The sequence below is a fragment of the Amblyomma maculatum genome, chromosome 10 (genome assembly GCF_055883805.1).
Source record: "Amblyomma maculatum isolate TAMU_Amacu chromosome 10, ASM5588380v1, whole genome shotgun sequence".
Classification (NCBI taxonomy): domain Eukaryota; kingdom Metazoa; phylum Arthropoda; class Arachnida; order Ixodida; family Ixodidae; genus Amblyomma; species Amblyomma maculatum.
Genome location: NC_139353.1, coordinates 76,513,705 through 76,585,793, shown reverse-complemented (window position 1 = coordinate 76,585,793; position 72,089 = coordinate 76,513,705). Strand labels below are relative to the sequence as shown.

At 47.0% G+C, this 72,089-nt stretch overlaps 3 protein-coding genes across 3 annotated transcripts in view; all 3 read left to right on the top strand.

Annotated features, from left to right (window-relative positions):
* LOC146176835 (inactive tyrosine-protein kinase 7-like) overlaps positions 1-3,156 on the top strand; it is a 144,017-nt gene extending 140,861 nt beyond the window's left edge. Inside the window, 1 exon segment of the mRNA XM_084582979.1 lies at positions 1-3,156. This exon segment is cut by the window's left edge and continues 1,293 nt beyond it. The gene's annotated coding sequence lies outside the window, so the exon portion shown is untranslated.
* Positions 3,157-20,485: 17,329 nt separating this feature from the next.
* Positions 20,486-61,908, top strand: LOC146176834 (sodium-dependent low-affinity dicarboxylate transporter 1-like). The gene is made up of 14 exons (XM_084581046.1): positions 20,486-20,623; positions 23,290-23,439; positions 23,982-24,257; positions 26,451-26,685; positions 30,932-30,994; positions 31,129-31,198; positions 32,586-32,705; positions 35,448-35,564; positions 37,093-37,173; positions 39,453-39,560; positions 43,256-43,427; positions 49,234-49,395; positions 50,448-50,585; positions 61,711-61,908. The coding sequence occupies exons 1-14, from the start codon at positions 20,486-20,488 to the stop codon at positions 61,876-61,878; spliced, it is 1,998 nt and encodes a 665-aa protein (XP_084437172.1). The 3' UTR covers positions 61,879-61,908.
* Positions 61,909-71,029: 9,121 nt separating this feature from the next.
* Positions 71,030-72,089, top strand: part of LOC146176833 (uncharacterized) — an 11,742-nt gene continuing 10,682 nt past the window's right edge. The window contains exon 1 of the mRNA XM_084581045.1: positions 71,030-71,163. Within this exon, the coding sequence (XP_084437171.1) occupies positions 71,088-71,163 (76 nt within the window). The 5' untranslated portion in view covers positions 71,030-71,087. The remainder of the gene's footprint in view (positions 71,164-72,089) is intronic.

Below are 72,089 nucleotides of genomic sequence, written 5' to 3'. Positions count from 1 at the left end.
ATAAAAAAGAAGTAAGATGCTCTACGTGCAAAACTTCTAGCCAATAAAGAAAGTGTGTGATCGGCCTCACAATAGCTACAGAGCGAGAAGTTTTCTGCAAACTCAACTTGGAAGAAGCAGGTTCATTTCACATGCGTAATTTTGAGGATGTGCAATTGCTCTGCAACTTTTTTGCAGTTCTAAAGAAAGCACAGACATTTCTTTAATTTACTTTTTACCAAGGTGTACATGTTTCATCTTACGCTTTATATTTATAAAGAAACCTTGTGCATGACTGCGGGGATATAAAGCAGTCAATTTCAAGCCATTGCTGAATTCAAGTGTCAACTCGTTCCTTGACCAACGAATTTCTTGTCAAGCTGACTTTTCATGTGATGTTTTCTCGCCTTTTCGTCTATACATGTTTTTTCGTATAACTTCCGTGTCGAGTGCAGTTATTATTATTATATATTTTTTTTCATTGTAAATATGGACATGTGGCACTCATTTGTCCCCTCCTAGCCTTTTGGTCAAGTCTTCATGCCGAGTCCAACGTTCCTGGGCTAGTCATCACCTCTGATCACCACCTTTGACATATAAGATGACGTGGTGCTTTTTATAAATGTTGGACAGCATTTTTACACAGAAAGTTATACACTCTTCTAAACACCTATGGTACTGATGCACATAGCAAGTTCCATTATAGTAATAATGGAGGAAATGTGGGAAATAAATGTCTTAGCTTTTCTAGCTTGTAGTATGGTTGTTGAATGAAGGTGACTAGCATGAATGAAGGTAACTAACATTGCTAACATTAGAAACATATTAGCGAAAAGCTGTCATGCGTTAAATTAGACATTTCAGGGTACTCAACAAGAAAAAAATCGGAAAAAAATAAGGCTATTTTCGTGCTTAGGAGGAAGTTTGAGAGGACTGAACAATATGTCAGTGGGCTGTTTTGAAAAGTATGTGATTTTTGTTTCTTCCATGCAGTGCTTTCTTTCTGGGCTTTTTGTCGCTGCTAGATTTTAGGAGCTGTAAACTGTTAGCCAAGGTTTTGATAGCTTGCTTGACTTGTTCTGTTGTCAGTTATGTTGATTCATTAATGGTAAGTCAGAACAGTGGACCTGTAAATTGTCTATAATCTTTTTGATAATATACCTGAATCATAGTTATTTTTAAAACCACTGTTTTTCTTTCGTGTTGGTACAATATAATGCCTGCTATTAAGTTCTTTCATGAAATGTTTGCCTCCAGAATGATACTGGTGACCAGTTTCATTTTAGTATCAGAACAATGCGACGTTAGGAAAATTTGTTGTATAATTCAATACCTTTTCAAGTTCGAAAATGAAGAAAGCAGTTACCGTACCAGTAGCAAATTTCCTGTCATTAATTTCTTACAAGGTGTTTCTACTGTGTCTTTGTGATTCTTTATCTAACCTGTAAGCATTCTGCTTTTGGCAGGACCTGTCAACAGGTTTTAAACATCGAAATGTGTAACACTGCATGTGGTGAAGATTGTAGTTACGCTTGGTCATTGGTCCACATTAAAATGTGAACAGACCGTTTTTGGGTAGCCATAAAAAACGAAGCATTCAGTGGTTTATTCAGTATAGTGGTTAGGAGAGATTAAAAATAATTTGCCGTGTTATACAGAACTTCGTAGATCTTTTCTGAGGCATTGGGAATCGGTTTAGACTGAATAACCTATCAAGTAAACTTCTTGTATTAAATTGTGCCGTTGCTCACAGGTCATTTAAATTATCCATTAACTTTTTCATTTAATGTGTTGCACCTAAAGCAAAATTCGTAGTATACAAGGCGAACCGGTGTAAAAATTACATTAGGCAGCAAAAGTTAGTGGAATGCGATTTTGAAAACATAATTGTTCTCCTGTAGTCGCGTCAGAACTCCTGCATGCTCCAGGACTTCTCTGTGCTTGATCTGACGATACCAGTAGCAGATATGCAATAAACATTTTCACACACATGCGGTAAACTTTCTCTAATAACTACATACTACGCAGAGCTGTTTACACATTATGTTTTGTGTTGTATGTCGCACCAAGCAATGATGTGCTGGGCGACTTGCATTCTATCTCTTTGTATTGCTACTTTTGTTTAGTAGGTTTCTTCTGAAAACCGCGCCGGTGCAATGTTACGCCTAGCGGGTATCTTTACACGCCAGTATTTAAGGCTGTTTCGATGTGCAGGGGCTTCGGATGAAAAACGCAGTGTCGATCAAAGCCGTTAGCTACCTGAAGAAAGCACGTAGAAATAGGCAACCCAATATGCAGAGAGCTATGCTTCCTATTAACAAGGGCGTGCTGCATTTGTATTTGGACAAACACCTTGTTTCATAACTAGCAGCTGTGTGGTGCGAATAGCGAGAAAGTTATTCGTAAGGAAGACGAAGAATTATATTACTCTGGTCATAATTAGCGAACTTTTTTCCAAGCTTTATTTGGCACTGAACCAGATGCATGAATATTTTTCAAACTTGGAACGAAAATCATACATTCATAGTTACCATTCTCGTGTCATCCTCAACAATCACAATTTGCTTCAAAAGATAGGATTTTTGCATTGTAAATATATCATCACTGAGATTCCTTGAATGCTGGAATTTCTGGCACATGACAGAGCAGTGTTCATGTGGTTATGAGCCTGTCGTTGTTCTAATGCTAAAAAAACAAGTGGTAGAAGTAGATTGCTATCTTAATTTCCCAGTTCTAAGAGTTGAGACTGATGTGCGCACCGGAAGCCGGTTACCTTGTTGAGACAGACACCGCAGTTTGGAATCGGAGCATTACGGTGGTTTCCTAGTACCTTTACAGCTGCGTTTTGAAACACTGGTGGTCGCAAAACATTGAGCACGTCCTCCACGCTGCCTTTTGTATTTTTTTTCTCTTGTGTGTATGTGTGTGAAGTGGCATGTTGTAGCTGAAGCGCTTTATATTCCTAACATGTGTAAAGATATTACCTATATTGGCGCCTCATCTCTGTATCTTTCGTGCTCGTCCCAAACGCTGACATGAGCTGTCCTCCGCCTATTTGTGACTTGATCATTTTTGTATGCGCGCTTATTGTGCATATCCTTAGATTTGTGACTGCTGTGTTTTTTGTACATAGGTGAACAAGCTTGGAGACTTTTTCAGAGAATAAATATTGCTAAAAAAGAAGCTGATGGTCTGAAATCTCGCTTTCCTTGCCACTCTCTTGGAAGAAGGCAGCAGAGCAGGTAACAACACAAAATTTAAGAAGCACACACAAACACAAGGACAATGTTGCACTGACATCTATATTGACAAGAACCCGCACATCTTCTCCCTTCACTTCATGTCTGCAGCCAACAACAAAACCACTGAAGGCATACTGACACATTGGTCTCCCGAGTCACAGATTGCATATGCTTCATAAATTTCCCTTGCTAACTTATCCTTCATCCTTTTCATAAGCTTAACATTGTGAAGATCAGCTGGACATTTTTGGTCTCTACAACCAACGCAGTCTTTGCAGTGCACTGCGAGATAAGTGCCAGACTTGTCCGATATTGCCATAGTGTGCTCTCTAATCCTGTCACTGAGAGATCTTCCTGTCTGTCCAATACATTTCTTTCCATGATTCAAGGGAATCTGACAAACAACCCCCTGAATACACTTAGAGTACCTAGTCCGTGCAAAGTTTTGCATCCAGAGCTGAAGTCCTGGTTGTTAATCCGCACACACATCCCTTTAGCTCTGTTTGGTGCCGTTGGAATAGCCCGAATTCTTTCAAGAGATGTGTGACCAACTAGCTCAACGTTCCACCCTATTATTGTTCCTTGCCACACAAGCTGCATTGTGCATTGTGCCCAAGTGAAGCCATGAATTCCACTTTAGGAGAGGGGGAATGGAGGAAATGAACATGAACCACTCTTTAAAAGATTGTAGGAGCACTTTGGACCACTAAAGTGCAATGAGGCGAAATCTTCTATTGGGTGGTGGTCCGCAGCCCTCCACTACTAGCACCTTTTTCTCTGTTTTTTCACTCCCACCTTCCTTTTCTTTATGGCTTGGTTAAGGTGTCCACGAAAAATTGTGGCAGATACTGCGTCGTCTTTCCTGCAAACCAATTTGAAACGTTGCTGAAGCCTGCTGTACTGCGCCTGCTTCTGTATGCTGCGTGGTGTGGTGCACGGACGCCTGGATTGGGCTCCGTGGGGTCAGCTTCATATATAAGGCCTGGTGACGTCATGACTGAATGTGATGTCACCAAGGCGTCAATTCCGTTTATTACAAATGGCCGGATGCGACGTCATGACATCACCAAGTGAGGACGTCATAAATCCGGTCATAACGTCATGACTGATGGCCGTCATCTCTGTTATTACCCGATTGGTTAGGCATGACTAATTAGTATGTTATTGACTAGTTAGTCAATGGTTAGTACTTGTTAGTGACTAGTTAGTTAATTAGGTAATTAATTTACTTGCAATTACTATTACGAATTATCTAATTTATAAGCTATCTAATTACCTAACTACCATGTTACTCATTACTACTCAACCAATTAACCCAATAATTATCTTTCAATTACTGTTTGCCAATGCCCATATATGGTGCACTCTCGAAAGTGTGACACCCTCTGTCGACAGCTCCTGTTGACAGCGATGAGGCATTAAAGGCTTTCGCTTTAATAACATCACTTTATGACCCTCTGGAAGCCTCAGGCATTGATGTCTCCCTCACTTCATTGTTCAAAGAGCAAAGCAAATGTTCATTTTTGAAGGATGGAAGAAAAAGTAGGGTAGGGGGTAGCGTGGCATTGACATGACAATTTGGTTACCCCCATCTCGAAGGTACCCTATTATATCCCAGTGTCAAGTTGGGACTAGTGGGATGCAAGTTGCGGCGTCATCAGACAGTGTGGGTGGTCCCTTCTTGGTGCGCACTTAATATTTATCAAGACGGGAGCTCCCATAAGAGGTGGCAGTGACCCGCTCGGGGCTGAAAGATAATTGCACGCATTATGTTACTTTGCAGCGGTCTGTTGTCACTTTGTCATGAAGGAAACTGCCTCGCTAGCACTAGTGTTTTCCGCCAAGTTGATGCTCTCAGAGTTATACCACTGGTTACAACTTTTTAAGAGTAATTTATTTCCAGTAACCGATTATGGAGGAAAGTAAATGAATTATCCGGAACGTTACTGCTGCAAATCAGTTATGTTATAAATACAATATTACTGCAATTGATTACATTATAAGCAAAGAACACCTGCAAGGTTTTACATACTATCTGTAGAATTCTGTCTGCAAGTGCGTCTAGTCACTGAAAAATTTTTCAGTGACTATGCAGATCAAGCCTCCAGCATCAGCATAGAGCAGCATGAGAACCGTCCTCATAGAATTTAGAATTAAGAGGTGGAAGAAATCTTGACGGTGGCAGCTTGCCAGTTTGATGCAAATACAGCTGAACCCCGTTATAAAAGACATGGACGTAACAGACAATCGGGTATGAGAGACACCATTCACCCAAATGGTTGGCCGCCCTGTGACTCATTAATTGGACCTCTCTTTTAACAGACATTGGATGCAGAAGACAGTTGGCTATAAAGGACAAATTAGCCCTAAAGTTTGGTACTCTGTCTTGCTTGTAAGAGACATTTTAACATTAGATGGAGCACCATCCATCATTAGGTTCAGTAGCAGCTACAGTGAAAACAGCACAATGACGCCGAAGTCGGGTTCGAACCCGGGTACTCCGGCACAGTAGTCGGGCATCTTATCACTGCACCACCCCGCTGGGGCTGACTGCGGAACACCGTCGCCGCCACCACCCTCTTCCTGCGTGGCGGCAAGGGTGCTCTCCGGTTGCCGAAACAGCGGCTCGCTATCAGCGGGTCACGGAGCGTGCATCCCGTTCTCACTCGCTTCACTCGCTAGCGGCGTCAGCGGCACCAGTCAGTTGCTGCTATCCGTTCGTCGCGCAACGTTCCTATGGGCCCACGCGCTGCTTCCCGCAACGATAACTGAATTGCTCTCTTCATTCCTCCGACCACAAAGCTTCTTTCATGACAGCTAAGAACTTTAGGGGAGTGTTTCTTGAAGGAATACGCGTGAAAAAATAAAAAAATTACGTCTGTAATTGTACATACGTGTCTTGCTCGAAATCTTTGCCTCAATCTATCGAAAAGGTGAAACAGGTGATGAGCTGTGCTCAAATTTCGCATTAGGAAGTAATGTAATCGTGGGTGATTTTTTCTTACTTCTCTACGTTAAGAACCCCAGGTGGTCGAAATTTCCGGAGTCCTCCACTACGGCGTCTCTCATAGCCTGAGTTGCTTTGGGACGTTAAACCCCACAAACCAACCAACCAAACAACCAACCAACCAACTTCTCTACTTTCTCTCTTCTGTCCGCACGAGGCAGCGGAGCTACAGAGCCAGTAATTTTAACGCGGTAGCGTTAAGGAGCTCGTGTCGCAGAAAAGCCGGTGTCGTCGGCGGCGTTGGCCGTGAGCGCTCGTGTCGCAGAAAAGCCGGTGTCGTCAGCGGCGTTGGCCGTGAGCGATAAATCCCGGCATGCACTTCATAAATAAGAAGGCGCGGTAACTGTCACTTGTTTTCTGTGGACACCTCAACCGCGCCGTGAGGGAACGTGGTAGTGAACGTGGAAAGAAAGAGGACTTGTAGTGGACGGCTACGGTATAATTTCGACCACCTGGGGATATTTAACATGCTCTGACATCGCACAGCACACGGATGCCTCTTCGTTTCGCTTCCATCGAAACGCAGCCGCCGAGGTCAGGTTCGAAGCCAGGTACTCCGGCTCCGTAGTCGGGCGTCTTACCACTGCACCACCCGGCGTGGCTGTGGACACCTCAACCGCGCCGTAAGGGAAGGAAGGAAGGTGGGAGTAAAAGTGGAAAGAGAGAAAGAGGAGCCGTAGTGGAGGGCTACGGATTAATTTCGACCACCTTAACGTGAGCTGACCTCGTGCGAACAGAAAGAAAACAAAGAAAGAGAAGCAGGAAGGAAGGACGCGCGCCGAAGCAACGCCGGGTGCATATAAAAATCGGTGGCAGGCTAGCCCCCGCCGCACGCGCTCGCCCTGGAGATGGTGAAGAGTGGCTGTTCCTGGCCCTATGGGGCTGTTGTTGTGGCTGTAGGAAGAAAAAGAAAAGCAACTTCCAAGATGGGCTGAGTGGGAATCGAACCAGGGTCCCCGAGTGTGAGACGGAGATGCTACCACTCAGCCACGAGTTTTTTTTTTTTTCTTTATTTCCGAAGTATACATGAACAACAAATGGTCACACTTATTAAAACACTTCAGCTGCCCTTGAGCTGACGCGTGTGAGGTTAAAAGTTCTTCAATTTTACCAGGTCATCCAGAACTTCTGCCCACTGTGGTGGGTCAGGGAGCGCGCAGATACATTCCCGTAGATAAACAGCACTTTCAACAAAATTTTCACGTACACTGCGAATGTTAATATCTTCATGCCTTACTTGCATTCGTGTTTTCCACAAGCTGTGGAGGCCTAGAAGCATTATTAAATCATACGGTACGTCTTCGTTCTCCACCGGTAAAAACCGGATGCCATAAGGGTTTAGTGGCAGCTCTTTTTTAATTGTTCTTTGTAGCACGTCCCAATGAAATACTGCATCCCAGCAGTCTAAGAATATGTGTTCGATTGTCTCTGGCTTCTTGCAAAGCTGGCAGTTTGTCGTCCAAAGGACATAGATTTCTTTTTCGTGAAGCCAGGTTTTGACGGGTAGAGTGTTCGAGTGCAACTTAAAAAAGAACGTTTTGGCAGCCGGTCGAACTGGCATCCTCTTCACTCGTTTTAAAATATCCTGCCCTGGCCCTCCACGGTAAGGCTCTCGATACAACCACGAGTTCGATGCTTGAAAGTGGTACAAAAGCGCTTCTAGTGAATGCGGTGTTGCCTTAGAAACGTGCCGTAGAACGTTATACTGCGGTGTATATCGGTAATTATGAGCATAATACAGAAGTCGCAGTTACACGAGTAGCGAAGTACGTTTCCGCTACGTTTCTTCTGCGCTCTGCGCACATGCAGAGCCATCTTGCGGCAAACACAGAAGAAGCCCTCCTCGCAATGTGCGGCGCTGCCCCGACACGTGGCGCGCCACTCGCCCCTGACGTTTCGCCGTGCACCCTCACGGGTTGTAGAATCAAGCGTCTTTCCTTTCTTTAGATCACTATCTCGCTCATGTAGATTGTGAGAAGCACTTGTTTAAACAAATAATTAGAAAAAAGTTGTACAGTGCACTTAGAAGTGTTGAGTATGAAAACTATGTCTTTGTGTGACTCAAGAGCATACCGAGCGAATGAGTGGGCGGTGCGAACGAGGTGCAATAACGCTATCGCGTTCCACTCTTGGAGGCGAAGCTTAAGCATCCTCCAAATTTTATTTTCCTTCTTCCTACAGCCACAAGAACATCTTAAGCGTTGCTAGGCAACGCCGGTAGAGCTTGATGGGCTGCGCAACTGGCCTTGGCTGTGACGTCACGGCATGCGGCATACCAGAGCTTTTGAGCTCTGACGGCATACAGCATACAGCTCGGTTCCGACCCTCGTAGTGAAGAAGTACCGACAGTGCAGTGACATAGCCCGAAATTTTAAGGCGAAAGCCTTTCTTAGGTCATATGGTCAAAAGCTTGCGTGTGTGAGATCTGTGCACAAGATTCCGCGAGATGTATTCTTGTCTAGCGTTCCTGCCATCTGCAATCCCACACTTGAACGCGCGCCAAGGAACGCCACGCGACCGAGCAATGGTGTACCGTCCAGGCACACTTGCCGGGGAAAGTGGAAAAGATACTGCGCCTTTCCTTTCCTGTAAACCAATTATACGTAGCACTGCAACGAACGGCGATGATAGCCGAACGATGAAATGTAAATGATAGGAGAGGAAAAGTAGGCCTTCGCCATTCTCCTCTTAAGAGACATCTCAAAAGACCCTCTAAATTTTTTAAGTTCGTTCACAGGAAGGGAAGGTGCAGTATCTGCCACACTTGCTCTGTGGACACGTTAACCGTGCCGTAAAGGAAGGGAGGAAGGTGAGAAAGTGGAAAGAGAGAAGGGAGTTGTAGTGGAGGGCTACGGAGCAAATTCGACCCCCCCCCCCCCCCCCCCCTGGGTATAGTGTGCGCTGACACCGCACAGCACACGGACGCCACTTCGTTTCGCCTCCATCGAAACGCAGCCGCCGCGGTCGGGATGGATTGATTGATTGATTTATAGGAAGGGAAAGACGCAGTAACTGTCTCACTTGTTTTCTGTGGACACTTCAACCACACTGTAAGGGAAGGGAGTAAGGTGGGAGTGAAAGTGGAAAGAGAGAAAGAGGAGCCGTAGTGGAGGGCTTGGGTAATTTCGACCACCTGGGAATCTTTAACGTGCGCTGACATCGCACAGCACACGGACGCCTTTTCGTTTCGCCTCCATCGAAACGCAGCCGCCGAGGTTGTGGGTCGGGATTGAAACCCGGGAACTCCGGCGCAGTAGTCAGGCGTCTTACCACTGCACCACCGTTGTTGTGGCTGTAGGAAGAAGCAAAAGAAAATGCACCCCTCGTGCATTCGGGCCTCCGCAGCCTCGTGCGGACAGAAGAGAAAATAGAGAAGAAAAAGAAGAGGGAGAGAAAGACGCGCGCCGCTACAGCCGTCGTCCACCACCGAAGCGGTGGCGGGTGCAATGACGTCCTACAGCAGATAAAAATTCGGTGGCAGGCTAGCCCCCGCTGCAAGCAGCGGTGGCCTATCTGTCCCAGCCCAATCTGGGCCAGAATCATCCATTTTCCTCCACTCGCACCACCACGGCGGGGCTAGAGTCAGTTTCCACTTCTCGCGTACAGCACTGGTCAAAACAGGCTTGGAAATGACCTCTACGGCGTGGTTCAGGTGTTCACGGAGAGAGCGTAGCGGACACTGTGGCTTTCCTCCTATAGTGTGCTTCCGTGCGTGCGTCCTCGAAAAGTGTTACACCTCGGGAGATTCTGCTACATACCGCGAGATTCCGTTTCTTCGTTTCGCCTCCATCGAAACACAACCACCGGCAATCAGTTTCGAACCCATGTACTCTGGCTCTGTAGTCGAGCGTCTTAACCACGTGACGGGGCATGTGGCATACTCGGTCACACCTTTAGAGCGGGGCTCCTCTTCTCTCATTTAGAACCGAATGTCAAATCAGGCTTGGAAGGGACCTCGGGAGGCGCGCCAGTGCCACATCTGTATGGTCCCTGGAAAGACTTGCCAGGGACCATAACATCTGTGCGCTTCGCAGTCCCCCCGACGCAGCGCCGGCCGTCGCTCAAACCGATCGCTCTCGCCAGTTGCGTAACATGGGTCACCCATTGACTCCTCAGTATGTGGTTGACTTCTGGTTAAAGAGAGGCGGAGGGGGGTAGCGGCATCCCAGCAGATGCGCGCGCCGGCGCCTAGAGGAAAAAGGTAGTTTCCGCACTGCGCATGCGTGCGCCGCCGTGGACAGCAGACCGAATGGATCGGGTGGGTGGTAGTAGAAACTTTCATTGCCAAATATAGAAATGGTGGGGACGAAGCCTCCTGCATGACACTTGCTCAAAAGAAATCCTTTGGATTGCAATCATTCTCATGGTACTGCCGATGATCCGGAGCTGGTCTTGAGTGGAAGTACTGGTCATAAGATTCTCCCAGTAGGACTGCGATGATGACTGATAGGGGATGAGCGAATGTGGGGCATGTGAGTCGGATGTTTAAGAAGTCTCCAGGTGTGCCACGAAGTCTCCATGAGGAGGAGAATCAGCCTTGGTCAGGCATGTAATAAGTACGGGCTATGGAGCAGTCCGTGTCTGTAGCCATTGCCAGTGTGAGTCCTGCGTTTGGTTTGGTGTGTGGGGTTTAACGTCCCAAAGCGACTCAGGCTATGAGAGATGCCGTAGTGGAGGACTCAAATTTCGACTATTTGATGTTCTTTAACGTGGGCGCCTTGCTTTTCGCCTCCATCGAAAAGCGGCTGCCGAGGCCGGGATTCGATCCCGCATCCTTGGGAACAGTGGTCGAGTGCCGTAACCACTGCGCCACCTTGGCGGGGCGTTATAGTGAGGAATGGGGCGGGGAATGTGTATTCCTTTCGTTTGTCCCGGTAGTACGAGGGAATGTCATGGAAGGAGAGCAGGCGTTCCCCTGCCTATAGATAGGAGGATCGATTCTTCCAGCCGCAATGTGAGATCTTGGGCTATACGGAGTTGACCTCCTCGTTTCCAGGGAGGCTTGCATGCGCCGACGTCCAGAATAGAGCGGGAAAGCGTCTCCGGTATCACATATGCGCGGGGCATGCAAGTGGATTTTGCATAGAATGCCGATCAGCTTTGATGCGTTCAAACGAAACGCTGGTTCTGATCGATGGAACACTACCGGTCGCTTACAGCCAAAGCTTTCGCTGACATTCGTTCAGCAGCATTGAACCCCTCTAGTTTTTTGTTGTCATCGAATGCATCTCTGCCACTCTGTGTCGTACTTTCGTGCAATTGAACAAGGTCGTGCACCACCATGCAGCCACCACCGCATGTTTCGCGGCTGACTCTCACCGGACGAATTCGGCAGAGAACTGATCGGCACGGAAGATTTTTCCACGTATGACATGTTGCCTCCCTTAGCTACCACTTCAAACTCTGCTAGGATTACTGCATACGTATAAACTGCCATCATCAGCCGACGATATTGCGAGTGTTTTAGACTCAAAGCCCGATTTGCTTGCAACAAGGTAAGGCTAAAAAGAAGACGCCGCGCGGTCCGGACGCCATTCCATATATGAGGTATAAAAGAACCACACAAGCGCTCTACTCGCTCAATATATGAACATCATGGATAGACGGCTGTGTAAGGCCTGGAAATAATCTGTGTGTGTGTGTGTGTGTGCGTGTGTGTGTGTGTGTGTGTGTGTGTGTGTGTGTGTGTGTGTGTGTGTGTGTGTGTGTGTGTGTGTGTGTGTGTGTGTGTGTGTGTGTGTGTGCGTGTGCGTGTGTGTGTGTGTGTGTGTGTGTGTGTATGTGTGTGTGTGTGTGTGTGTGTGTGTGTGTGGTCGGCAGTATCTAGGGCTGCGAAACGTAAAACGCTGTTTATGTTTTATAGGCTCCATGCGTGCATGCGTCCTGAGAAGTGTTACACTTCTTCGCGAGATTTCGCGGGATGATTGGGAAGCCATCACCTAGTGACGTCATCGGTCACTTCACCAGGCTATTCTTGCTTGGCGTCCGATCCAGGCATCCGTGCTGGGCCTTTCATTTGGCGCTTTCTCGAATGGTGCACCACAAAGCATACAAAAGCAAACACAGTAAAGAAAGAATCAGCGGTCGTTCAGAGGCTTTCGCTTCATCGCGATTTAATGGTCCAAAGTGCCCCCTAGAAGTTTTCTCCCTAACAGCCGGCACTTAATAAAACTTCCAGATTTAAATTCGCGCTACCTCGTTCTTGCTTCTGTGCTGAGCTGTTCGATGTCCAAGACGCGCTCTTCGCTCTTTAGTCGCCATTGCCTTGCTTTCTGATGTTCACTCTACCATTCGCACCCGCACCCTTCAAGTGACACGTCTACTATCTGACGCTTCAGACCCAGCCCAAAAACCTGCCAGCAAACACATTATCTGGAGGCACACATCCCGGGACCCGTTCGAAGTGAATGGGTCCTACGTGACAGCTCACAAAGCTCTGCACATTCTGCAGCCCTTCTGACGACGCAACCGTCATCAGTGCCTAGGTTACTTAGCATGGATGATGTTATACTCCTTTCACTAGAAAGATCTCCGGCGCCGCACACGTTTTCTCGTCCCTCCGTGTGCAGTGACCCTAGCCTCCCCCGCGGTTTCACTCGTGCATAGGAGTGAGTGAATAAACTTTATTAAATTAAGATAAAAACAAAGGTAACGCAAGTGGGCCCTTAGTCCATAGGAGGTTGCACTTCGGAGTATCCGGATTGGCGTTGCCTTCGCTCCTGCCGTCACTCGGACTTGGACTTAATATCGGCACCTATCCTCTGTCGTCTACAACTTTGAGAATACTGTGGGAGATATCGCGCCAGAGCTTACTGGTGGTTGCTCCGATGACATCGTACCTAACGTCGCGGAAAAAATACGTACGTGATTTCATATCAAGTTTTGACTCGACCGTTCATCGTGCATCGTTCAAGATGGTGTCGTACCATTTCGCTTCTAATTTACCATCTATCTGGTAGTCAAGCTGGAGGCTAATATGCGATATGGATTCAAACCGACGGCATATGTAACTCCAATTTTATGCCGTTGACTGTAAATGTAGGTGTCCACCAAGAACTGAAACAGACACTGCGCATTCTTCCCTCAAAACCAACCTAAACTAAAGTGTATATAAACAACAGGTGCCATGAAAATGAGGTGATCAAGGCGCCATCGCCCGAACTCTTAAAGCGAAGCTTGATCATCCTCCTAATTTATTGACTATTTGTCGTGGGTCTGCCCGGCACTGAAGCCAACGAGAAATCGGTACCTAGCTGACAGAAGTGTGTCAGCCACTAAACAACCTGTCATCTTAAGTCGCTTGGAAGCAGGGGCCTTATATCACTCCCTCCAAGAATTCGTTAGTTCAGCCAACCCCTTTTATTTTTTTTTCCATTCGTCTGATACCCATTATTTCCTTTAAAAATTTACTTTATGCTCGAAGGAAATTAACGGCGTTATCAAATAAGATAAGTCATCGCCAAAAGAAGAAAGACATTGCCATTAGAGGCTTACAAACGCATACCTCACCCCAGTTTAGTGCACAAAATACATTTAATGATCAAAACGCATGTCCATTCTGCGTAGTAAACTTCTAGGACAGTTTGGGTGCGTTTAAAACGACCAATAAATACTGATAATGCTCAAACCCGAAAAATGAACAGTGGAAAGAAGTGCTGTCCAGCACTGATCTCCACAACCAATGGAACCTGATCGTAAGGGTTCGAGTAGCAGCAGACTCCAATAGAATTATGAAGCGAAAGCTTCAATACGTAAGGTAAAGCTAAGGTCGCCGTGCGTGGCTCGAGCCGCAACTGCGCATGAGCCGTAACCATGGAAACCAGCTTTGCGTTCCACAGGTGTTTCGCCGCGGGGCTCACTGCCCAGAGGGCAGCGGCTTCCCAGCAGAGGTCTGAGCTTCGCAGAAGGGTCTCCCAGGTGTCTTTAGTTATATTTTTAGCCCTGCCTCAGATCCAAGAGCCCGAAGAGAAATTGTTCGACTGGCCGAAGATGTCGCCAGAGTCCAAGAACTACCGGCCTGCAACTGGGCGACTGTCCCACCTTCCGGGTCTAACCCCCGAAGACCGGGATAGTCACTCTGTTGGACGAATAAAAGTTCTCTCTCTCTCTCTCTCTCTCTCTCTCAGCAGAGGAGCGCGCCGGTGCGGAGATGAGAAGGCTAGCTTCCGCACTGGAATGCGTGCGCCACCGTGGAGAGTTGTCCGAATGGAGTAGAAAAGCGTCTACAGGCACCGCATGCACATGGCACGGAAGTGGATTCTGTCTAGAACAAAGTAATTTCCACCACATTGGGATATTAAACATCCACTGACATCGCACAGCACAAGGACGCCTCTCCATTTCGCCTCCATCGAAACGCAGCTACCTGCGATCGGCTTCGCAGTCGAGTACTCTGGTACCGCAGCCGCTTTCGCTCCACATTCATTTCAGTACCGTTGAACCACTCTAATTTTTGGACACAGGACAAAACGCACTGTCCACCTCTATGCTAACTGTAGTACTATTTTAGAGCGTAGTTTTACTGCTCGGTGTGAAATTTTGGATTTTGCCTCGCTGAGTCCTAATGACCTCGAGTGAAGACAGATGCTGAGTCTTCCTTCCCTCAAAATAAACTTCAACAAAAACTAATAAAATCTTGAAATGAAACGGTGGTGTTAAAGACTCTATCGCATCTACTTCAGCGCTCCCACAATCCAAACCGTGTACGACCTTGCTAAACCGTACTAAATCATGCTTAACGAAGCTTTCGCTCGTATAACTTGCAAAAACTCCGCTCATTTTTTGCCTTTGTCCTGCCGCTTTTTAATCCCTTTCCATCCCTACCCGCCCTCTTTCTATACGTGGCTGAAGTCCTGCGCACAAAGATCAACTGCCCTGGCTTAACTAATTGCGGAGCTGTAGGGCCGTACTGAAGTATACTGCTAATGCTGCGACTTCTATAAGAAGAAGAAGAAGAAGAAATGGAAGAAGAAGAAGAAGAAGTTTGTTTATTCATGAAACAGGTGTTACATAAATAATACAGAAGGAGGTCCCAGAGCTCAAGGCTGTATCGGGACCTCCTATAGATGGATGTATAAACTTATGAAAAATATTATTGGTACAGCAAAAGCAGTCAAAAGAGGCAAAACCGGAGGACACAATGTGGTAAAAACAAAAGAATAGGAATTCAATACAAGCTCGAAAATTTCATGCGCGGCCGGTAGTGTTAAAATTAAGTATACGAAGTGATACATCTTCATACAAAGAGATACATATACAAAGTGATACGTCTTCCCTACGGGCATATGAAAACACTCATGAATTGAATGTGAACAAAGCGGTAAGTATATAAAGAAAAAACTTGTTTGAAAGTTATGTGACACTATTGTGATAATACTGATAACAGTTGTTGTTTAAAACCGGACAGAGATGGGGATTGCTTGACATGACAAGGGAGGTTATTCCAAATTTGTAAAGAAGCAAGAAGAGCCGTGTGCTTGCCGTAGTTTGTTCGAACGGTTGGTAATAGAAAATTGTTGTCCTTAGCAAATCTTGTTTGATTATTATTGGTGAGGGCCTCCCTGTTGATTACAATTGAGGGTATGGTGTTGTGCACAGCTTTATAAAGTAGGATTGCGAGACTAGAGGTAATCAGTGAAGCGATCGGTAAAATGCTGTGGTCGTGAAGAAGTGATAGCGCTTCGCTGCGGTATGAACTGTAGGTTATTATACGTATGGCCTGATTTTGAAGATGTTGCAGTTGATATAAATGTGATGGGTAAGTGTTTCCCCATGAAGTGATGCAGTAATTAAAATGACTATGATTGAATGCGTAGTAAAGAGCTATTAAAGTGTCACGATTGAAAAAGGGACGCGCTTTTAGTAGTGCTCTGATGCCAAAACCACATTTTTGTTTCAGGTTAAAAATGTGCTTATTGTATTTAAGGTTAGCATCCAGAGTAACGCCAAGAAATGTGCATTGTTCTGAAAGTTCAATGCAATGGGAATTAAAAGTAAGTGGTGGGATGTGTACGGGAGCCTTGCGATTGGAGCTGAATACCATGAATGTTGTCTTAGGAGGGTTGATCTGCAAGCAGTTACGATGACACCAGTTTAAAATATTATTGAGATCAGTAGTCAGCATAGATGTTAATAAGCGCTTAAATATATGTTCGTGGCTCAAAGAAGAGGAAGAATTCGCCATGCAGCTCGCGGAGCGCGATCAAGGTACAAAGAAGAAGAATCGATCGGTTGGCAGCTTGCGCAGGATTTCGACGGAGCAGGACTTCGCCCCTAGCCTTCCAATAGCATCTACGCTCAAGCAGCTTGATTTAAGGTATGTACTCTTATGCATATTCAGTAGATCCCCCGGTTGTGTTCTCTGGTAACACAGGCTTGATTCAGCGAAAAGATTGCAGACGTACGTGCTAAGCCTGAAATTCGGTTGGAGTCGATCGGGGCAAGCCTTTTCGTAACACGCGTTCCTCTAATCTGGGATCACACTCACGCCGAGGTTTTTCAACGTTTTTTTCTTCTGGAGTGGGCAGAAATACGCAGCATGGCGGGATTACATCTATTGTCTTCTTTCGATGTAACAGTTGGCCTCCTTCGAGGTTTGTTCCAGCGTTGTCAAGAAATCGGAATGAAGAGTAGTTCGTTTTATTTTACAGCCCAGCCGCGGCGGCTCGAGTGGTTAAGACGCCTGGCTTATATCGCAGTACCAGAGCCACCTAGACCTATATATCTAGTTTGCTGTAGCAGTACCCGAGTTCAAACCTCACCGTCGACGGCTACGTTCCGATGGTGGCGAAACGGAAATTCGTCCGTGTACTGTGCGATATCAGTGAACTATAAAGATCCCAGGAGGTCGAAATCACCCCGAAACCCTTCACTGCGGCACCTCGTTCTTTGTTTCCGCTTTCACTCCCACCTTCATTCTGTCGCACCATCGTAATAGGCGTGACAGACACTGTCCCTCTTTCCTCTAAATCAGTTAAATATTTATTTTAAGCCGGCCGCAAAATTCCAGTTAAAGAATGAGTCGGATAGTCAAGGAAGAAATTGGTTATACTTTTACGTGTGCTTCCTTCTCATGTTTTAGACCCCCAACATTCACGTCTATAAGACCGTCATGGAGCTGTCTTTATACTGCTATTACTAATGAGATCGCGTACCGTGTTTAAGAAGACCGTCAGACATTTTTTTTTTTTTTTGTAGCAAAGAGGTCCCCCCCTTCCCCGCTACACACATGAAACCCTATGTTTAATTATCCCCATCTAAATATCCATGTTAATTTTGAGCCTGCCTTAAGGGCTAAAAAATGACAGAGATGCCGCCATCGCATGCCTCCTTCACCGTACGTACGGGCATCTGGCTCCCACTTCAAGCCCCGCCTATAAGATGTATTCACTGAGGTCGTGCTACCAGACGGCGCGAGCATCTTCACGCCTTGTCCGCCATATCGGTGGTCGTCGGTGGCATGGGCGCTCGTCGTCTCGCGCAGTTTCAGGTTCGCTGTCAGGTGCCCGCCTTATGTTGGAAGTGATACGTAAAGTTTTATCAAGGTGTTAAATACTTCCGCATCCTTTTTTTCGCTGTGGAGCCGTCTGTGCGCATGGAGACTGCAGCGGTATTCTCCTGCGACGGGACATAGCCAAACTGCCTGTTCTGTGTTGCAACTAGGCATTTATCCGTGCAACCGCTCGACAGCAAAAGAAGTGACCGGCTGCGTATTGCATGCAACACGACTTGTAGCAAATGAAATCCGTTAACTGTTAGCTGCCGCTGACGCGGGACAAATCTTGAAGAGACAGCGAATTATTAGTTTCCCTAATTCTAAAACTGGCGTGGTCGCGAAACGCGCATTTCTTGTGGCGGCAGTCGGCAAACTGCCGATCTAAGATTTCACAGGCGCTGTTCCGGCAGTATAGCGAAGTATCTCAGTTGCTTAATTTGGGTGAATGAAAGTTGAGCAAATACGTAAACACACTCGCAGTATGATCGGCACACCCAGTGACAATGTTTTGCAAATTTAATGTGTGCAACGCACATAATATGGAACCTATAGGTTCGCATCAACGCGACGTGTAGCGATAATAATCGATACAATAGTAACAGGTCACTTGCAAGTCGACAGAGGTGACAGTTGACACGTCACAATTTACTCACCTCTAAAAACCACGCACCGGCCATCGACATCCTCAGGTACGTGCAGCTCTCGGCCTCGCCCACTTGCCAAAAAATTAACTCATTCATGGATTTGTACGTTTTAATTTGTCCACCTGTTCCAAACTCAAGATAGCATTCCACATGGCAGGCCCCGATGTCGGTGAATTCAACGCGAGGAGGTATAATACTCCGAATACCACGATGGAGTTGCCGCAGTCGTACGAGTAGATGTTTCCACAAAGTGGAGCCTTTTATCGGGACCGTCATTTTTCTTGTTCCAGGCAGTCCACGGGTGTAGACACTCACTCGCGAGGTTTTCGCTGGTGCGCGCAGAAATTGCGGCAAGACACGAAAGGCGCAACCCACGGGTTAAAACGAGTTGAATGCTGGTTGCAGCGCCCGCACACACGACCACGCACATGGCGAATGCCGCGCCGGCCGTTTGTGTCCCTTGCGGATTACATCACGTGTGAAAGTGGCCCATTCCCATAGCTGGCGCCATCGCATCCCATCTACACGGCGTCGGCATTGTAGCAACATACAGATGCTTTACTTTTATCACCTCATGCTATACGCCGGAAGATATATGGCGTCTCTGGCTAATACCCTTAACGCAGCTAGCTATTAAAGCAGCTATATTCATTGTCATCGCCGTCATCCCAAAGCATGCTATTTCTATCGCAGCAATCATATTTATCTCTCAGTTTAGTTGTTCTGGGCCAGTCATCAGCACGCTAGAGAGCCCCACAGAACAATAGGTATAAGCATCAGAACTTCATCATGGGGAACAACTCCCCGTGATTTGTTGGCGCATTTTATCATACGCAAAAACTCCTTCGTTCACATGCATGCTGAGCTAATAAAAAAAAAGTTCCTGAAAGGGTTTAGCGGACGAGAACCTTCTTGAATGTGCCCTGTGTCTTCGCCATCGTCGTCGTCGTAGTGGTTGTGGTGGTTGTAGTGGTTGCGGCAGTGGTTGTGATAGTGGTGGTGGTGGCAATGTTATAGTAGTGGTAGTTTTACTGGCGGTGGTGGTGATGGCAGTGATTGATGGTTGTGGTAGTAGTAATAATGACGGTGGTAGTAGACTTCTATTCGGCCAAAATTTAGGGCCGAGCATATGACTGCCTGGCGACTAGTAGACACTGTTTTTCTTCCCTTTCACAGCGAAGTATAATTGCTGCAGATAAATAGTTACAGAGGGTCCTTAAGACTGATTTCGTGCTCTGGCGATGAAATAATTAATGCGTCATCAGCAGTTTTCTTTCTTTTGTTATTTCGTTTGTGTTTATTTTTTAAATTAATTTCAATTATTTTTGTTTTTGATGTTTAGTTGTTCTTTCTGCTCTTTTCCTCTTTTTGTTCAATGCAATTATCACAATTACTGGCTGCATGACGAATGCAACGAGCTTCGAGACGTATGACCCGCTTGGCCCAGGTTGTGGGTTAAATTCCAACCATATCCATATTATGCGGATTTCCTTTTCAGGTCATAATTATAAAGGGCTTCTTGAGGAATCTGGCGTCAATACAAATATTTTTGTCCTGTGACGTCACATGAGCCAAGAGGTGCCCTTTCTAAATAGGCGCTGGTCGCTGATTGGTCTCCAGGATGATGACGTCACTATCCTGGTTGACCAACTGGGGTTCTCAGGGTCACATTTTCTGCGACGCCGTCGCCAGGTTTGTTTCTAATGGGACCGGCATAAGGTTTTCGTAATGATAAAAGCGCAAACGCACACTCGTGTGTAACGGCATTACGGGGGAGAGGGAAGGGACTCCTTCTGACATCATCTCATCTGCGGTGGCGTTGCTGCGCGCCAGCACTGCTTATCTCGTTTGTAGTCTCCGTGCCACGCGAGGAAAGGAATTCATTTTTGAAACTGAATTCCCAGCACTTATGTACCATAGAACTCTGCTATATATATTGACGTATTATGCGATTTAATTTGTACAAGGAAGGAAACGTTGTGGAGTAGTTTAACATTCTGCCATCTCATTGGTCCTCAGAATCGTCAATAAGTACGTCCTGCTGAAAAATTATTAAGCACCATCGTGCTGCGCACTAAAGCCCCAGGTTACCTGTGCGTCTACGCAATTCCTGGGCTCCATGCCTCCTGCCAAGAGGACGGCGGCCGACAAAAAGGGATGGCGCCACTGGTGTCGCAAGCGGCTTACCGCCCGCCTGCTGTTGGGCTACGCAGCGCCACCTCTGCTCCTCACGCCGGCCTTCGTCATCAACAGCGACGTGAGTTTGCACCCTGTCATGGAGAGCAAAAATTACACCCTCCTTCCGCCTATCCCAATTCCGGCTTGAAACGTGGAAATGATTGTCGAACACTTCAACAGAAGTCTAACAGACGAATTTATTGGCCAGCTCTGTGCGAGAGAAAACGCGTATTCGGTAGCTTTGCTCATTCATGTGCATGCAGTTTAACGTGCATTACACTCAAAACCCAATAACATAAAACTGTGGCTATTATTAGGAAATTCCGGTGCCATTTATGTAGTTGCTACACATCTTTCGCATAGATTGCGTCAGTAATGGGAGCTGGCCGACTGGCCTACGAGGCTTTTTGCTAAACTGCTCTATATACCACCGACCATTGCTATGGCTATTTTGTCCCTGGAGCCGCTTTTAAAGTCTGAATACTGCTTAACCTCAGGCGTCTTTAGTACGAGCACCAATCAGGAGCTTATGCATGAATTATGCTTGGTATGAGGTTACTTCTATATACGGGGTCGACACGTAGGCACGAGGTATCTGTTCGACTTCGTTTCTTGCTGCGGAGGAGAGCGCGCTTTTAAAGAAGGCCTGGTTTGTAATGCTTGGTGAAACCATGGCAGCATCTTTATCCAGCACTTCAATGGTAGTTTTTCAATATTTCGGCCAGTAGTGAGGTCATAAGTTAACAGAACTTGCATACATGGCGGCAGAATGTTTTGCTAAATGGTTCTGTAACAATCCTCCGCTCGCATTAGTTGAGACGAGTGTCTGCAGGTTAAAGTTATCGAAAACGGAGTGTCCTAGCAAAACAAAACCAAGCGAGAGCCGTTGAGAGTCGCGTGGCATAGTATAAAGAAATTTTCCATTTTATGAACTAATTAATTAGCAATGACTAACTAAACATATTATCAATTACTGACTCCAGGAACAAGGCGCCAATTCACAAGTTGTAGATATTCTTAGAAAACAGGCGGCTTGCACCGAAGTAGGTTTTCTACCTGCCTTAAAAAGTGTAACTAAGTACAAAAACTTCAACTTTGCAGCGGTGTGGCATCAGTGTCCCATATATCGCGTCGAAGTGAAAGACACTTGGTCTTCTCAGGTGCGCAGTGTTGTTGTTGCGGCTGTAGGAAGAAGGTAAAGAAAATGCACGGGCCTGCTACTGGCTCTGTAGCTGAGCCACCTCCGCTGCCTCGTGCAGACAGAAGAGAAAATAGAGAAGAAAGAAAAGGAAGAGGGAGAGAAAGACGCGCGCCGCAACAGATAGGATTGTGTGCACTGGGAGAGACGTGCGCCAACAGCCGATCATCTGGTAGCCTTCTTTTAAAGCGTGTAGTAAAGTTACGTAAAAAGTATTTTGGAGCAAGAGTTTGGTCTGGCTGTTCTTTGAAACATATTTTGTCAACTAAAATTTCGTTCCCAAAGAATTCATTTTTAACAACGAACAAAATGATGGAGACTGCGACACCCAGCAGCTCTTAGAAGCCCTCAGCAGGTTTCACGAGCCACCGACCATATATAGCACGATTACCTTTAAAATTGAATTAAATAACATTGCTAATTACTTTTCTGAAAATTGTTAAAAATGTAATTGAATAACAATATTAGTACTGCTACCACCAGAGTGGCATTATATATTACAATTACGCCTGCAAATCAGTGGAATTACTTTTGTATTACTCTCGGACGTTCACATTCCTTAATTGTTCTTCGCGCCAAGTTCCATGACAAGCCCTTATTTCCTTCCTTTTCTCTACACGCGCCAATAATACTATACAACGGCAACAAAACGACGAGAACAAGCATGGTCCAACACTCGACACTCATTGCTTTGAAGACTGAAACGAGAGGCGAACCCGGCGCGCCTTGCGTGTCCGGAGTTGTCTCCGCCATTTGACGCTTTTGATGAAGGTTTTACATTGATTGGGTGGTCCCGGGAATTGACCATGGCAGCTTGCGCTCAATTATGTTTACGCCATGGACAATTCCGCCAGTTTTTCTTCGTACCACCCCATCATAGGACACCAGTGTAACCAGACACCACTGTGCCCTAGCCGACGCAACAGCTGGTGCCACTGCATGCTTTCGACTAATTTTGAACACCTTCTTGCGTCATCTGTCCCTTCGACGGCCTTTTGACGCCTCACATCTTGCTGCTTGGGGAATGATTGCTACTGTCTGCTCTAGATACCAGCTTTAAATGATACTGCAAATGGATCTGATTCGGCTATAAACAGGAAACGGACGGTTTCGGACGCGCAGTTCAACTCAGTTATTTTGTCTCAGCTGCACGCTCGTCCACGCTTTCCGTACTTTTTCATGCTGCGAAGGCGCCATACCGGCAGTACCTAGCTTTTCCTATAGAAAGAGCAGCGGTAAACTTGAGTAAAAGTGATTTTTGAGATAAATTAATAATTACTTTTGCTCTAAAATTACTGCCATAGACGTACTAAAACACGCCGGACGTACTGAACAACGCGTAGCAATATTCACGTTCAAACTGGCGGATTGAACGATCTTAATCTGCTCAAAAAGATTCTCTTGTTTTCGATTGCACCGAAGATATCTGAAAAATGGGATGCTCTTTTTGACGTCGTCGGGGGGGGGGGGGGGGGGGGGGGGGGGGGGATTTTGTGTCGGTAACACCTCTGACTACCATTTTTAAGTGTATGTCGGTGCATCCTCAGGTGGCATGGTGCCTGGGCGTGGGCCTGCTGATGGTCACCTGGACCGTGCTGGGGACTGTGCCCGTGCCGATCACCTGGCTGCTTCCCTTCCTCGTCTTTCCCCTGGCGGGCATCACCTCCGTCTCGGACCTCGCCGACAGGCTCATGGAGGCGAGTGTTAACGGGCCCTACCCAGCGGCGCTGCGGGAGTGTAATGTTTTGCTACTGGTGAAATGGCTTAGTCCTTGTGAGCCGCTACTTTTCATGCCATCACCAGCACCAAGCTTTCATTCGACTGATGTCGAGGAACAATTACGCCTTTCCTGCCTACGTGCCATAACCTTGTTAGATCAGACAAGTAACTCTAGTGTTTGATGTGGATATTTCTCTCCGTGTCATTTGTCTAGATGCCGACGTCGTCAGACCCAATGCGCGACTTGTTTCAGGAGTGCGTTTTGTTCGTCTCCTAACAGGCGACTCAACAGCCAGTTCTGGTAATTTTAGCATATTTCCGGTTATGACTTTGTGTACCGAGCGGCTTAAATTCGTGTATTTTCGACGAACCGGGCAGATTGCTAAGTCCAGATGGACAAACGGTACCGGTCAACGAGGCTTTCGGTATTAAATGCCGTTTATACAGCCAAAGAAAGCATATTGATGTGCTTCAAACCGCGGCGGCACACCGTTTAATGACCTACGCGTCCCACGTGTAGGACAGCCTGATACTGCTGCTGATGGGCATGAACGTGATGGTGGCCGCCGGCGAGCAGACTGCTCTGAGCTCACGCATCGCCCTGTACCTGATCGAGGCGTGCGGCTGCCGTCTGCGGGGCATTCTGCTGGGCCTCACGGGCGTCACCTTCCTATCGGCACAGCTTCTCATGGGTGGCGCGACAACGCTGTTCATGGTCGCTGTTGTCGAGGCCACCATGTTCGAGCTGCAGCACGACCTCATCGCCGCCGTCATCGCCCAGAGGAGGCGACGGAGCGTACGTGCACGTGCAGTGATTTCAGTTGGAACGCGACTGCAACGAAAGGTCAGAATTGAGAACTAGGAATTAAAAAGAAAGGCCAAATTGCTATCCCTGAAAACTGCCGCTGGTTTCTTGCACAACCGGTCGGCAGCTGGCTGAAAAAGGAACATGATCATACGAGGGTACGTGATGAACGAATTAAAATATAATACACAATCGAAGCTAGACAGCAAGAAACCGTATAGGGAGCTTGCATGAAGCGATGTATGCTGGGTAATCCGCCATATTGTTGACACCAGACGGCGGGTAGCGCAGGCAGGCTGAATTGACCGAATGCATGGTCATTTTCGACGGTTCACCGAGCAAACACGCGGCTGTTCGTGCGGTGCGTTTACGTACGTGCAAGATATCGGCATATCTCTGAGGAACATGTGCGTCAGCACAGTGCCCCGAAAATCGGGCGCGTTTTGAAGAAATGCAAAGCAGACCGGCGCGGACCTGTTAAAGCTGCTTTCGGACGACTGACTGCACTTTTTGTCTGGACTTGTGATTGCCCGTCGGCATCGCCAACATTTTATGATTTATAGTTCTGGCGACTTTGATACTTGCCCAGATTGGCGTCGATCTCGCGTCTGTTGGCCCGTGCGAGTCATTTGCATCGGCGTCGCTAGAGGGATCATTTGCCTTCTCTCAACCGTGCAAACTGTTAGATGAGGATCGAAGCTCCAAAGGCTAGCTTTGGTTTTGCGGCTCGGTGTCCAGAGGAAGGCATGATCAGTCCCGCAACGACGAAGCATTGGCTAACAAGAACAACGTTTAATACAGCATCGCGTAGGAACGGCCAGAGAATTAGGGCAGAAGAGAAACCTGACACTTTCACAAAGCAGATGTCTCGGCGTCGTCTTAGCGGAAGCAGCCGCTGCTGTTTATATACACTTTGCAGTTCAAAAGGAAAGGGAGAAGGATTCATGTTATAGCAAGCTTTGTTGACTCAGTCACGGTGGCGTGGAGGAACCTCTTGTTGCCGGCCGAGGGCGACGGTCTCTCCCTCGAGCGCTGGGCTTGGCCAGCGTTTGCACACACACGCACGCACACACATGACGACACGTCGGAACAAGCCTTAGGGAGGAAGCGTCGGTCATCTGAATCGTGATCTGAATGAACGGTGCTGAAATGCCCGTTGCTTTGACTGATGGTCTTGCGTTCTCTGCATTTCGCTGCGGCCGCGTCGGCAGTCGCACATAACGGTGGCGAATACGTATTTTCGGAATCGTGAAAAACCCGTAGCCGGCCTGTCCGATTCGTCTGCTGTCAACGACAGCGACATGGCGCATTACCCAGCATGCATCACTTCATGGAAGCTCCGTAGAAGGGATGTGTAAGACACACATTTTACCCATCACGTTATGATAGAGGTATAGGAATATATGCTGACGCCATACGCTCAAGTACCTTTGCGGGTCTGATGAGCTGCGTTTTTGAATGTGTCATTATTGGTGTGGTCATTTAGCATATTGTTTCATGGCAGTTTGGATGGCGAATATTTTACTTCCTGTTTTCATTACCATTAGGCATTTCATTCGCTTCATTCGGTCTCTAACATGAGTATATCTTTTGTATTGAAGGCATGAGTGAGCACTTGTACGTATCGAAAACTGATTTCCCTTGTAAGGGAAGGGGTGTACAGTGAAGCTTCTCGCACGGTATCGCTTCACATTCTCCTGATCTTAAATTCCTTCATCCCCTTATGCATCCCTTGATTATTATCATCTTCACGATATAATATTGCTCGCAAACTATTCGACATCCCTTCCCTTTGGTCGAGCTACCTATGTGTCATGAAATGGAATCACCATCAGGGCACTCAGTCATTCTTTGTGGTCTCCAAAGCACCACAAACCATCGCGAAAGCAATACAGGCTATCAGACGTTATTTAGGCTGTATTACAGCCTTTGTCAAACGTGTAGAGTCCAGGGGCTATACTTTTGAGCCGTTTAGTGACGTTGATTTGGCATTAATGGAGGCCATTCCCATTGGAGACGGTAGGACAAAAGTCTCACCATAAAGAGTTTCGCAACACTGGAAATATATTACAAGCTGCACGAAGTGGCTCAGAATCAGACCCCCAGTGCTCTACACTTCTAACAACGACTGTATGTGCGGGACTAAGGCCTTAGATGTGGGTCTTATTGGCTGTAATACGACAGGTGCGCACCACTGTGGGTGATGAAGTGGTTATGACGCCCGTGCACGTGATGGTGATCTCGCCGCGCCGTAGCCCGTCGAGCTTCACTTCGCCCGAAGATGAGGAAGACGAGGAAGAGAGCGACGAGAGCGATGAGGAGCAAGAGATGCGGCCCCAGGTACTGGTTCCGTCTATGGGGCCTCTGGACGCGCGCAACCCGGGCGCCTACTACCAACTGCACCCCAACGCACCCGACGGTGAGTTCTTTTTCACTTTTTTTGCAATGTTAGCTCGTCTTAAACTTCGCTTCCTGCTAAACTGTTGAAAACAATGGGCGAAAATCTGCGGTTAGCGTTAAGGTTAAATTTTTTCTTAGATCATGAGTGGCGTGAACAGGGGAGTGTCCACAAAACTTACGTGTGAGCACAAACTGACACAAAGAAATTTACATGCCACTGCCAGGAATTAACCCCCCATCTTTTCGCTTCCCAGCTGAATGCGATTATGCTATTATCGACTGCCTCAGAACGCACCTGCAGTTCCCCTTGTCTAGTGTAAAGACGCTGGATGGAGCGAGGGAAGCACAACAGTGACTGTAAGAAAAAGAAAAAAAAACATAAATAAAAAATTACCAAACCTGTGCCAGAGCACAGGTTATGGCGGAAAACGAAAGAGTTTCGAAATCTCCGTATCCAAAATTCAGAACAAGAAAAAGACTGAAGCTCCCGTTAGACTAGTTACGAGGGACAACGGCGACGACGACGACGCGAAACGCAGGAACGGGCGCCAAGGAGCCGTGCTCTAAAACTTAAGATTGCACGTTTGATACCTTTTATTCAACAGTATTACGATGTCCCCTGAAGCAAGGTTGAGGCATGCAACACAAGTACATGATGTGCTTATTTTGTTATTGGCTCAATGAATATTAGTTTCAACTCATGTTCGAAGCAGTGTAAAAAAATCGTGCAAATAATCCATTATGCTGTTGTGGTAGTTTTCATAAGCCGCCAGGTATTCCAACACGCGACGAGCACTGAGCGTTGACAGTGTGTCCGAGGTAGAGTAATAAAGTTAGTTCTCGTCGTCACGCTTGTGACATTGACGCTCTGATAAGACCCGGCGCCAGTGCCTGTACCGGCGCCTGCTCTGTAAAGTTCGTTCAGCCGTGCACCGCGTAGGTGGAGCCATGGTCGAAACGCGAGAGGAGCGGTGGCGCCGGAGGAGGAGAGAGGAGATGGCGCTACGTTTAGTTTATTGAGGGGTTTTACGTTAAACTGGGGAGCCTACATGTTTCTCCCTACGTTAGACAGACGCGTTACACCATCTAGCGAGGATGACATAAAACGCATTTTCAGCCTTTAAGCAGTTTTAAGAACAACATGTAATATTTGTTTTATTTGCGCAAGGTGCGTCGCAGTACTTTGTAAACATTGGTATCTTGATATAGAATATCGAACTCGGCGGTAATTCTCTGATCTCGAATTAGACCAGGGAGGCGATGTAATTCGCACTGGCACCAACAAGGTGCATCGGGTAAAAAGTTTAGGTCCTGTCTCGATATTCATTCAACCTGTCATAAAGGACGAAAGAATATCGTTTTGGATAAGAAAATGTAAAATACAGAGACGAGCTGTAGCTTGAGAAATGTGGTGGTAGTGGTGAAAACGTTTATTTCATGGTATAGCAGAAGCGAGATTCTCTAGAAATTCTACGCACTAGGCGGCATCTTTAGCCTGGGTCGCCATTGGAGGAGACCACCGCCCGCGCCCTGGCGGCCAAGATAATTCTATTTTGTAGGTAGAAACAGTTCGGCAGTGTCGCCTCCTAATCCTTCTTAGTATGGCAGTAAGAACTGGATTCCATTGGCAGGGCAATAACCACGGGGTAGACGTCATGCAGCTACCTTCCCACAGTGTGCAGTGCCTATTCTTCATCCTGTCAGTGTTTCAAGACTGCTGGACATAGAAGCGTTTTCATTTGGAGTCTTCCCAGTGTTTCCTCCTGCGCCTCACCCACTGCCTTGGAGGGGGCTGGTTAACGGCTTCGAATTTCGAGATAAAAGCAATATTTCGCAGAAATTGAGAGGATTTATCCTTCCTGTGGGCAAGAATCTATGGAATCAGCTAGGCGTTCACAGTAAAAAAAACTGATTAATTGATTTATAGGAAGGGAAAGGCGCCGTAACTGTCTCACTTGTTTTCTGTGGCCATCTCAACCGCGCCGTAAGGGAAGGGAGGAAGGTGGGAGTGAAAGTGGAAAAAGAGAAAGAGGAGCCGTAGTGGAGGTCTACGCAGAAAATCCGACCACCTGGGAATCTTTAACGTGCGCTGACATCGCACAGCACACGGACGCCTCTTCGTTTCGACTCCATCGAAACGCAGCCTCCGAGGTCGGGTTCGAACCCGGTTACTCTGGCACAGTAGTCGGGCGTCTTATCTGCACCACCCCGGCGGGGTTTCACAATGAGCGCTCGAGTAGTAGATGCGGGTGAACCGAGAGGGAGCGAGGAATAGGGAAGGCAGGGAGGGTGCACCGCAGAAGTGTTATGGTATGAGGCTGTTCTTTGCTGAGTGAAATAAAAAAATAAAGAGGATTGGCGCAAGAAGTAATTGTCTGGTACACGACTGTGACTACACTGAACTAGAATCGATCTGCTGATAACAGGCGCAGCAGAAGCGCGCGCGCGCGCGCGCTCGTGTGTGTGTGTGTGTGTGTGTGTGTGTGTGTGTGTGTGTGTGTGTGTGTGTGTGTGTGTGTGTGTGTGTGTGTGTGTGTGTGTGTGTGTGTGTGTGTGTGTGTGTGTGTGTGTGTGTGTGTGTGTGTGTGTGTGTGTGTGTGTGTGTGTGTGTGTGTGTGTGTGTGTGAAAACTTTATTCGGAGGAAGCTTGAGGTAGCCGGGGCAACCTCAAGCAATCACTAGGTGGGCTCCTCATTACAGGAGCCCATTGGCGACCGCTGCGGCTCGGGCTCGGTGGACCAAGGCCTTCTGGCTTGCCAGATTGGAGCAGCCGAGCGGGGCTGCCTCCCAGTCCTCTCGGGTGGGGTTGGGTTTGGGGGTGAGGTTCGGGGTTGAGTGACATGCCCACACCATGTAGAAGATGTCCGAAGACTTCTCCGCACAGTGCGAGCACTTTCCTGTACAGGCAGGTTCAAAGTGTTGTAAAACTGCCGGGCACAGCGGCGTTTTGGTGTAAAGGCGGAGGAGTGTGCGTTCCTTCACCTTTGTAAGGCCCTTACAAAGCTTAGGATAAATTGCATGGCCGAATTGAAATAATTAATTTCTCGAAAAGTGAGAGCCGGATTGGGTTCAAGATCCGTGTTTAAGGGTCTGAAGGCGTTGCCCGGAGAGTGAGCGCGCGGGCGGCGGCGTCGGTCGTTTTATTGCCTTCGAGGCCCATGTGAGCTGGAGCCCATACAATTGTTCGAGACGCGGGGGCCCCGAGGTAGTCACTGTTTTGAAGGATGCGGTGTGCAAAGAGAGGGATGTACCCCTGTTTAATATTTCTGCAGGCCCCTCTCGAGTCGGTGATGATGACTCGTGAGTCCTTGTCTGCGGCGGCTAAAGCGATGGCAACTTCTTCCGCATGTGTTATGTCTTGAGCTCGGAACGTTAGACCATTCACTGTGTTTTTTTGATGGACGGCTGCGGCTGTGTACCACCCCTCATGGTGAGGGCCGAAGGCGTCCACGTAGAAAATTCCGTGTTTGTTCCCATAGGGACGGACCAGTGCCTCCGCCCGCGCAAGGCGCCTGCCACTGTGGTCGTCACGTGCCATGTTGGCCGGAAGAGGGCGTACGTGCAGGGCGTATCTCCAGATTTCAGGAATGCGTACGCGCTATTCCGTAAATGTTGGGTGGTGGATATGTAGTCGGGATAATAGGCGGCGTCCCGACGGCGTTTTTGATAGTCTTGTGTATTGATTAGTCAAGTGCGCCTCTCGGAGCTCCGCGAATGTGTTTATCATCCCAAGGCCCATAAGACGCTGGTTGGGTGTGCTGATCGGGAGATCGAGGGCACGCTTGTACATCTTTCTGAGAATCACTTCGAGGGCGTTCTCATCAAACATGCACAGGTGGAGGTAAGGAGTCGAGTAGAGTACTCGACTGGTCACGAATGCATGCGCCAGCCGCAAAGCGTCTGTGCACCGTAACCCCCCGCTTTTGTTGGAAACCCGGCGCACCATCCGGCCCACCTGGTCCCCCACCTTGCGCAGTTTTGCTAGTGTTGTATCAGCCCGTCGATGTTTGTGGATAAGGAGACCAAGTACTTTAATCTCATCGTGTTCGGGTATTGGACCGCTGGCCAGGGTTAGTTCCATTTTTGTGGTGCACTTAGGCGACGGGCAAATGTGCACAAATTCGGATTTGGACGGGGAGCATTGAAGCGCGAAGACTGTACCCTTGCGTCTATCTCAACCAGTTCCTCCGTATTTAAGCACAGGCACGCCATAGTTTAGTTTGGCCTTGTAACTGCTCGGTTTTACCTCTCTTTCTTCAACGCAGACCCGAAAGTAATCGCTGGAATGGAAGTTGCCATACCAGAAATTGAGGAAAACGATGATGCCGGTAAGAAACACGCGCCCTTTTTATTACGATAAGCGTTTTAAAAAAAGTTCGCAGCCTAGTCATTCTTGCTTCCGGCATCTCCCATTGGCAAATCTTTGTAGATACGCAATATATCGCCTTTTCCACCATCGCAGCCGACGCGCCGAAAACAAGCCCCATACTGAAGCATCGAAACACGGCCAAAGTGTTTCTCCTGGAAGCACAGTAAGTACCCTGGCAAGTCCTAAGTATGCTTCGGGAGGGTAGATGTATCGTGGTAACCTGTCGCATTCTGTATCGCCTTTCTCATATTCTTTCCTGAATAATACGCTGACAGGCGGCTACTCTGAACGATCAAATTAGAGCTCAAGATATTAGCGACCAGCACGGGGTTTATTGGGCCTTCTCCATCTCGTTTCACTATTAGTAATCTTGCATGAGTGCCATTCTACTACTGTCCTAGCTTATCAGGAGGAGGTGATGGGGGCTGTAATAAAAATAGCTAATACAGGTGATTGAGGAAAGGAACCACGGATACTGTCGTTTTTTCTTGGACACGTGATTGGCAGGTTGTACAGGTAAGCAGCAGAACAAGCGTGATAAATAGAGGTCGAATTACAGACAGGAGACATTGTAATAAAGAATAGCGGAGGGATGATTTGCAGGGGTTTCACTGGCGAGCATATCGATATTTCGACGTATGTTGCAAAAGGTGAGAAATTACCTAGTCGCTCATGAAAGTCGATCGTGCGCGCTATAGTTTATTGGACAGGCTCGTACATAGCAGTGAGACAGTAAAGTGCATAATCCACGCTTAAGGGTGCAACAGGGGTTACAATGCGAACTCTTGCCTCCAAAAAAGTATGGCCCTATCGTGGGAGCGAGACGCAGGCAGTGCTGGCCGGGTCTTCTGTTGTCGAGTAGGTGCGATGCGCACGCACGCACGCACACAGACAAGTGAACTGCCTTGTCGGGTGAGCTTCCGGCAAGTATCACGTGTCACACTTGCTTTCTAACGGTGCTTATAGGTATATAATGCTGCGGATATTTACTTGAAGTCAAAAAGTAATTTATTATCTCAAAATTCAATAGTTCAGCACTCTGCTTGCTGTTTCCGTTTGTGTCATCACTGCGTACTAGTTGTTGTAGGCCGTCATTGCACCCGCCGCCACTTAGGTGGTGGACGACGGCTGTTGCGGCGCGCGTCTTTCTCTCCCTCTTCTTTTTGTTTCTTTTCTACTTCCTCTGTACTGTCTCCACGAGGCAGCGGAGGTGGCTCAGCTACAGAGCCAGTAGCAGGCCCGTGCATTTTCTTTTCCTTCTTCCTACAGCCACAACAACATACCTCCCACTTGACCAGATAGCCCTTACACCATGTCTGGTTGTCGTTCCAAGCCTGAAAAAACGTGAAAATCGGACGACGAAAATGAGAGGAGATAAACAAAAACTGCAAATCGCTTAGTCTGCGCGCTATATTCTGCGTGAGACGCCGTATATTTTGGCTGCTGAGCACGATACTGTAGATTTGAATCGCGACGTTGATAAGCTAGGCATACAGTTTACAGAAGGCGGCAATAGTAAATATCAACACGACGTTGTTTGTCTCCCTTAGCCGGTTGCAAAAGATCAAGAAGGCACTGCTGATCAACGTGGCCCACAGCAGCGCCGTCGGGTGCATGGCCAGCATCCTGGGCAGCACGTCGGGCATCTACCTCCGAGACTACTTCCACCTGTGAGACTACCTCCCTGCTTTCACGAATGCGCGTATGCCTCGTACAAACCCGATCTGCACTTCGTTGCCAACGCACCTAGGTTTAGAATACTGAACCAGTAACAATTTAGGGCAGTCCTTCCCTTTTTTACGTAGGTTTCAGTTGTATAATCATCTGAAGTAGTTTAATGAAAATAATTATTAATGAAGAAAACTATTTTTTTTCCAACCGCGTCGGCCATCGCACTCGGAGGCACCCGAGTGGCGGTAGCGGAAACAAAGGGACTAAGTAAACAGTGAGAGGAAATAAGAGAGGGAGAGATAGGGTGTCGAGAGTCTGCCTCAGGACAGGGTGGGAGTGTGGTAAAAGCATGAAACAAAGTTCACGCGTGAGTAGCGTCCAGTCACGAGAACAAAAATGGCTGAGGTTTAAGCCTGCTACACCGAGTTAGGCGTTGCTTTTTTGTACTTTGATTAGGCTTAGGTTTAGACATAGGAAGACACGGATTTGAAGCGATTACAATGGTGAGAATACAGAGACGAGAACGCCGTTAACTACAAGCGGGAACACATGATGCTGCATCTTTCATCAATGGTCAAAGGTCAAGTGGTGGTACACGATAGGTGGTACCATGGTTAAGCTGTATAGGCACACTGTGACCTCTGGTTCTTTGAAGGTCAAGTGGCCTGCCAGATTGACCTTGGCTGATACATAGCGAGGTTAGGCTTTCGCTTCAAAAATCGCAGGCGCGCAGTAAGTGACAGAACAGCCGCTGTGCAGGTGCCTGGCTTTGAGCCAGGACGAGATGAAATTTGCAGTCACCTTTTGAGTTTACGGTGTGCTGTATATTCTGACCTCTGTCTTTAACCCTACACAAGTGCAGTGTTGTAACTGTGCGAAGCTCAGTGTTTTACTGCTTTGTATTCCTGTTTAATGGACGCTCAGATTCATTAGGTTCCAAACGCCTATTCAGGTATAGCGCTGTAACACATGGACATCAGAGGGAACCCGTCTCGACAGTTCACGGGCTGTAGATGCATCAGCAAGAATTCACCCTTGGGTAAAAGAATGCATATATGAAAGCACCAGAGCGACAAAAAGGGTCATCCTTCGTCAAAAGTTCACAGCGCAGGAGGGTGGCCTTGTGGGTCACGCCGTTTTGCGCGTTATTCATCTTAAGTGTTGTAAATCGGTTTAAAGGCAATACATATTCGGCCCCACCCATCGAAAGGCAACGACACTGAAGGATACTACGAGAGCTCCTCTTCGTGGCTTGGAAACAACAACCTTCTGGGCTTTCAACATTCGATTGTTTACCTCACTATATAGACGAAGAACACGCTTTATTTAGTGTTATATAGTTAGACAGGCATAGCTAGAGATTAGGTTACTAATGAAAGCTTTCTCTGCCTGACTCATCAGAACCTCAAAATTGAATAGCTCGTAGAAGACTTCCTTAAGACAACTAATCAGGTCTGTTGCTCTTACGAGGGAATAAGCGGAACAAACGAGAGCAACGGAACGATGAAAACTCAGTGAAAGGGGCATTGAGCAGTCACTGCAGTGGCACAGAGTTTGTGATGTTCCCGTGCTTAGTACCAGGTCACATTTTCAAATCCTGGCTTCGGTGGCCGCGCTTTGATGGGGATAGAATGCGAGAGCATCCGTGCGCTGTGCTAAATCAAAACAATTAAGAAAAGCTGGAAAGGGCAATACATTTCTGGTCCTTAATTATATGCTCTATGACAATGTACAGGTTCGTTGCATTCAGTGCTAGTCTACTGGATGCGAGAACCGATTTAATAAGAAAAACACCAGGAAAGCAGCGCTTATTATGCGGGGAGGTTGGTTTGCGTATTTATGTGTTATCTACCTAACGTAGCCATGTTTGCGAACCCTTTACTCCACCGCACTGAACTGAAATCTTCAAGCATGCTATGCTGTCTTGGCTTATAAGCGAAGGACAATGGCCTTCGCTGTCACGGCCACCTGACCTAAATGCACTGCACCTACTGACATATCGATGTGATGAGGGCAGCCGTGTTCATATATATTTTAGACATGCGTTGCCTTTCATTACGTTTAATGCTAAGCGCTGATGTGGCGGCTTGTCTTGAATGATGGGGTCTCTCTGATGCGTCGGTGGAGAGTGAGCTGATGTGATAGGCAAACCTGGCAAATAAAACTAGATTTCAACCCGCATGGCTCAAATTCAAGTGTGATCCCCTTGGCCTACCGGAAAATTCGGGCTCTACCATAACGTCACACCCAAACCCCACTTCCCTGAGGGACGAAATTTCCGAATGCGTTGTGATTACAATGACGTCATGTAAGTCACGTTATCTCGAAGTACTCGTCACAGGGCACTGCCCACAAGACTAAAGAGAGAAATTGGCTCCTTAGCCAACAGTGAATATCGATGGAATCCTACCTTAACCGTCGATGGCTGTTGGGCAATGTGCCGATTAAGGCACATTAATGCAGCAAAGAAACTGACGCATACACACAAGTGAAAGTGAGTGAAGCTGAGAACTCCAATGTTATCACAACTTCAGTAGGCGATATAGGAACGGTACGTTTCAAGAAAAAACTGCTAAAATGCACGTTCTTCTCACATGGCGAGCAATATTCTAGTACGTGATAACGAGGTGTAGATTTTTGTAATAGGTTTATCTATACGCTATCACTAGAAAAAGCTTATCAATGATGTGTATACAGTGACCGGCATGTGTTCGGTTTACCCTCTCCGCATTCTGTGGCAGCACGTACGGGTACGACGCCGTGACGGCCCTGTCCTGGACCCTGCTTGGGCTGCCGGTGGCCACCGTGTCCGTCTTGCTGTGCGCTCTCATCACCTACTTCCTCTTCCTGCGGGCATAGTGAGTGCACTCCTTTTGCCCAAGCTGCCTTGCCTTACGAACAGTATGCGGGAATGCCGTTCTACAATAGATATTAAAATTAGAGGTGCTGGAAACATTACATGGGTTATTGGACCTTTTTGAACCAGTGATCAAACTACAGCAAAAAAAGTGTGCACTCAGCTTTTCAAAATGAGCGATCCTTAACAGTTAGCCCACCGAAACACTCCTATATACCTGCGGCTTTAAAATTGAACACCCTTGCAGGCAACACATCTATGGAAAAGGGTATCCTCCGCAAAACGTTATATTGTGAAGTATGCTACGGGTTTTTTTTTTTGAAACGCTTCTATGGTAACTTGGATTCCAAAGCAGGAGTGACAACATTTTGTTACTTTTCAAACTATTTACTTTGCGGCAACACTGAATTTATGCAAAGTAATAAAATTTTCGAAGGCATTGTTTAACGTATGTTTCTTGCACTGTTGCGAGCGCTGATAACTACGAAGTTCCTTACGGCTTAACTTTGGCTTACATATCTTTCTTACACTGTTATGACCTGTGATAAACGCTCAAGTTCTTCCCTGACAACTGAAATACGTGTGAATCCGCTTGAAGTTTATGACTGCCCTCGTTGAACATACCACACTTAGAGTGCTTGCGAAGAGAAGAGGGATACGACTTTGACTATGTTGACTATAGGTCGCAGCACATGCTCTAAAGGTGACTAAACATCTTTCACGAGGCTAAACGTGCTTCCATGGCCGCTACACTTATGGTTTCTCTCTCTAATATTTGTTTGGAATTTTTTTTTTTTTTCATTGCGGAGTCTTAGCGTGTGCGCAACGCGCACATCTTTCCTCGTTCAGATCGTTAATTTGGTGTACTTGGAGCGACTAAACTGAATTGAACGAATGTTCGATTCAGATAGATACCTTATCTCCACGATTAGATTAGATGCCTTATCCCCACGATATTCCAACCTGTGTCAACAGATGAGCTACAGCGACAACTGCATTACACCACTACGCCACCGCCCCATGTTGTACTGACAGTCTCGCACATTGCTTTGAATGTCGTCTTCACTTAACTTCCACACGTGTGTTACCTCGCAAGTACGCAGCAAATCAAATTAGACGGCGGGAGATTTGAAGCAGCAAACTGATATTCTCACTGACGTGCATTAGGACTAGTTAATATACCTCGCGCTGCTGCATTGTGGATGAGTAAAATAGTTACGCAACCGGGTATTTTTATTTACTCTCACTAGGGAAGCATTCGCATAGTGGCTTCAACATATCTAGCTCGTACGTCGGAGCTAGGAAATTTCATCTCCATTTAATCTGCGTTAAATAAGCCCAGGTGGTCAAAATTTTCGGAGCCCTCCCCTACGACGTCTCTCATAGACTGAGTCATTTGGGACGTTCAAGCCCATAAATAAAACGAAATTATATAGAAACCTTTCGCACGATATTTATTCAATGCATTTCCTTCATCGCATTAGAAATAAACTTTTGGGAAGGGAAACATTTTTTGTGCTTCGTTACAGCGATATCCAGGAGGACGGCGATACGATAAACGCGATCACCGAGATCATCAGGAAGAAGCGGAAGTTTCTGGGCAAGCTCACGTGAGCCTACTACTTGTCTTTCCGTGCCTGCGTACGAAGCCCCGAGTGCAACATCTGTGCCGTGCGGTTTTTAACACGCGCTCTGTCAGCATAATAAACCTTCTGACGTGAGTTGTGCGACAAGCGCCTTCCCCGCTGACCTCCAGTTAAACCCGATCTAACTGCATCAGCTATGGCCACCATGGCCCCTCCTCTCAATATTGTGACTGATCCTCTTCCTTGACTCTGTTATCTGCTTTTAGTATTGCATATCTGTCCATGACTTGGTCATCCTAATCTTAGTTATATAGATGTCCCGGCCCCGGCGGCCGCTTTTCGATGAAGGCGAAAAGCAAGGCGCACGTGTGCTGTACGATCTCAGTGCACGTTAAAGAACCCTAGATGAAAGAAATTTCTGGAACCCTTCACTACGGCGTCTCTCATAGCCATAGTCGCTTTGGGACATTAAACCCCATAAACCAAACCAAACCTCAGCTAGGATATATAATTAGACAGCGTTTGTTCGTTCACTCATTTTCCTCTCTACGAGACCCATCTTTAATTTTTCACTTCTTGGATGCGAGCGCATATTGCAATCATAACACTTACGTATACATTCAAAATGTGCGAAGCTTGCCCTGATTGTGCAGGAGTGCGCGCGGGAGGGGGGGGGGGGGGGCTGGAGAGAGGAGACGGTGCATCTAATGGATGCACGAAAAAATAAACCGAAAACACATGTTACACTGTTAACACTTATGAAATATGTGGAGATTGATATGCGCTCGGAGTAAAAAAAAAAAAAAAAAAAAAAAAAAAAAACACCACACTCCGGAGTGTGAAACAAGAATTGAATTCCCGCCTCAGCAATGCAGTTGGCAAAATTTTGACCCTACAGAACCTGCGCCATGTCACAGCCACAAACGATTATCTAGCCCTTTTATAGAGCATGAGCCCCTTCATCTTCAGCTATAAAATATAGCTATTAAATGGCGACTACAATGTAGTTTATTACATTTTTTATTAAGCAGTCAAGGTTAAAAGCCTTTCATTGTTTAGTTTGGTTTGTGGGGTTTAACGTCCCAAAGCGACTCCAGCTGTGAGAGACGCCGTAGTGGAGGACTCCGGAAATTTCGACCACCTGGGGTTCTTTAACGTGCACTGACATCGCACAGCACACGGGCGCCTTGCTTTTCGCCTCCATCGAAAAGCGGCCGCCGAGGCCGGGATTTGATCCCGCGTCATTGGGAACCGTAGTCAAGCGCCGTAACCACTGCGCCACCACAGTTGGCAAAAGTCTTCTATATATTGTTTCTGATTTCCGTCAGATGCATATACTTCTGTAAAAAAGAACGGCTGAAATTACAGCGATTTTCGAATATTTCCTTTGGCGTCGGTTGCTTGCATATGCACAAGGATAGAGTGGTGGCTATGTTAACTTGAGTACGCCAGTCCAATATGGAACCCATCTCAGATATACTTAACAAATGCGCTCGAATCAGTTCAAAACCGCGACATCCGTTTCGTGCATCACGCATACTCGTATTCCATCAGCGTTTCATCTCTAAAGGAAAATTCCAGTCTTGATAACCTTTTACTCCGTCGCCGCATTGCCAGTCTTTCTTTACTGCACAAAATTCTAAACAGTTCACTAAATCAGGCACCTTACATTGTGCATCGCACCCACATACCTCATCGCGCTTCGCATCCATTTCAGATAACTCGGCCTCACCAAACCTTTTTCAGGATCTTTTTTTCCCCTAGCAATTGTGGACTGGAATGTCCTTCCCCACGAAGTCGCCGCCCTCTCATGCCAATCTTCATTTATTGATGCCTTAAAAATTTATTTTCAAACACAATGACCCGTGCTTGTATTTTCTCATGCTTGTAAATCCACCCCTTATGTAATGCCTCCAAGAGAGGCCTTTAAGGAAGTGAAGTGAAGTGAAGTAACTTGTTATTACGCAGTCCTTTTCTTCAAAAATCATTTCGCACAGATGAAATGTCTGCACTGAGGGCGCTAACCGGTGGTTTTAATGACGTGCAAGGCTTGCAAAACAGAGACTCGGGGCATTAGACCCCTTTATGTGTAACAGGCATGTGACCTGGCCTCAGAACACGCAAAAACTACGGTCGAAAGCCCCGCTGTCACCTGATAAAAGGTTTTTCGCGTGCGCAAGAGCTTTTTACGAAAGAACCTCGAAGTCACACCTGACTACCGCCAAACAGCTGCCTCAGATAAATGGAGTACAATAGCTATGCCTAAACTTCCGTGTCCAATTGACGCGTTTTCTTTGGCGCAGGCGCAAAGAGGCCATCCTGGTGGCCTCACTCAGTGCGGTGTTCGTCTTCTGCGTGGCGGGCAGGTTCATCGCCAGGACCTTCGGATTGCAGGAGCAGCTGTCGGTCAAGTAAGATTCGTTTACCATCGTACAGATGACATGCTTTCAAGCGGTAACTAGGCGCTTTTTAATGCGAAAGCAATGCTACTCTAGGTTTCGAGCCTTCAGCGTAGCGCGGCCAGCAGCCACGTCTTACCCACGTGACGCTGTGACGTCACACCCCACGTGGGCTGGCAGGAGCTGTCAAGTAGGGTCTCTTGTTTCACATGAGACGGTTACGTCAGATCCAGCCTGCTAGGACCCTGGCATTCACGTTATCCCTACAGGCCACTAAGGCACGTTCATACGGCTTGGTTAAAGTGGGGCTTCATATGTGGGCTGAGGAAGAAGAAAAAGAGAGCACTCGGTCACTCGTAGCTAATGCTTTCACTAAATATTTGGTTCAGCAGCGTTGAACCCTTGTAATTTTTTTTCAGAGCCTCAATATCTATTTACTTAATATCTCAATGTCCATTAACGAGAGACCGATGTGAACTGCATAGTTAAACATGTATGGGGTTGGGGATGTTTCTAAAAAAACGTCCCCTCCTCAGAAAGGCGTACTGTTCACGCATTGTAAAGGACTTTCATTAGGTGTGTTCTCTGTACTCCAAGGCGGCAACAGTGTCTTTTCTTCAGGTGGAGGGAAAAGTTATATCTTCGTCTTATGCTATATGCTATCTAGGCCAAAGAAAGAGAACCGGTCCGTTGGAACGGCGACATCAAAACAAAATTTCTATTGATGCTGGCATACTACTCCAATTGATTATTGCGTCAGAAGTGTGATGGCATTTCTTCGAATCTGACAACAAACTGCGTTACTCAAAACAGGACACTATAGCGCGAACAAATACAAACACGGAAAGAAACAATGCAGGAAAGGCGATAACTTCATATACCATTCGCTTAGAATCCAGCAAAGATGTAAGCAACCAAGGCTTGCGTAGAAAGACAGTGCACAATCAGCCAAACCATTCCAGATAAGATATCTCGGTCTTTGAAAGGGTCGGCCTTTCGAAGTTTGGTCGATTATGCAACGTCCTTTCTAGAAGCGCATGCCTTGGTGGCAGATCTATTTGTTGGTTTCTCAGCGAATAAAGTTGCATAAAGTTAGCGATTTCCTCACGTCGTTTTTCTTTTTTTCCCGCGCTATAATTCCCTGTCTCAAGTATGGGGCCTGTCTAGCCCAAGCCAATATTATTCTAAATCGCGTTAATATTACCATTTAAGCTATAAATTACTTTCTCGACGTGTCTCAATTTCACTTTTGTCATGGCAATACTATATGGTTTTGTAAAAAGAGGCTGCAAAGCATTTAATGAGAACTCGAATGAGAAATTTTAACATCCATTATTTCTGCATTACATTTTTTTATGACAACTGGGCAGCGATTCGTACAAGCTCAGTTGAATGTAGAGCAACTACTGATTGATTAGCTAACAGGATACGGGATTGGCGCCTTTAATGGAAGGAACGGCGGCCACGCCAGACACCTACTTTTACGCAACCGTGGGCAGTTCACAAATCGCCAATCTCACGTCGTCTGCTCCCGTAAATGTTTATTGGAAATTGTGATGACCGCGCATTTCATCTCTGTACGTATTCTGGAAGTAGGTTTCTTTTATGCGCTGTAACCCCCCCCCCCCCTTTTTTTTATTCAAGGTCTAGAAATGAGTGGCACAGTTATGGTTTCGTCTTGAATTTCTATTCACACTTATCATTCTTTTGTTGACATCCATGATTCTTAAATAACATTAACATTAAGATTGCGGACATGACTAGGTATGACCACATTCTGTGCACGTTGGCACGTTTGCGAACTGGGGAAGCAGTTTTCTAAATTTCATCTTCCTATACTGTCAATCATTTGCTTTGAAATTTCTGAGCCCAGAGCGTATTCTTTTATTTTAAGTTGCCACATCCATATATCATTGCTCTACGGGTCACTGAAATACAGTCATCGTCAATTTCGGCAGCGACAGAAACCCATTCCAGGTTTCAGGTTTTTTATTGGAAAAAATTTATTACACAAATTAGTGTCGTTTATTGGTACAGAAGGAGGTCCCAAAGCGAAGCTGTCCGGGGGACCTCTTATAAAAAAAAAAACGCTTGAAACAAATACACAAATATGGAACGAATTGAGCATTAAAATATGTTAAAATCCATGAACAGCAAGAGCAACGATACATAAAAAAGATAAACTTACTGTGTGGTTATAACTTTGCTAATAAAAATGATTTGATGTTATTATTGAAAAGCCTGTACGACCGAACTGTTTTAACATGTGAGGGTAGTGAATTCTATACAGTTATAGATAAAAAACAAAAGGGTGTACTTGCCATAATTAGTGTTAACTTTCGGAAGTACCAAATTGTCGTTTTGGGAAAATCTAGTCAGATTACTGTTAAAAGGGCCTACCCTGGACAGTGGCCCTTTAAAGGGCCACTGTCCAGGGAAGGCCCTTTTAAGCAAAGGAGCCCAGTGTTTCGATCAGGTACCGGAGATAGTCTGTGCAAAATGCTACAGTGACACGCGCGCCGCAGAGCATCGAAAATACAATTCAAATCTCTCTCATGCTCTCCTTTGGCTTCCCCGTTTCCTGTGCTTGCCCGACGGGCCTCAGCAATGACGTACGTACCGCGAACGATGTCCATTGGTCCGTCTCGCTGACTGACGGGAGAAGGATGAGTGTCTACCGCTCGCAGCGCGCTTTTCCCTCGCCACGGTCAGACTGAATCCAGCGGCGCGCGCTCCCTCGACCGTTTTTTTTTTTCTCGCGCTCGCGGAGAGCCACGCCCCACCTCCCGCCAAACGCGGAGGAGGAAGGGGAAGTTGTATTGCGGAGGCTAGACGACCTCGGGCAGGAGAGTGAAAAACCTTTGCGAGGGAACGGAAGGAGAGAGGCATGATAGAATCGGGTGATTGCGGTGGCTGTAACTACGTTATTAGTTACTCTTTTCAAAAACATTTTGCGGCCTTGCGTTCTAGGGGCGAAGTCTCACAGTCACCGGGGAAGAAAATATTTTCGACCGGAGGGTGGACAGTGGGCCTTTAAGTGGAGCAGACTCAATAAACGTAGGATATTAAGATTTCGATATATAGGGTTAGCTGAGGCAGTGGACGGGGAAAAGGTAAGTATCCTAACTCCAGAGTTTTGTAAATGACGCATGCTTGACATATGAGTGAGATATGTAGTTCCCCTGGATGATATGCAGTACGTTAAGTGACTGTGAACAAATGCGAAATAAAGTGCCCGAAGAATATGCTGCGGAAAGTAATTACGTGTTCGAAGTAGCACCTTAATGTCAAAGGCGACGTTTTTGCATAATGATTGAGTCTGCATGTTAAATTTTAAATGTTCGTCTTGTCAAGAAATGTGGCACATTTAGGAAGGGGAATTTTGTGATTATCCAAATAAAGCGGAGCAATACTAATCGGTTGTTTATTATACGAATGAAAGACCATGAAATGTGTTTTTTGGGGAGTAATTTCAAAATGATAATTTTGACACCAATTAAGTAGAATTGCACTTTTTTTCCGAATGCATATTGCCACCACCACCTCCTTGACGGCTGCACAACGCCATTTATTCGGTTTTGCAATATGTTTGATCCAACGTTGTGATTAATTGATTTGCCTGATCCTATATATGGCGTCGTCGTTGGTGGCGTTGTGATTACATTCATGTGTGGGTAATATGCGTGCTTTGCTCTCGCTTGTGCCAGGTACGCGCACGAGTCGGTGAATGTGTTCTTGGTCGTGGTGCTGCTGTCGTTTCTGCCCCGCGGTCGCCATCGGTCGCAGACAGTGCTCGACTGGCGGCACGTGACCACGCGCATCTGCTGGCGCACCTTGTTGGCCGCCGGAGGAGGCCTGTCGCTTGCGGGAGCCGCCGAGGTACAAAAACACGCGCTGATGAAGCTCAGCATGGCGTGAAACCATGCGCAAACTTGCGTTGAGCCAGCCGCAGTCCTGCTAATGGACGCGAACTGACTTGTGCGAGGGTTCTGCGTTGCAGTGCCGTACTTAGGAACTGCGTCAGCGACGTCGAGAGCGGCTGCTAGACAATGCCCCCCCCCCCCCCCCCCCCTCCCGTGCCGCCGCGACATTAGGCCGGCATAACCCGTGTCCGGTATCCCCCCCCCCCCCCCCCCCCCCCCCCCCCCAAGAATATCCCACGGAAACTAGACTAGACTAGACAGTTACCATTGCGCAGATAGATGTCTTCTTAAACATCTTATATAGAGTGGGTAAACAATTGTCTAACATGGCGAGAATATTGTTTCTAGGAAGAACTGAAAAAAAGAAATGCAGGTTTAGCCGGGTTGGCCCTTGTTATCCAAGCGTAAGTTAGTGAAGCATGGGTACGCTGTCATACTGGTGCTCCTTCTTTATTCGAACTTCTTGCTCCTCGTTCGTCTCTGTCTCGAGCCAATAATGCTCTCTTCGCGGCTCCTTCTCGGCAAGCTATACTGTGGATGGAACGAAAAATGGTAGGGGCAATATTAAGAGATAGGAAGCGTGCAGAGTGGGTCAGAGAAATAACTCAAGCTACCGACATTCTAGTGGAAATTAAGAAGAAGAAATGGACATGGGCAGGACATGTAGTGCGAAGTGAGGATAACCGATGGTTGCTTAGGGTAACAAACTGGATTCCAAGGGAAGGAAAGCGTAGCAGGGGGCGGCAGAAAGTTAGGTGGGCGGATTAGGTTAAGAAGTTCGCAGGGGTCAAGTGGATGCAGCTAGCACAGAACCGGGATAAGTGGAGAAATATGGTAGAGACCTTGCCCTGCAGTGGGTATAGTCAGGCTGATGATGATGATGATACTGTGGATAGATGATTATACTCAGCCTGACTCCAGCGCTCAAGCATCGACACACTCGGACCAGCACACACCTCTTCCGAGGCGAGACTGAGCAACCTATAGACCCCGGCGAAGCCGTTGTTAAGCGAACCGCTTATAGTATCACATATGTCACATATATAGTGTCACGTATAGTATCAGAGCAGAGAGCTACCGTGTCCACGAAGCCGGTATGAGCGTTCGCGCTGTGCTCACTCCGGCGGCTTACAGTCAAACGCAGAAGTGAATGAACTAGGGATTTGCTGTTCGAATAGTAGAGTTACTCTTAAATAGATTTTCGACCTGCAAATTGCATGAAGGACACAAAATAACCCTGCTCTGCTCAGTATTGCCAACTTTCGCTGGGTTCTCACGCGGCCGCCCTCGGTACCACCTGAGGGATGATACCGGTGAATGATATCCAGCTTGATAGCGCGGCTCTCATCCAAATTCTGCACTATTGGCTCAGTGCCTCCGGGCGTGTATCGTGTTATTGCGTTTTGAGTTGCGTTCTGCATATAACGTCTGCAACATGCTGATGCTGTGCCAATTGGTGGCTGTAAAAAAAAAAAAAAAACTCAGTATTGGTAAATTACGTAAAAACGTTTTTGTCTGTACATTGTCGAAATGTACTGTTAATGCCGAGATAGACATTCACACATTTCTTATACACTCTAAGCCTAAGAAAAGTACATAATTTAGTTAAGAAATTTCTCGTAGCGGGAAAGCAATTACTCATGAAAAATTGGAAGAACTGTTATAAGACGTTGAGACAAATAAGCACATAGACAGCAGGACTGCCTGTGTTCAGCTGTCCTACTTTCTTGGTGTTTCTTCATTGTCGTCGTTTCGCGCTGCTTTTCAGGATAATCAAGGAGGCGATGAGCTAACTTTGACTAGTGTTGTGACGGTTCGCAATGCGCATTTCAGCCACAACAATGAAGTTTTTTGGAGAAACCAAAGGTGGAGCCGCGATTCCGACCCACAAAAATCGTGAAGCGGCCTTGATTGTTACATATGTATTATACAAAAAAAGAAAAAAGAAACATATCGCTCTCAGTGAAGTTGTACGTGCATACAGCTAAATAGAGGCGTGGAGCTATCATCGCAGCCGGTACAGGTATATAGCTAACATAGGCCGGACAAAGTTAGTGTAGTGGTTACACCTTCAATTTATTCTCATACGATGAGCTCGTTATTTTCCTATGTTTAGATATGGATTTCACGGACAGCAAATGAAACGTGTGCACGTTAAAGAACCCCAGGTGGTCGAAATTTCCGGAGTCCTTCCACTACGGCGTTTCTCATAGCCTTAGTCTCTTTGGGACGTTAAACCCCACAAACCAACCAATGAAATTAAACTTATTGAGGCAGTACGGACTCTGTGGACTATGCATACGGAAATATACGCTTTCCGAATCATTGCAGGAACAGTTACAAATTTTCGAATTTGCACTCAGTGAAGTTGTACGTGCATACAGCTAAATAGAGGCGTGGAGCTATCATCGCAGCCGGTACAGGTATATAGCTAACATAGGCCGGACAAAGTTAGTGTAGTGGTTACGCCTTCAATTTATTCTCATACGATGAGCTCGTTATTTTCCTATGTTTAGATATGGATTTCACGGACAGCAAATGAAACGTGTGCACGTTAAAGAACCCCAGGTGGTCGAAATTTCCGGAGTCCTTCCACTACGGCGTTTCTCATAGCCTTAGTCGCTTTGGGACGTTAAAGCCCACAAACCAACCAATCAAATTAAACGCACTGAGGCAGTATGGACTCTGTGGACTATGCATACGGAAATATACGCTTTCCGAATCATTGCAGGAACAGTTACAAATTTTCGAATTTGCACTCAGTGAAGTTGTACGTGCATACAGCTAAATAGAGGCGTGGAGCTATCATCGCAGCCGGTACAGGTATATAGCTAACATAGGCCGGACAAAGTTAGTGCAGTGGTTACACCTTCAATTTATTCTCATACGATGAGCTCGTTATTTTCCTATGTTTAGATATGGATTTCACGGACAGCAAATGAAACGTGTGCACGTTAAAGAACCCCAGGTGGTCGAAATTTCCGGAGTCCTTCCACTACGGCGTTTCTCATAGCCTTAGTCGCTTTGGGACGTTAAACCCCACAAACCAACCAATCAAATTAAACGCACTGAGGCAGTATGGACTCTGTGGACTATGCATACGGAAATATACGTACTCCTTATGACCACTTGGAAACTATTGACGAAATGACTTAAACCGTTATTGCTCCCAGCAATTTTCTGCCGAGTGGCTTCCCGACGTGCGGTAGTTTCCTGGGGCGACTTTAGGGCTGCGGTATCTCAGCGACCGTGCCTATTTGATAGTCGAAATTTTGTTGCATTCGGGTACTGCAAGATAGCAACAAAGATATTTTCACCGCATGATTGTGTTGCAGCATGCTTATTTTGCGTTGCCGCAGAGTTAAAATTGACGCGTTAGTAATGCGATTTCATTTGGCCCTCGCTTTATTTTCGCTTTCATTTATCACGCATGTTTATGCGTTTATGCATGTTTATGTTTATGTTCATGTTTCTGTTATGTATGTTTTTGTTTAGGCATGTTTGTGCTGCCGTCTTGGTGCCCTATATGATAGCCGAGAAACGTTTCTGAACAATTGTGAGCATTACTCGTATGTTTGGGGCTCACATATAATTCCAATACCAATGCACTCCACATCCTTCCTGACAGGCATAACGAACCTCACAAAATTACTCTTGTGTTGTCGTCTGTGTGGTGGCGCGCCAGTAATATCCGCAAATTATCGCTGTGTGCTCATCAAATTGCAGAAAGAACAGAGGCTAATTTTGTTGCGCTTTATTTGTAACACCTGTGCATTATATTTTTTCTAATTCTCAGAAATTCTAGTGCCTATCAAACTGCTGCGCCTTCACGCCGACATATTATACACCTTTTTAAATCTTGCACATGCATTATCGCATATATCAAAAGAACGGCAGCAAAATGATGCTATAGCTGGAACTTAACAAGGAAGTTTTGACATGGTATATGAGCTTAGGGTTCGAAAGTGACTGAGGCTATGAGAGACGCCGTAGTGGGAGGCTCTGAAATCTCGGCCACCTGGGTTTCTTTAACGTGCGCTGACATCGCACAGTACGGGTGCCTTGCTTCCCGCCTCCAAAAGGCAACCATCGCGGATGGGATTCGATCCCGCACCCTCGAGTTCAACAGTCGAGCGTCGGCTGTGTGCGCCAAAAGGTTTTACCCACTGTGTTAACCTGAATAAATATTAACAGAGAAGGTAGGTCTCAAACATTGGGCAGCCAGAAGAGGAATATGTTTTTCTTCGAAGAAACCCTTTGTTTGTGAAAGCGTCGCGTAGACGTTTTGTACAGTGCCATAAAATACGAGTAAATAAATCGTTCTTAATCTGGTGCGACTCGGGCAGATATCAACAGCAAAAGGATACCACGCTCAGCCATTTCCAATGGCGACTCCTCTCTAACCTACGAAAATACCAATTTGTATTGCTGGCGGTCGTGCCTACATTGCCGTAAAAGAATGACTGAAGACGTACCATTGGTTACGGAAAACACGCATTTCACATAAACATCCTTCAACACAGAGCCCGCCGATCCGGCCATCTTGAACACCAGAGTGAAATCAATACATTTACATTATAATAGACATCAATTTATCCCACGCAAAGAACAGACACACAAATGAAACACCAGCGCATCGATCGGCTTATAAACTGTGGCTTCCAGTTTCGAATTTGTCTAATGGGCTACGCACGGATGTCGCGTCGACGAGGGAACAATGTGCTTCAAATAGCTGTAGAACCCTCTGGAACAGAAAAAAAATGGACGTAGCAATTAACAGCACACAGCTACGTTCATAGGTGATAGAGCGTGTCAGCGATAGAATTGAACACCTGCACCCAGACGCCCATTCTACGCGCGTCGCCCGCGTGACCCGCAGTCCCAACGCCGCGCGCGCCTAGAGATGGCTCGTGGTGTCGAGAGTAGAATTAGAACAGCTGCCTGCGTGATGAAAGCAAAAACTAGGAAACCATATGAAGAATACATGAAAAACTTGTATTTTTACATTTTCCCACATCCATATTCTCATAATTCGTTATCGCCAGCTAATATAAAAATTTCAGCAGTGTCCCACTAGTAGATAAATATTTTCGATGATTCTCTAGCAGTCCGTATTAAGCGGCGTTCAAGTGCTGACCGCAGATCGTCCTAGATTTTAGGTGTGCTTCCCTATTGTGCCTTGACCACGGCAGTGGCATGTTTGTGTATGCCCAGCCAGCTGCGACGGCTTGTGGGCTGAAGCAAAGTAGAAAGTGGGATAACTGGGTAAATGGGATAAATGGGCCACAATCTGTGTGTGTATGCGTACTGCGTTCGTGTAGCTGACTTTTGCGCTTATTGAAATGCTACAAGGCACGAGAACTAGTGAAGTGAGCCAGAGCCAAATATATTTTTGGCATCCATGTTTTGCCTCCGCGTACGTGACGAGCTCTCCCGCCTTCTTTTCTGATGGAGCCACTTCGGTACGTTTGTGCCCTCCGCGCACGAACGTCTTGAAAAAATCACCGCTCAAGGTTGCAGTTCAACTAAAGCGCCGTGCAATTTCTACTCACCTGAGTTATTTGCGCACAGAAGCACCGTAGTCTGAAGGACGAATGAACTTTTTAAATGTTTGTTTTCACTGCGCTGACGTTTCATCATGTCGGATCACTCTCCTGTTGGTACAAAGTTTCAGTGTTTCCAGGTCGTCCTCATATCGCACTGTATTCGCCATAAAGCGGTGAAGTAGGTCTAAACTGCACTCCATGTGCATTCTGACGCAGTCCACGGGTCTGTCGCGGCGCATCACCGAGAAGTTGAGCAGTCTGGATTTCCTGTGCCCGCTCCAGATCCAGGTGGTGCTGATCCTGCTTACTGCGCTGCTCGCGGAGGTCAACACCAACGTGGTCATCGCCAGGTTCCTCATACCGATAGCGTCGGACATTGTGAGTGTTCAACGGCCCTGCTATGATGCGGTCATGATTGTAATTTGGGTATTTGCAGTAATCGTTACGCTAAGCACAGACAATCATTTTTTTTTGTTGGTCCGGCAGCCTGTGCGTAACTTTAGGGGATCTTCTATTTCGGTGGCAAACATTCACATTAAGGCTGCAACTTTTTTTTTTTTCAAAATGATAGCCAATAAACAAGCCACTCGCTTGTGCAAAAGCGCCTTTACGAATAATCAGTCAAAGAGGCAATTTGATTTCTTAGCACGATGGGCTCTGTCTGCTTTCCCAAGTGCGGATATCCAGGGTCCTTTCAGTGAAAGAGCCAAGATGAAGTTGATTTTAGCAGTAAATGTGTCCTGAGTTGATTTACTTGCTCATTCATACAATTTTGGCTAATAAATGTGCTGTGTTTGCTGCAATGGTGATGGCTAGTCGGTTTACTATAGAATTTAAGTATTGTGTGACTGGACTCCGAGTGCAGAAAAATTTTTTAGTCATGGCAAATGCTGCGTAAATCTGACAGTCCTCATACATTGCTTAAATTATACACATTAAGGATGTAAGGATGTTTTGTAGAATGATCTTTGCAACAATCGGCAGCCTCGCTTGCTGCCTTTTAATAACTAGCTGGGTGAAAATGCTTGGTGCTCTGAATACGGATGGCACGATGCCTTCAGAGTCAGGCTTAACACAAGGGCCAGGAGTAAATACACTTCGACATTAGCCAATAAGCACGATCACTCACTCACTCACTCACTCACTCACTCACTCACTCACTCACTCACTCACTCACTCACTCACTCACTCACTCACTCACTCACTCACTCACTCACTCACTCACTCACTCACTCACTCACTCACTCACTCACTCACTCACTCACTCACTCACTCCGTCAACTAACTGTCTGGTAACCATAGTGAATGGAATAAAGACTACACGTGAGGTGATGGGCGCGTCTTTTCGCAATATGTTGACCATGTGGCATAAGTAAAGAATTCGAACGGAGAGCTTCCAATACCATTAACTGAGCCAGTATACGGCGCAGGGCGTGCTGACCAACGTGCACCCGCTGTACTACGCCCTGCCCGTGGCGATGGCGTCTTGCACGCCCACGATTCTGCCCACGGCGGCACCCAGCATCGCAATAGTCACCTCCGCTATGGACATCGAGGTCGTCGACATTGTGAGTCCCGTTCTCCCTCCGTATATGTGACGTCACATCCACTTGACACCGACTCAAAAGCATATACAACGCTTGCCGCCGATGCAGCTATACCTTAGGATTTCCCTGCACAAATTTTATAAAACAAGATGTTGGCAAAGATAATAATAATGCAGGTTTCTCCATCTCTGCTCATTTGTAATACATCTGGCGATTTATTGCCCGCTCATCGGTTTTTTTCCTTCATGAAAACTGTGTTATTTGCAAAGCTCTGCAGAAACATGGCGGTCAGAATTGGTGTTCTCAACAGGAAAGCAAGTTAAGTTTCGTCGCGCGACGCCAGCACTGCGCCTCCCCTGGTGGCGAGCTTTTGAGGCTACTCAGGAGAAATAACGCAAGAAAAAAAAGGCATATCGCTACGCGCTTGTTTCGTGGCCGAGTGGTTTCTGCTGAAACGGGCTGAAACAGAAAAACATCCACTGCGAAGAAGCAGTCGAGGTCACTGCGTTGCGCTGCGTGGAGGGCACCGCTGGCAGGGTTGCGGGGCAGCAAAAACGAGACACGAACGAAAACGCGGGGCAGCGAAAAAGTGACACAAACAAAAACGACAAACAAAATTTACAAACTCACCAAATCCAATCTTTTCTCCTTAAAAAAAAGTGCTTTTTGTGGAATATGGCAAATGCAAGATTTATTAAGCTTGCAGACAAAGCAACCATTATTTCCTCTCGTCAAGAGCAGGCACTATTTTTCATCACGGATGCCGGGAGCGCAAACAAGGGCTCTAGCTATAGCAGCGTTGCACTTTATGCATGAAACTGAGTATATTTAGGGAGGAGCGCTGAAGCGTTTCCAACCAGACGGCCACGGTACCCAACGCACGCGCGTACGCGACCTCCAGTCCGAGCGGGGAGTAGGAGGTCAGAATTCCGTTCTCTCAACGGTTGAGTCTCGCAACTTCTTTCGCCTCACTGGTTGTCTCTGAGCGAGTTAAACGGCGATTGTTGTTGAGAGGTGTCTCTGAATGCAATCTAAAGGTAACATACACTAACTGAAGACATTAATTGTTAACGGAGAAGGTAATTGCATAGTATAACCGTTGTCATACCATCCCCTCCTGGCTGTGCTCTCGGCTGGTTTTGCGGCTATTAAAAATCGAAACATTATATAATGCAACCTAAAGGGGAACACAAACCAGGAAAGATGCTGGTAATTTATTTTATTGTTGCGAATTGTATAAAATTAAAGGAAATGCTCTCACAGGATTCGAACAGATGTCTCGAGGGCTGAGATAAGCAGTATTAATCTACTTGCGCCACAGAAGCGACGCGGATGGCGCGCTTTAAATGCAGTCTTATTCGTTTTGACAATATTTCCGCAATTTGTCGGTATTTGATGCTGTTCATACCGTTGAACCCTACCGTTCTCTCAACTGTAGGGTCAGAGCGATGATGTTGACCCTACCGTTGAGAGAACGGAATCACGCAGTAGGAGATGAGCGGCACCAGGCGCGAGCGCTCTTTCAGTGGATGCCTTTGACCGAGAAGTTAAAAGATTTGATTCATTATGTTTTGGTTCAAGGATGCTTGTGTCCTTCCTTGCTATGAAGGGCGACTTTAGAGGTGACCATGTTAATAATTCATTCAAAAAGTGGAAGCTGCCCCTTAAATTAAAAATGAACTCTTTGTCACCGGAAACCATTTTTCGCGAGTTTAGAATCAATGCATTGATTTTACCGAATCACTCAATTGTACAGTATAACTCCCAACTCGCGTGTGAAGAAAACGAAACATTGGCTATGTCCCCAAAGGCGCATGAATTTACTTCGTGATAATTTACACGAAGGCCAGCGCAGCTACGCGCTTTCAGTGAGCGTGAGACCCAGCTTTGCAAGGACAATTTACGAACGAGAAATAACTTTTCGCGGCATGATGATGCCTGCTATGAAATAAACAAATATGTGTTAGCATACACTTTCACTGCTGTCCTAAAAGCGATATTAGCTCCCCAAACTTACCTCAGTAAATGCTAGCCTTGTTTTCACCTCTCTCTAATAATCCGGGAGCTGATACAAAAGAACAGTAGAGCACAAAAACTAAGCATCACGTGCACTGGGCCCGTATCCCGAGTTGGCGTCGTTATCGAAAGCGTCGCTATTTCCTCATCTGAGTGGTGGAAACGAAAGAACATGACGTTGCCACCACTTCCGGTTCCGTAGTGGCAATACCTGGTTCCGGCGTTGTCACGTTAGATACACTTGGATAACGACGCTAACTCGGAATACGGGCACTGGTTTTGCACCATGGCATGAACACTGCGTTTGCAAAGCGAGTTGTGCTCCTAACGGCCAAATTCTCACAAAACTCAAGCCCAAACATGGCGTGAGAACTGAAATGCATGAGACTAGCATCTTCATGCAACAAACAAATAAATTTCTGACTTTGACGATGAGAAGGCGTTGATCGGAAACCTCTGTCTCGAAAACCACAGGAAGATGGGACATCCTGACCCGTATATACTCGCCGCTCCTTATACAGGTGACGCTGGTATGGCTACGTAAAAATGTTGCTTTTTCAAAAGAACCTTCCATTTATAAAATCAGCGCGCAAGACACGGTATGTGCGTCTGCGTGCGTGCGTTAATCATGACATCATGAGTTCCTCTGGTCGTATAAATTTCAGTCATCTCACAGAAGTGCCGCAAACCGAGCAGCTAGCCCCGCCTCTATTGGTCGATTCTGACTGACGGCCATGTTGCATTTTTACGTCATGGGTGGCTGTGTCTACGTCATGAACGAGTGATAAACGATAACGTCGCGCTCCTATTTATGCAGGCTGATAGTGATAGTTTTCATGATCACCTCGATGCAGTCAATAAATAAATAAATAAATAAATAAATAAATAAATAAATAAATAAATAAATAAATAAATAAATAAATAAATAAATAAATAAATAAATAAATAAATAAATAAATAAATAAATAAATAAATAAATAAATAAATAAATAAATAAATAAATAAATAAATAAATTTGGTTTGCGATGAAAACGACGGCGGTATCTGAAGCGATGCCGTTGGTGGTGGTGGTAAGAACATTTATTTACACAAGGGCCAGGAGGTATGTTTGGATCGGCCCATAAGGGACCGATCCTTACAAGCACTAGGTGGAGGTCCCTAGTTGGGGACCCCAGTGGCGGTTGCCGCCGCTCGGGCGCGTCCTACTAAGGCTTGTTGGGCCTGTAAGTCGTGGCAGCCGAGCAGGACCGCCTCCCAGTTCTCCCGGGTTGGGTTGGGGATGGGGGGAATAGCCGGGTTGGAGGGGCAGGCCCACACCATGTGATAGATGTCAGAAGACACCGCTCCACAGTGTGTGCAGCTGCCACTAAAGGAGGGGTCAAAATGTTTTAGGGCTGCCGGGCACAGCAATGTATTGGTGAAAAGGCGGAGAAGAAGCCGCTCATCCGCCTTTTTGAGACCTTTGCATGGGCTGGGATAAAGGCGATGACAATTTTGATAGTACGTCGTGATATCTTTGAAGGTGTAGGCCGGATTAAAATCGGGTTCCTGATCGGGTAGGGAGGAGAAAACAGCCCGGTGAGAGAGCGAGCGGGCGGCTGCGTCTGCTGCCTCGTTTCCTGCCAAACCCTGATGAGCAGGGGCCCATATAAGGTAGCGGTGTGCGGGGTCCGTATCCCGTATGCAGTTTAAGTAAATTTTATAGGCTAGTAAGGGAGTCCAGCCTTGTCTGACGTTCCGACAGGCTCCTCGCGAGTCGGTAATTATGCAGCAGCTACGCCGACATGCACAGAAAGTCTTTGAGCTGCGAGATCGATATTTCGACTCAGTAACTAGACTACGCAATAGCTATGAACGAACTGTCTGATGAACTGGGCAGCATGCCGGACTGTCGGTGCAGAAAAAATGTTATGCGCGCTGCACTTATTTTTCACCGCAGCCTTCACATTCTTCGATCAAATTTTTCTGCAGAAAAATCGCACTTCACCGTGATGTTAAACTACGCCTAAAAGTGTCCACATTGGAATCGGTCGTTTTCATGCAGGCCATCTTGTTCATGCTTTACCGCCGCCAGCGCACTCGCGTGGCAGCAGAAGTTACTCGTGCGTGAGAAAATTTAATTGCAGAATTGCGACTGTTTTTTGTTTGAAATATGTCATCACTATGTTAATTTATTGTATCCTTTGTAATAGGGCGTTTATTGACGCTCAGATGGAGAGCTGTGAGGAGAGGACCTCGCAACGGCGAGCCCAGCGTACTTCTCCTTTGTCTTCGTCGCACAACGCACTGGTGCATGTCGATGGCTGAAGTGCTGACTATCACAGTACATTTCCCCCCCGGGTAAAAAAAAAGGTGCCATCCTGGCGACTTATGGCGCGGAAAGCACAGCAGGGTCATAGAATGGCTTCAATCGGCTCACGTGAACTGTTTCAAGACCACGGCGACGCAAGTCCGCAGAGGGCGTGACGGGCTCAACTACATAGTTGACTGCAGATGTTTGCTGGAGGACCCTATATGGCCCGTGGTAGCGAGCAAGAAACTTCTTTGAAAGGCCAGGGGTTGTGGAGGGCACCCAGAGCCACACCAGAGAGTTCGGGAGATATGACGAAGCTTCGCCGGTATCACGGAGGTATTTTTGTTGCCACTGATTTTCTGTTGTGAGAGAGCGGGCGAGCTGACGGCATTCTTCTGCGTACGTGACGGCATCGGATAGCGGGGAAGATTCGGAAACGTCAGGGCGGTAGGGAAAAAGTGTGTCCATAGTACAGGGTGGCTCGCGCCCGTAAAGGAGAAAGAATGGAGAGAATCCAGTAGTGGCCTGTGTCGCGGTGTTATATGCGTAAGTAACAAACGGTAGAACTTGGTCCCAGTTGGAATGGTCGGTGTTCACGTACATAGCCAGCATGTCACCGAGAGTGCGGTTAAAACGTTCTGTCAGTCCATTCGTCTGAGGGTGGTACGAGGTAGCGGTGCGGTGTATGATGCGGCATTCTTTCAGGAGAGCCTCAAGAGCGTCTGATAAGAAAACGCGTCCGTGGTCACTGAGCAGTTCGCGAGGGGCACCATGGCGAAGAACCAGGTTTTTCAGAATAACGGCAGCCACGTCGCGTGCGGAAGCAGAGGGCAATGATGATGTCTCAGTGTAGAGGGTCAGATGATCCACTGCCACGATAATCCAGCGGTTGCCAGCTGAATTTGTAGGAAGGGGACCGTATAATCTATGCCGACACGATCAAACAGACGGGCAGGACAGGGCGACGGCTGCAACGAAGCAGGAGACTTGAGAGGAGTTTTTCGGCGTTGGCAAAACTGGCAAGAGCGGACAAAATGGCGGACAAAGCGGTACATTCCACGCCAGAAGAAGCGTAGACGCAAGCGCGTGTAGGTTTTCAACACTCCGCCGTGGGCGCACTGGGGATCAGTATGGAAAGTAGCACAAATTCGGCGCGGAGATGACGGGGGATGACTAAAAGCCACTTCCTTCCGTCATGAAGATAATTGCGGCGATAGAGCAACCCATCACGAATTGAAAAATGGTGAGCTTGGCGGGCAAGCGCCCTAGACAAACGACCTGGAGAGTGACTTGAAAGAAAGTCCAGAAGTGTAGATATCCATGGGTCGCGCCGCTGTTCCGTGGCCATATCGATAGTGGCACGCGAAGACAAATCGTAGGCGCAGATCTCATCAGACAACGAAGAGGGAGGCAGCGGTGAGCACGAAAGAGCGTCCGCGTCAGTATGCTTGAGGCCTGAGCGATATATGACAGGAATGTCATACTCTTGGAGGCGAAGAGCCCAGCGAGCAAGGCGGCCGGACGGGTCCTTGAGGGACGCCAGCCAGCACAGAGCGGGATGATCAGTGACCACATAGAATGGTCGGCCATAGACATACGGACGGAATTTGCCGATTGCCCAAATATTGGCCAAGCATTCTCTTTCCTTAAAAGAATAATTGGACTCCGCCTTGGTCAAGGTGCGGCTTGCGTACGCCACCACATAGTCTCGGATACCAGGTTTGCGTTGGGTGAGAACGGCGCCTATCCCAATACCGCTAGCGTCAGTGTGAATCTCAGTTGGCGCATTCGGGTCGAAGTGGCGGAGGATGGGAGGCGAAACCAAAAGACGGCGTAAAGTGTTGAAGGCGTCATCACAAGCAGGTGTCCATGCGGAGAGGTCGGAGCTACCGGAGAGGAGCTGGATGAGAGGAGCAATAATAGAGGCGAAATTTAAGATGAAGCGGCGAAAGTAGGAGCACAGGCCGATGAAACTTCGTAGCTGCTTCAGTGATTTTGGGCGTAGGAATTCGGCAACTGCACGAAGTTTGGTGGGATCGGGAAGAATGCCATCCTTAGAAATGACATGACCTAGAATAGTTGGTCGGCGAGCAGCAAAGCGGCACTTCTTCAGATTCAGTTGGAGGCCGGCGGTAGCGAGACAAGTGAGAACGTCCTTCAGACGGAGCAGATGGGATTGAAAATCGGTAGAAAAGACTACGATATCATCGAGATAGCAAAGACAGGTTCGCCACTTGAATCCACGAAGCACAGTGTCCATGAGGCGTTCAAATGTGGCCGGGGCGTTGCAAAGCCCAAAGGGCATGACGTTGAATTCATATAATCCATCTGGTGTGATGAAGGCAGTTTTAGAGCGGTCAGCGTCATCCATTGGCACCTGCCAGTAGCCAGATCGTAAATCCAACGAGGAGAAAAACTCGGCGCCCTGCAAGCAGTCCAGTGCGTCATCGATGCGTGGCAGAGGATAGACGTCCTTGCACGTGATCTTGTTGAGCCGGCGGTAGTCGACACAAAACCGGAAGGAGCCATCTTTCTTAGGTACCAACACAACCGGAGACGCCCAGGGACTGTGGGATGGCCGAATTACACCACGACGGAGCATGTCGTCTACATGATCAGCAATTACTTGGCGCTCCGAAGCCGACACGCGATAGGGGCGCTGGCGCAAAGGTGCGGTTTTACCGGTGTCGATGGTGTGTTCTACGACAGACGTGCGGCCCAAGTGAGTTTGAGGAAGGTCGAATGAAGAAGCGAAGTTCTGCAAGAGGGCGACAAGTTGATCACGTTGCGCAAGTGGAAGATCAGCATCAATAGCATGTTGGAAAACGTCGGAGGGCGTCGAAGCGGTCGCAACATCGTAAGAGCACAGACTAACGTCGAAGGAGGGGGTTGAGTCAGCAAGAGTGGTGATATGACTGGGATCAAGATCTTCAAGACGTCCAATGCATTCACCACGAAGCAGGACTGCTGGGCAAGAAATTGGGTTCGAGGCGTAAAGTGCACTCTTGCCGTCTTGAATTTCGAGAACTGCGAACAGAAAAAGGAGGCAGGGATGACGGGAGGCGGCTTCGGAAGGTGTAAAAATCGCAGTCTAAGGAGTTACCCACTCACAAGACAGTGGTACGAGGGCAGCAGAAAACGGAGGAATGTCGGTGTCATGGGCGACGAGAAATTTTGCAGTGCGGGGAGGGGTATCACAGAAGGGGGCATCACAGAGGGGGGCCAAGGCAATTTGCGCACGAGCACAGTCAATAACGGCCTGATGAGTCGATAGAAAATCGTATCCGAGGATGATATCATGCGAGCAGTTCGGCAGAACAATAAACTCGATGGGGTACAAGACGTCTTGAATGAGCACACGGGCTGTGCAAGATGCGGTGGGGTGAATGTGCTGTGATGAGGCGGTGCGGAGCGAAAAGTCGGAAATCGGAGTGGTCACTTTGCGAATTCGACGGCAGAGCGCTTCACTGATGACGGAGACGGCTGAACCGGTATCGACGAGAGCGAGAACTGTGGCGCCTTCTACAGAAACTTTGATAACATTAGCGGAACGACGCGGAGGACTTGAGGAATTCGAAACAAGCGCAATTCTTGCCCCCGGAACTGCGACTGTTAGTTTCCCTCAACGGTGCTGGTAGGACGTCGCAGCATTGGAGAAAGCGATCGGCGCCGAGGAGAATGTGATCGACGAGTTGCATAGGTTTGGCGATCTTGTGAGACAAATTGAGAACCGGGCGGAATCATTTGCGAGCGTGAGTCGGTATCGTACGGGTAAAGTCGAATGTCAGGCTGTGAAGGTTGGAGGCGCTGGCGACAAAGGCGTGCAACATGTCCCGGCCGACCGCAGGCATAGCAAATTGGAAGGTTGTCCGTAGTACGCCAAGGTTTCATAGGATGTGGGCGGAACCTTGAGGGTGGGGCTTGGAACGAAGGCTCAGCATGCGGCGGTGAACGGTAGGCAGGGACCTGCACATAGGGGCCAGACGTGGGCGAAGGTGGTGGCCTAGCCGTTACTTGGGCATACGTGAGAGGTGCCGTCACAGGCGGCAGCACGGGGTTGGACGGCAAGACATCAGCGACATGTTCTTGCACGGCACGGCGTATAGTAGGGGCCAAAGATGGAGCCAGTTCAGGAACGAGGCGGCCCGAGTCTTGAAAATGGGGAAGGAGTGAGAGTTCACGTGCTACCTCTTCACGAATAAAATCTTTGATCTGTTGATTCAGCGGGCTCCCTTCAGAAGTTGGCGAACCACCCAGGGCTAATGCGGATACGCCTTCGTCGCACACACTGGAGCGGCGCCTAGAAGTGCGCCGCTTGCGGAGCTCGTCATAGCTCTGGCAAAACTTGACGATTTCACTAACGCTGGTGGAATCTTTCGCTACCAGCATCTGGAAGGCGTCCTCAGCAATGCCCTCGAGGATGTAGCGGATTTTGTTCGCTTCCGGCATGGCCGGGTCGACTCGTTTGCAGAGATCAACGATGTCTTCTATGTAGCTGGTAAAGGTCTCATCAGCGCGCTGAACACGATTGTGTAAACGTTGTTCGGCACGAAGCTTACGCACTGCCGGGCGGCCGAACACTTCCGCGAAATTCTTTTTAAATGTCGACCAAGATGACAGGTCAGCCTCATGGTTGCGAAACCAGAGGTTCGCCACGTCCGTCAGATAGAATATGACGTTACTGAGCTTGTATGAGTCATCCCACTTCTTGTAGCTGCTTACTCTTTCATACGATGACAGCCAGTCGTCGACATCTTGATCGGCCGTGCCACTGAAGAGGCAAGGGTCACGCTGGCGCACGACGCCAGAACACATGATCGTGGGTGGAACGGCCGGCAGCGTCGAAGTGGACTCGTCTTGCATGGCGGTCGTTGAGGGCAGTGTACGGCTTCGCAATTCCAGTTTGGATGGGATCGTTTCCGGCACCTCCACCAATTGTAATAGGGCGTTTAGACGCTCAGATGGAGAGCTGTGAGGAGAGGACCTCGCAACGGCGAGCCCAGCGTACTTCTTCTTTGTCTTCGTCGCACAACGCACTGGTGCATGTCGATGGCTGAAGTGCTGACTATCACAGTACACCTTGTACAAAAAATCAACTCGTGCAGAGAAATGCTTCTTATCTGGCGACATCCGTTGCCTTCTTGAGATTATCTCGATTATGCTTTACCTCACTTCATGACGCGTCATTACTGCGTCATTGTGACGCGTCATTACTGCGTCATTGTGACGCGTCAGCGTCACAGTTTGTAACCAGGTCCGTGGCCGGTCCGTAAAGGCTGATTCACACGACGGACGAACCGCCCGCGGACGAGCACTGCGTTATCCTACGTCACTGGCTCCGCCTCGTCCGCGGATGGCAGATGAGGCGCTGGGCGGAAACCGCCGGAGTGCGGAGCCGCACCGCTCCTTGCAGCTCCGCCACCGAAGAGGAAAATGGCAGGCGACGACATTCCAAGACAACTGCGCCGCATAGTTGACGAGGGTACCTTAATGGGCACGGAGGCGAGAGAATCGACGCACTCTATTGCTGACACTACAAAAGCGTCCGCGCTAGGTTAAGAATTGGAAACGAAAATACCATTGCTGTCTCACTTAGAAGTGCTAGAAAAATAGCCGACGACTCCCATATTTTGACAGCGTAAACACGTGCGCCAGTTTTTGGCGCAGCCGTCCGCGGACGAGGCGGAGCTAATGACGTCCGGTCACGTGGTGCTCGTCCGCGCGCGGACTCCAGCGATTCCATCCATCGTGTGAATCGGTCTTAACTCGGTCCCTGGGTTACCGCCTTGATGCTCTATTAATTTGACATGCTTGGCTGCACGGTCATTTTTTTTTTCGGCGACAACGAAGAATGCGCCAGCCGCCCATTCGTGCCTTGCGCTATAACCTAGTTATCAGATGAGACGTGGTGTTGCAAAGGGACGCCGCTAGACACTATGAAACGCTGCTAAACAATACTTTAAATGGCTGGACGAAAAGACATTCAGCCGTAACAGTTTGACAAAATGACGGTGGAGATGTCAAACATCAGTCGCGTTGCGAGAAGGCGACGAATGCGCATACGTATATGAATGGGTATACGCATTCGTAGCATGCGATTTGGATGCGATCCGCATCGGTAGCTCTGGGGTTAGGCCGTTTGGCTGCTAAGCCTGAGTAGCAGAGCTAGATCTTTAAAATTCCCTGCCTCGGCGGCCATGTTCGGCCTCCGTGAAACGATGAAAGGCGACTGCGCTTTGCGCGACGTCAGCGCACGTTAAGACACCCAGATAGCTGAAATGAGTCCGAAGCCCTTCAGTGCTGGAATCTTGAACGCATGTGCTATTTTGGGGCGTTAAACTCCAAAGTTTACGATTCAAAACTGGCAGCCGAGGTAGAACGTAGTGCTCTGAACGCTGCACGCATACAGTAACGTAGAGCGAATGCGCATGGAACGTTCTTGCTAAAGTCTGTGCGGACACATTTCTGATGGTATTAAAGGACCCGTTGTAACCCTCGAGAAGCAGGGTCGTCACGTACACGCATGCGAGACAGTATTTATAGAAACAGAGAGGACGCGACACTGTTGATTATCAAGCGGATAACCAGCAGACCGTTAAGCACAAATATATTGAGTGGACGTACGAAACACAAACTGTTAAGCATTCTATAAGGCCTTTCAAGCAGTACGAATGTACGCTGATATCATCCCACCTCTTATATGAGGAGGACTTCAGTTCGATAATTCAGTGCGATAATTTGCGAACCAATATGCGTCGCGTACGAACCTAAACTATATCCTATACTAACCTATCATGGTTTTAATGACCTGGTTTGCTCTGGTTTCTCCCCTCGCAGCTGTATCCTGGGCTGGCCGTCAAGCTTGCCGTCTTGTTCCTCGTGTTGGCCTCGGTGAATACGGTGGGGACGCTGCTGTTTCCGTGGGGCGAACTGCCAGCATGGGCCATCGCCAAGCAGCTCACTAATGGCGGCGCAGTCCTCGTCAACGCCAGCAACACCGCCTAGCGCTACTCGAGGAGCAGCGCCTCTACCATTCTGCCTCTCTTTCTTTCTGCATTTCCCTCTCTCTACGACGACGACGACGACCTACCATTCGGTTTCTCCTCCCTTTCCCTTTTCCGGCTGCACCTCCTTCTCTCTACGACGACGACCTACCATTAGGTTTCTCCTCCCTTTCCCTTTTCCGTCTGCATTTCCTTCTCTCTACGACGACGACGACAACTAGAGTGATGACCGTGGCCCCTTACTCCCCTCTCCTTTCCCGCACTTCTTCCCTTTGTGTGCTTTCTCCTTGCCTGTGCCTCTTTTTCGTGCCTATCTCTAATTGCCTTCCCTTTATGACGCTTCTAATGTATATTATTTATTCCTGTAGTGACAGCTATGCCTAAGCCTACATCGACCATCCTCTCCTGGTTGCACTATAGTCTATACGCAGTCTTTTTAGTATCGTTTAAACGTTTTTGTTCATTTTGCCTAGAGTGCTCGAACTTCCTCGTACTTCTCCAGTGACCAGCATATCCGTGAAGCCGCTTTATAAAAGTATGGACAGAGTGGATGAAATCTGGTGCACGGACCAGCCTCCCTATCCCCCCCAATCTGATTGTTTCGCTGATATTTACTAATATTTCATTTGAAATAGCATAAGGTGATGGACTCAGACACGGCTTTCGGCTCGAATATGCAGGTTCCTTTTAGTCCTTTATGCATAATTTCGATGTCGATGAACGACGAGGTTGCATATGCCTTCTCGTAGGGAAGAATTTCTAATCATTTTTACTGTACAGAGGCTTCCCCTCACACACCCGACGTAACCTGCCTGCGTAGCAACCGAACTTTGTGTTTAGAATCGACGAGACAACCGGCTTCACTGCACCAATCGGCTTGGAAAATCTAGCCAACCAGCTCTACGGCTCCTAGATTCAGCTGGAGGAGGCTTTTTCACGATACATTCCCCGCAGTGACTGTGCAGTTCTTGTGCAGTGGTTGTGCGAGCGGATTGTCGCCGAAATGAGGGGTGAAGATGTGCCTTCGCCCCGGTGTGACAGCGTACGTGCAATTTTCGTCAAGTTAGCGCTACAATGCGCTTGATGTGTTTCGTTCGTACACGTACATATTCTTAAATGGGCTGCAGGCTGGCCAATACATATGGTTTCAAAGAAATGTGTCTGTTGTATTTCTTGCAATAAAACTACCATGTTTGTGATTGGAGTACGCTCTTTCGGTGTAGCTTAAATACCTACTAGTGTGTGTGTATTCATCAAGGAGTACGAGCTTTGGCTTTGTTTTATTATTTTATAGCGATAGCAATACTGCTCCAGGTTTCGGCCTGTCGCGCCGTCCCGGGAATGGCCACATTTTACCTTGAATAACAGTCAAGAAGAAAAAGAGGAAAAGAAAACGAAAAAGAGAAAGAAAAAGGAAAAAAATGGTTCAGCAGCATTGAACCCTTCTCATACGTGGGCTGATAGCTTATGCTCTCGCGTCATACCATTGCTATCGCAATTCAACTAGGGCTAACCAGAGTTTAACCAGAACAAAGTTTTTCGTTCACGAACCTTTAAGTTTGTGTAAGATGGTAGAATAGGAGTTCGAAGCCACCTTTTTCTCAAGTAATTACCCCTGCAGCAAACCCGATTACGAACTCCTACAGACATCCACTGTCAAAATTTGCACCCGATTACGAACTCCTACAGACATCCACTGTCAAAATTTGCACGTTAGTTCGGCAGTCGAACTTTCGCCTCTTCGCGACTTTATACGCCAAGTGGATATGTAAGAATAAATTAGAGGCCACTGCAGAAACTGCATTGGCAGAATCTGAAAGCATTAGCGCTACCACGACGTTTTTGTAATATTTACCCAAAGCTATGTTTATTTTATTTTACCTTCAATAGCTTTATTTACCGTATTCATTTTTATACTCTATTTTATTATTGTTTTTATTCTTCTATCCCCAATATCATTATTCTATTAGTGCTATTATTTACAGTTGTCACAAATTAGCGTTTTATATATATTTTTTGCATAGCCTAACGGAAAGGCGCAGTGCATCTCATATTTTCGCTGTGGAATTCTGAATCGTCGTGAATTCAGTTTTTGCGTCGATGGTTTGGCCTCAGCAACATAGCCTATTAATGCTTTCGCATTTAGAAAAATCCAGTCAATTACTGCACGCATTTTCGCTGAACGAATACTCTGTCATATTTAATTGCGTTGGCGTGGTTATACCTACTTCCATATTTCGCCGATATTTATCCGATCCTTCTCAACATGCCTCGGGCTGTTTGCAGTTGCAAGGGGACATATGGCCGGCTACTGACTGGCCGGTGCTTTTTGCGACTCCCGGGAAGTCACACTATGGCCGAAATAGCAGGAGTTGCCACTCAGGGCAGCGCTTTTGAGATGGGAAGCGAATCCACCGGAACCCTTGCATCTCGAGTTACAGAGCTCCTAGGCCATGCAGGCAGGTTCACGCTGCTTGATTAAGTGAATACCGCATCTAAGTTTTAGTTGACTTACTTTGGTACTGCAACGAAAGCTAACGTTCCTAAGACGACTAAATCGCATCGTTTTTTTTTTTTTTTTGCACAAAGTCGGCGGAAAGCGCTTTTTTTACAATTTTTTTTCTTGTGCACCTGGCGGCGGTGCCTGAAACTACTGCTCCTCGGGAGCTGAAACGTCACGTGTTTCCCTGCCTCCGCTATATGTGTGCGGTACAAAAGCAACAGAGAAGTGAGAGTCGTGTACTGTTTGAAGACTTGGTGAAAGCGCAAATCAGTTCTTTAAAGGGACCAGTTGGGAACTGGGTGTGCAGGTTTGTGGTGCTTTCGAGAAGAAATTGCTACCACCACACTCCTTAGATTGTTAGAAATGCGGGGCCGAGACGAGTTATGCCTTTCACCATCTCCAAAGCTAGCAGGTGATGCACGCGCGAAGTAACGGAATGCTTGTGAAAAAAAGAAAAGAAGCAGTTGACGGCGGTAGATGGGCTCACCGACGTCAAATAAAGATTCGCTCATCACCGCTGAAGGCAAAACGAGCACACGAAGAAGCTTTACGTAGATGGTAGGATCCGCTGCCTAGTGATTTTTGTAACTTGACTACCCACTGCTTGCGCCTGCTGCTGCCGTCGTGCTGATGTTCGGCTTAATGAAATGAAAAACGGATAACGGATCCTTATGGGAAACGACCGCTGGCCTTCGTGACGGGAGGTGCAACCATTTGAGGACATCGCTAGAGTTCCCAACGTGGAACTCCATTTCCACTTTCTTTTTAAAACTTTTTAAAATTCTCCTCGCTTGTTATTTGACCGTGACTGATTTTGTTCTTTGTGGCCTGCCATTTTGACCCAACACCCAGTGCCTCAAAGTATTGTAAGACATTATATCTAGGTCCGAGATTCCCGTTGATAAGGAACTTGGGTTAGTATGGCCCGATTCATTAAAAATGCTTTTAAACATTAAGCATATTAGCCCATGCTGCTTAAGTATAGTAGTCTTAAACCAAATAAAAAATGAGGGAAAGCTTAGAAAATGGAATAGCAGAAACATTAAGAGAGAGAGAGAGAGAGAGAGAGAGAGAGAGAGAGAGAGAGAGAGAGAGAGAGAGAGAGAGAGAGAGAGAGAGAGAGAGAACGAGGGAGAGCCGGGTCTGCGGAATATTTCACAGTTTACCTTACTAGAAAGACATCGGATTTTGCGGGCCATCGGCTAACTGCCTCCTACAGAGAGAGGCGGCCCCGACTATTCACGCTGAAGTAGTCTAACATAGTGTAACAAGACTTGGCGTTGGCAGACCCTACGGCGTCGTGTCGTATTAGTGTTAATGGTTTACGGAGTTTAGCGTCCCAAAGGGGCTCAAGCTACGAGGAACGCCGTAGTATAGGTGCTCTGGATAACATTAATCACCTAAACTTCTTTAACATGTACTCTCATCGTATACTACACGAGCACCTTGCCTTTCTATGAATGTATACCGTGCCGTGGCGCAGCACGTTAATGAACCACAGATAGATGCAATTCTCGGAGCCCTCCATCACGACAATCCATACCTTGAGCATCTTTGGAATATTAAATTCTATAAACTATACAATCGGGCTAGTATGACAGCCAACTTAGCATGGAAGTGACCCAAGCGCTCTGATAATTGGGTGTGTAGGACCGATAATCTGAAAATGAAATATTTTCCGAGACAATGTCGTTAATAGACACTCATCTGCTCATACTGTTTTTTTTTTTCTCTGCAAGCATCATTGGCACCAAAATGATGGCATCGCGGAGGGCCCACAAAACATCGTTACTCTGTTTCTTCTCAATCTGTCTGATCATCTCAGCGCTTCCTTAAGGTGCGCAATGTAAATCAGCGTAATACATTTTTTCTCTTATCCTTTGCTATATTAGCTAACTATTGATCGTACCGCTTGAAATATGAGAAAAATAAACAAGTTCCTCCTTTTGTTGGCTCATTCTGCGTTGTAATTCACATTGAACTGACAGCTGGAGGTCGGTTATTGCAAGAAGAGTGCCGTCATAATACTGTTTCCTTGAACACTTGGCCAAAGTGGCACCCAGTTCTCGGTTGCTAGAGCCACCTCCGATGTATAGAAACGATGACGGTGCTTGGCGGCGCGGGTAAACGGTTTGCGCACAAGGGCATTGTACAGTCTCGCAACCGGCTCTTGACCTTCATGGGTCGAGGGGCCCTTACGCGCACAAGGTAGCCACGAGGTCACCACTCACGCTTGGTCTTCCTTCGCCAGCAGCATTGAACCCGCGAGGTCTCGAACCTATATGGGGTAATGCGTTTTAGCGGGCGCCTCCGCCATAGCCCATCAAGGAGAACAACTATTTGTGCCTTAGATCTTCCCGCGAAAACTGTGACGCCTATGGGTGCAGTTAACCAACCTGACTAGCTCCAGGACGGGTTTTAAAAGGCAGTCGCGCGTACGGCTTAAACGCTCCTGAACTAGTGCGAACACAAAGCATATTTTGGAGCAATATCGACTAAGCACTAACGTAATGTGGAATTTTCCAGAAAGAGAAGGGAAATAAATTATTTCCGTGATTGTCAAATGTGTCTATGGAATAAAAGGAAGCTGCGCGTCATAACAAACAATGCGCAGCTAGTGAGGAATGCATTCTTACGCCCAGCGTTGTTTACTTGAGACCTTCATCACTGCCATTTTTTCGAGGCCTCTCTGCCACGCACGCGCGCACGCACGCACGCACGCACGCACGCACGCGCACACACACACACACACACACACACACACACACACACACACACACACACACACACACACACACACACACACACACACACACACACACACACACACACACACACACACACACACACACACACACACACACACACACACACACACACACACACACACACACACACACACACACACACACACACACACACACACACACACACACACACACACACACACACACACACACACACACACACACACACACACACACACACACACACACACACACACACACACACACACACACACACACACACACACACACACACACACACACACACACACACACACACACACACACACACACACACACACACACACACACACACACACACACACACACACACACACACACACACACACACACACACACACACACACACACACACACACACACACACACACACACACACACGTACATTAATAGATAATTTATTGTCCTCTTTGCTTCCAGAGATTTCTGCGTGGGCCATGGCAGTCAACAGGTGTGCACTCTTCACTAATACGTGAGAAGTAATGCACTTAAGATGTAGGTGGTGAGATAGGCGAACGGAACACGCCTTTCGATTTTATTAGGCAGCCATCGGTCGCTATACCTGAGCTGAAGGAACAATGCTTGCACATTAGAAGAAAGTACCCTACCGTCTACTACCAATTTAATTTGCCCATATGTGCATCATTCCTTGCAGTTTCGATGAGGCGAACCTGTTATAAGCTAACAGCGTGCTTCGTTTACCTTCGTAGGCACCTGTCCCACGCAATATGCCTGAGAGAACTCTGCGCACATTTATTGTACTCTAGGGCATATATTATTCATGTGACGAGTACCACGCAAAAAATAAGAAAAGCTATCTAGTAAACTTTGTCTTCTTTGTCTTTCGGACATGTGATTAAGTTTCGAAGTTGAAGACTCGTTTAAGGTTTCAAAGTTTCAGAATCGTATCTTAGTTCCCGCTATCGAAAGTGTTAAAAAATTAAAATTGTGGAGTAGACTCTTCAAGTTGGCTTTACCGCGCTACACAATGATAAACTAACGTCGCTCGAATTTAAATACGATGCAGTTTACGTAAATTTAACGCAGAAGCCGCTTATGTGATTCCCGTGAGGCAACTGGACGCAAGGAAGCCATTTCAGCAACGTTCACTGCGACATAACCAGCTTAGCGCACGTGCTATCAAAAACGCCTTCTTTACTTTTGATGTATACGCAACCACATTGCTGATTTACAAATTTTATAGTCTGGATTGAACTTCTTTGTTGAAAGACTTTGTTCCTGCGATATGATGTGCTACCCTGAAAAATACCAAACATACCAAACCTACCAAACAAATAATATCCAGCTTGCGTGCAATTCACTTGAACAGAGCGCACCATCGTATTTGTCAGGGCCTTTTAAAGAAAAACATATGATGAATAACTTGAGATTTCTTTCTATTCGGTTACATCGGCTACGCACACCACTTCGATTAAGTAGTCCCCACTTGTTCGCTTTTGTATACTTGCTGGTGGGATAATAAAGAGCGAGAATACAATATAATAGCCTCAAATGATTGTAGGATAGAAGGACTCGTCTTTATGGCTATATCGGTCTGCAGGACTAACACGTCCCCCGGCTTAACGGTCAAGGTTGTTGGGACGAATACCTACCTATAGATATAAGAAAATATGCACGCGGAAGGCTATAGAGCCGGATACAATTAGATGTGTGACAACTGCACAAAATTTCCTGGGTTTCACTTCAGTCGATGTGTTTAGCTGCAGTAATGCGAAAACTAGTCTCTTACTGCTGTCGACTTGGTTGTTGAGCGTTCTTTCTTTTTTTGGCGATTAACCCATTAATGACTAATTAGTAATTAACTAATGCCCCTAAATATGAAGTGACCCACCAATATATAGTAGACTAATTCAGGAAAAAATTAACTTCTACAAATAATAATTATGCAATTATTAATTGATTGTTGAATACAATAATAACTAATTCACATAAATAGTGAAATTACCTATCAATCTCGAAGTGTCTGACTAATTTTTAGTAGAGAGCACGTTAACCTAAATATTGTCATCAAATTAATTAAATTTATTATCTAACTACACTTGTAATTAACTAAGTCACCTGAATGATAAAATGACTCATCCATTTCTAAGTAACTGGCTAATTCACGTGAATATATAAATTGTTTAATGAAATCATGAACCAGTTAAACATTTCGATGACTCAATTATTTGTACTATATACATAGTTGCTTGATCAACTATTAATTACACATGCAATGTTTGATATTTCACGAGGGTACTCTCTGATGACAGGCTCTGTCCCCACACCCTGCTGGCACATCCTGTGGAAGCCACCTATGCTACAAGGAATTCTTTCGCATTAATAATGGTATGCACATTCAGTTTACTTGCTGCCCTTTTACGCTCTCTTAGTACTCCAACGACCACTGGAGCAGTATCCTGAGTCATTCCCGGCGCGCTTTGAATATCTTCCGATCTCGCGCCATTCAAAATGACAAGATAGTCCCGGGTATATCTGTACGAAAAGCAAACTATTCGAATATCCCGTCTTGCTTTCTTTAAAAAAGGAATTGACCAATCCTTTGCAATTTTCGAGGGGATGGGAATGATATCTTTAGGCCTAATTGTGGTATTTAAGTTTTATTCTAAAAAACGAAGCAAGAAATAAAAACAAACGTGACTAGCATTGATCTCATGTCTAGAAATAATTATCGTCATGATGCCAGCTACGTTCACCGCATTGAAAATGCATTCCCAGTCCCCGGTCGATCCCCTATAGAATGCTGTCCTGTACCCCTTGCGGGTGCACTGAGTCTGCAAACTTAACTGACGTGTGAGGAAAATCTGCAACTGCAACGAGTGACCGCAGTTAATACAAGTCGTGCTTCAGCCCCAATGGCACTTTTAGAACCTGTCACTACAATTGTTGACGCTCAAAAGTAGCGAAAAATAAGAGGGCAAAAAAAAAAAAATCCTCCCGCATACTCAACGAAGTATGCAGTTTAATGCGTTATGAGGCGAGCGGCTAGCAAAATAACTTTTTTCTTTCTAGAATAACAGTAGGCTCATCAATGATAATTGCACCCTCCGCTCGTGTGAACGTATCCAAGGAAAAAGGCCTTGGCTATTTGTCAATTCAAAAATGAATTATGAAAACAATCAAAAACCGCTTTCTCCATTCGGAAACCGCTTTCCACAGGCCTGAGTCTACGTGACAATCCGCTTGACAGCCCTCCAAGGCAGCTGTCAAACGGCCGCAGAAATACTCAACACTTGAGTCTACTACACGCTGGCTGCTTTTGACATCCCCGAAGCCGCGTTCTGACGCCAACTTTATCCAATGCGCCGTGCGCGCTGAAGGAGACAGCCGCGGATGTATGCGTAGCCTTGGAAGGCTCAGCGTCGAGTCACCGGCGGACACTATTCCTGAGCGGCACAGCCCACAAAACGGCTACATACGGATTCGCGCTCACCTCATCCTCCCCTAGCCGTGTATTACATCTCTTCCACCCCGACTAAGCGTTGTTCGCGTGGCGATTGGGGGAGAGAGTACGAGTTCGTGCAAGCCTTGACCGGATATCCGAGGCCCTGACGGCTGCTTCATGCACGCAGAGGTGACCGAAAGAGGGGGTAGAGAGAGACCGAGTCTATTTTGTTGCTCGCGTCACTGTTTTTGCTTTTTCGCCGCTGGTTGCGCACACGCATAGGTGAGGTTGAGTAAATGTCTTTGCCGCTACGCTTCCTGGAAGCACGTGCAGCCGGTGAAATGCACTTGCGCGTGCGCGCGGACATGAAGGTCCTTGAAAGGGACTCTAGGAGAGGGTAACGGCAGTACTGGCAGTCATCGCTTGCCCAGGACTTGCCTTGCTTATTCTTCGACTTGCACTCCCTGCAGGATTAATTCTTTGCCTTGTGAGCGATGGACGTTTCGGCCAGGGTTCTGTTCATCGCCTCTTGCGGGTTGCTGTTCGTGTCCGCCGCAGCGGCAAAGAAAGGTGAGTTTAGAATAACAGGAAGAGAAACCATTCGTGTCGTTTCAGGCTTATTCGGCTTCTATAGCAATTGGAAAATTTCATGATGGCTGTGTTTAAGAATAAGGGCAGCTCCGCGGTTTATGCCGCAGATTGAAGAACTACAGCTTGTAGGTGCGTGTGTTGCTATGACCGCCTAGTGGCACCATCATTCGTGGGCACGTATAAAATAAGAGCTCTCCTACGTTGAAAATTGGAACGCTCTCCATATCGGCTAAGTGTGACTTCACGCTGCTTTGTTTTTATTCTAGGGATAAGGCAATATTCTTTCATCTCCTAAGTCGGTGATAGTGCGCGTTGAGTGCGCAAGAATACATTCACTGATTCAACATAGACAAAAATTGTAATTCAAAAAAAAAAAAACACAGAGGATACTGTATATATTTATTTGAGAATACCGCGATTTTGAATTAAGATAACAGCTGGCGAAACGTATAACAGGCGCGAACCAAAATATAAAAATTTTTTTATGCGCACAACCAAGCAAATAGTGACTACGAAGATAAAATATTAGATTTTCGCTTTTCTTGCAGTCAAAAGTCCTGATTCTGAAGCACTAAGTATGGGACGACCATAAAAACATTCTCACAGTTCAGGATTGCAGCCCTGTGCTCTTTCTTAGCCGCATACTTGTATAGGGGACGGGTAGCTGTTCTGTTTAAAGGCAATGCTCTAGGCAGCCTCATCGCAATATATTTCAGAGGGCCCGAAAAACGAATGAGCTGGAACGCAGAGCGAGTGAGTGAGTGAACTAACTGCTCGGGGATCTTTTTCTTCGCCTCTTCAGCCGAGGCTGACGAGCGGTTGGCGCCCCCAGTCCAGGGCACCACTGGCTTTGGCCAGTTTGCGAGCTCTTGTGACCGGGTAGAGCTGAGCCTCCGGGTCAGAGC

Bases quoted from the DNA above. Each gene is read 5' to 3' on its own strand.
- LOC146176834 (XM_084581046.1), top strand. From the start codon at position 20,486: ATGCCTCCTGCCAAGAGGACGGCGGCCGACAAAAAGGGATGGCGCCAC. The intron at 20,624-23,289 runs GTGAGTTTGCAC...GTGCATCCTCAG, and splicing joins CCTTCGTCATCAACAGCGAC to GTGGCATGGTGCCTGGGCGT. The intron at 49,396-50,447 runs GTGAGTGTTCAA...TATACGGCGCAG, and splicing joins TACCGATAGCGTCGGACATT to GGCGTGCTGACCAACGTGCA.